This window comes from Haliotis asinina, chromosome 7 (genome assembly GCF_037392515.1).
Source record: "Haliotis asinina isolate JCU_RB_2024 chromosome 7, JCU_Hal_asi_v2, whole genome shotgun sequence".
Classification (NCBI taxonomy): Eukaryota; Metazoa; Mollusca; class Gastropoda; order Lepetellida; family Haliotidae; genus Haliotis; species Haliotis asinina.
This window is the reverse complement of record NC_090286.1, coordinates 21,673,023-21,745,111: the sequence shown is the minus strand read 5'-3', so window position 1 is coordinate 21,745,111 and position 72,089 is coordinate 21,673,023. Positions and strand designations below refer to the sequence as shown.

Genomic DNA, 72,089 nt, shown 5'->3' with positions numbered 1-72,089 from the left:
CTTAAAAAGATGTCTGAAGCATCTAAGCAGCATAGATACACTTAAAAAGATGTCCGAAGCATCTAAGCAGCATGGATACACTTAAAAAGATGTCCGAAGCATCTAAGCAGCATGGATACACTTAAAAAGATGTCTGAAGCATCTAAACAGCATAGATACACTTAAAAAGATGTCCGAAGCATCTAAGCAGCATGGATACACTTACAATCTGGAAAGAGGTTGAGATGAGGTAGAAAATACATACTATTCTCGTGGTCATGCAGCTATTAAAGTTACCAGATTGCAGCAACCTTGCAGATGGAAACATACATTTCAGGTATTGTATCCTTGTGGGGAGTCAAACTCGATCATGGCTACTGATCTCCTTTTATGTCCTGGCTTTGGCCAGAAACAAGTAAATCTTGTATCAATGGAGTAGTGAACACAAGCAGGGCAGGGGTGACCATGGTATTATGTTGGTTTCAGCAATATTCCTGCTATATCACAGCAGGCATACCAGAAAAAGGCTTCGCACAATCTACACATTGATGAATCAAACGTGGGACTTTGGTGTGATAGGCTAACACTTTAACCACTAAGCTATTATGCCAACACAAAGCAGGCAGAGAACCCCCAACAAACTCAACCATACAATGTTTTTTTGAAGATACAGAGCATAAGTACATTGGGTAGAACAAGTACATTTGTTATGGTTCTTCCCTGTCTACCCATGTAAGTGAGATATTGCTGAAGTAACATACACCGCTAATCCTCTCTGACTCACTCAACTCAAACATAAACGGAAACATGTAGCTACCTCTATACATTAGGATATCTCATATAAAAAAATACCACTTTCTATTCCTCTAATAACGAACACAAAAGATAAACAGTATTCAGCTTGCAACTTTCTAAAATCCAATTTGCACACAATGCTTTGAGTTTATCCTTTCGATATGCTTAGTCTGAGAACAACCAGACTGCATCCCACAAGCAATTTGTAGGAGGCAATCGATAAGATGTTCAAATTTCAAACATCCCTTTTCATCCAGTTTCATAGTAACATCAAAATGATTTATCGCCCGAGTCAAATTTCTATCATTAAAAGTGAAAACATCCAAAACCTGCAAGAGTAAACATAATCCACAGACTTTAAGGACCTTGTCAGGTTTGAAGTGACTACCAGCACAACAACTGTGTAGATGTTGGCATGATCACGAGACAGGATAACACTGAATCCCGGATACCACTGAATCCCGGATAACACTGAATCCCGGATAACACTGAATCCCGGATAACACTGAATCCCCTACAACAAATAATCAATAGCCAATGTTGATATTTACAGACTTTTACCCCAAAATGTTGAAAAAAATACCAAGACATCCAAATACCTGAGTAAACTGAGTTTGAATAAAAAGTCATATTTTGAACCTAAAAGGCTGAATATTGATAAAGATTATCTCAGTAGCGAGGCCAAATGTCATCAAGTGTTCTGCTTGTTTGAAAGCATTCTGCGCTTGGAAGGCCTGCTAAAGATGTCTCTCATGCGTGGCAAAATGCGAGTTCATTAAATAATAAAACCAGGGGTATTGATCAACAAGATGTGGGCTGTGAAAGCACGGCTGGTTGCCATGGTAACGAGATGCCATTGGACAGACCAATCGACATTAGAGCAGCTCGAAGCTTGCATATCAGCTACGTCCTGAGCAGAGGCCCAATGTCTGAAATAACGGTGCAAGCTTGATGGCACAAAGAGATTTATGGGGGGATCGAAAAGAGGATATGGTTTAAAACACAACTGTTAGATTACAAGAACATGTCCCTAAATGAATCTTGTTGATCAATGAAATTTCCACTTTGTTCTTGAGAGTTGTTGAATAATTCACGTGGAAACTGTGAACGGTAGGTGATGTAAGATAGCGCATAATAGAAAGTGGCGCCTCACACAATGCTATCAAATAGGCAAGACAATGCAGTTACCCAGTGTTTCCAAGAATGCCACATATCGCATGGTGAGCAAGTGGGAAATGTGAGCAGTGTAAATGATTCCAATTTGTCTGTCAGTCTATGGACTGCACCCACAAAGTGAGTTATCACCAAGTACCGACAGTGAAATTGACCAGTGTGGGCTAACATTGCCGCCATCCTTGTGCCCTCCATTTCTGTGTTTGCAGAGGTAGAAAACAATGTTGGATCTTAGTTCATATGGAAAAAATTAGCTGTGTTTACTGTGTGCCATAACAGGTTAAATGTAACACTAGGTTCTTTATACATTGCAGATGCATTTTTTTTCAGTTCACAACTGCAGAAAATCTGCAATTTAAAAAAAATACATATTAAATATTCATTCTTAAATTTTCATTTAAAAATTGTAAAAATTTCTTTGTTTAAAAGATATATATGAGTTTATAGTTAGCTGAAGCATTCACAAATTAATACCAACATTTAAATACATTTTTAATGATTCTCAAGATAGGAGCCTCAACATCAAAGATCTCATGTTCTCAAGAAAACCTAAACCGACATTTCTAATTAACACTGATTAAAGTGTGTACTTTGACAGACAACATATCTCTTCATTCCATCACCAACAAGATACAGGAATATACGGCAGAGAATCATTGATTGAAATTAAAATTTGATGAAAAGGAGGAAGCAATAAACAATTCCTAACAAGTCTGAAGTGATACAGGGAAAAACTCACGTACCATTGGCTCCACGATAATTAGGGTGTTGAACATGAAATATTGATATGACATGATCTACAACACTATGTTGTAAGTGTGGCACAATCTAGCAAAACATCCCACCTAATGTCTCACTATAAACATAATCATTTATTCATTACATTATTTTCCTATCTAAGGGGCTCATCAATGATATGACTGATAAGTCATAAGGGCTACTAATCAATATACATGATCACCACATCTGATGGCCAATAATTACACACTACTGCCACAGTTAAGCCAAAAGGTTTGTGATGCAATTTCATGGAGTTCAAAAGGAAAGTAATTCAGTCAAAGAGCAAGCCCAAACTGCTAAATGAAGGAAGAAATTATCAATGAAGACTGAAATATCAATGAAGATAAAGATGATGATGATTTAATTAGTACCATTATTTTCCAGGATGTTCTGAATTTGCACGTTTTACATAACATAACAAACACTATATCTCATAGTTTTTCTACAAGACAACTTGGTCACTCACATCTGAATGATGTATATATATTTGGACTGGGATGGGTTGACATTTCGGACCTTGGTATCTGCAATAGCGTTATCTGACTCAACCAATGTACCTGTTACTGATTTATTTAGAGTTAATTCCCTCACTAACGTGACAGACATGGAGACTGAATCTAAACACCTCTGGTCACCTAGTTACAGTCAAAATGCATACTTCAGCCATATCAGCGGTGTTTGCCATTCTACAAATGTTTGGAAGCCAGGTGTTTCCACATAGTGGATATGCCACCATCTTCAGAGTTGATCAGAGCCCCATTCCTCAAAGTGATTGTAGCGCTAAGATAATTGTAACTCCCATACAATAACATATACGTACCTCTGAGGAATGGGGCCAAGTTCTGCACAAGACAAGTTGGTTGTGATTCTCTCACTTGTGGAGTTCAGATCAGAATATGTTTCTTCTGTGAGTTTATTATGGCAATATATTCCCTTCCTTAAAAATCGGAAATTCCAAGAATGAATGTTACACTATATGAATACACCACCCAAATTAGAAACTGTAACCTATGTTATATTTGTGATTACACTTCTCAGTAAAGTACAGACACTAGTACTTTTGTTGGGTTCAGACCCATCAGGGTGTGGGTTAGAATCCCAGATGGGACTCCACTCAATTAAACAATCAGTACTTTACTGGGAAAGTGTAATCCCTGGTAAAGTATATGTTACATGGTACACACTACTCTACAAAAGAAATCACAAAGACTAGATTGATTATTGTGGCGCTAAATTCGTGGATAAATTAAATTTGTTTTACGCTGATTTAAGCAATATTCCAGCATTATCACCACAAAGGACACCAGAAATGGATGTTCACACATTTGAACCCATCTGAGAAACAAACCCAGGTTTAGTGTGGCAAGTAAACACCTGAAACACTAGGCTACCCAACTTCCCTTATGTGTATGTGACTGAACTTACATCACTATGTATCCATGTTGCTGTCCATCTACATAAAATGTGTACACCAATACACTAATGTTGACACAAGCAGTTGAATATTTCAATACAACAAACTCCTAAACTTCAGGAAGAAGATGCAGCTTACTTGCACATTCATCACACCTTATCTTTTTGACAGAAGGATTTCCCTTCAGTTGTTTCAAGTTGTTTGGCTTTAGATAATCATTCAGAATTGCATACAAGATCACTGAGAGCCATCATCCATGATCACCATAACACAATAATAAGCATTAAAAACACTGGCTGCTCTGTCATCCCAATCAACATGGCAACTTCAGATATAAACATTTCCTGAGAAATTAAAGAATCGCCTCACAAGATGATGCTTCACCATTAGGAGGAATGAGGCAGAATTTGTTCACTGAGTGTGAATACGTATCATATTAATACCTTCTTCTGTGCAAGAGCAGGTTGACTGAATTACATCAATAACTTAGCCTATATCCTTCCTAAATGAAGATGACAGAGGTATGTCTTTCAGATGTATGGCACAAAGTTGGAACTAAGTGGGCCTACATCTCAATCTGGGAATCAGAAGGTCAATGAGATATGAAAATATATAACATTGCTCTTGAAATCATAGCCACAAGTTAATAAAAAAAAGATATCATAGGATGCACTGATGAAAAAGTGTTGGAAAAGACAACAACATATTTTCTGACTTCCCCTTTACAGAAAATACATTATGCGTCTTGAAGCAGTGACAGAAAAATAATTTGTCCTCAACATCAAGTTTTAAATGGATGGCCCCTTAAATACTTAAATATTTGCAACAATAAAATCTGCCATAGCTACGTCAATACCTGAGTAGTGGAAATGTTATCAGTTTCACAATTGTGCCCATGTGTTAGTGAACAAAACACAAAACCTTCAACAATACCATGATATGGGACGCCATGTGATCTTACCCAGTCAGAATGTTGAGGTAATACTATGTAAATATATCTCTGTAGGTTTAATGAATACTAGGATATTTATTTAATAGGATCTAGACATTCCTGGTACAGTTAATTTTAGGCAAGTATGTATTTTAGTTCCTACTGCTACCTGTTACTCGTACTTATGATTAAGCATTACTATGGTTACCAATGGAAAAAAAATTACAAGAATGTTATCAATATAAGAGAAAAAGTAACCATACTGGTCTAAAAAATTATAAACTTGTCCCAAAGTAGAAAAAATATAGAAGATAACTCTCGCTGTATGTTATTCTGAAATATGCAGGATGCACAGCCAAAACAACTTTAACTGCTTCACCCTGCCTGATCGAAGGCAGGTCAAGGCTCTCTGGGAACCACTTGTCTGGTATATATGCCTGACAACTCTCCAGTTTGTCTGTGATAGCTGTGTTAGTGCTAAAACACCATTCACCACTGGACTTCCAATACCTTCAATGTCTAGGTCTTAAGGCTTCTGAGATCGATAAATTGACCAGAATTTGTAAACATCGACCTGGTTTCAACTGTACAGGCTACTTGAGAAAGGCTTGCAAGTTGACAAAAAAACCCAAACCCACATAACTACTGACACACATTGGTACAAATATATTATCATAGCAAAATGCTTTATAAATTGCCCAATTGTTATTTTTTGAAAAGGTACTTTATAAAACATGAGTCAAAGGTTAGTGTGAATGTCTTATAACAAATCTAAACAGATGCAATCAAATATTCAAGGTCACAACACATTTGTCTATCTGAAGGTCATCTCCCAGACCAATAAAAACTATTTTGGTATCTCCCCAATATTCATAGGCACTCAATTGTTTCTAATTCTATTCATGTTATATAAGATGCCTGAAGCTATATGCAATCAAGCTAATGGAAATGTACTGATATTCAAATGTGCTACTGTATATACAGCTTGGCTACAAATTTGGCTCGATGCGGCATATGATGCGCTTATAGGCCTGGGAAACAATGCATAATTCACAAGGCCAATTCTGACCCTTGACTTACGGCTTTTAGTGCAACTCTTGACACGGGGTAATAATCTAATAGATCAGTTTAATCTCTTGCCATGCTTACTTGTGCCATTAGGGACCAGAGATAGATGTCTTCGAAAACTACCTCTCATCCCATACAAGGAATAAGCTAAACTAATCCTATCAGATGGAACAATTGCATTAGATCGGTAGCAGTTTGCTTGTTCTGGTATTGGTGGTCATTGTAAGGTAATATTACACATATGACAGCATTGGGCTGCCTTTACTTGTTTGTGTCCATTGATCTAAAAGGTTTCCCCACCAACTACTCCACTGGTGCTTAATCACTTGAATTGGCATTGTGCCATTAGCCTTGTGTCCGCCATCTTGAGAGAAAAGTATCGATAAAATAGCCGAATTGCAACGCTCTGCTCCATGCTCGGAGCATTAACGGAATGAAGTGAGGGACCAGCAGCTGGATTGGTCACTTAAATCAACTTGTCACAAGTCTCGGTCAGTTTAAACAAGGGAAATTACAGGCGTTTTGATTAAAATTCTAATTCGGGTAAAATCGCCATCATGTAGTGTCATTTTGCTGACGGAAAGACAAGAAACTCTGTTATTAATTTTGTCCGGAGTAGTCAAGGAAATAGGAAAGTGATTTCTAGTCTGGACCCTGTCCGATTAGGCCACAATTAATGGCTGACAGTAGAAAATCACAAACATCAATTTTCTCATTGTTAAACATTGTCCAATCAAAAGGCATGAACATCATAGAGCAAATCACATTTTAAACAAAGTTATCAAAGAGCATAGGTCAATTGGGTGTTCAGTAGAGCGACAAACCTCACATGAAGTTGGGTGTAAAAATCAATGCAGGCCTTTCAACATGGCCGCACAGTGGGCACCATTCATTAAAATGTGCCACTGTGAGGGATTTCTTCATATCAAATGAAACAAACCCTTGACATGCTGCCCTTCTTGTTGCAAGATGATTGAAAATGTTCCCATATTGAATAAGACTTCATAAGTTGGATATAGGGTCAAGCTTTTCATTTTTGTTGATCAATCAGACGTCAAAAACATCGGGCAAACAATTTGGTCAGCTTTCAACTGAATATATTTCAGTCACTAAAAATAGACTTTCATTTCCATATGATTCAAGTTTGAAACTTCTGTGCTAGTGGGACCTGGTATGAAACATGACAACTTTGATTCCCAGGAAGAAGATTTCCTTTGTAGATTCCTCAAAGACAAGAAAGAAAATGACCAAATGATGAGGGAAGGAAATTAGGGATGATCAGCCAGCATCTTGATGACAGTTAAAGCCCTCCTTTAGTCAACAGAAAGTCTCAAAGATGGCCCTGTATGTCATCATTATTTTGACTGTTGCATCAATTTTCTTTCCCTGGCAATCTCATAGAAAATTAACGAGCATAACATCAACAAGAAAAGATACCTGGCGCTGGTTCTAGTTGCCAAAACTTCAACACAGAAGAGGACTCATGAACGCTGTTTGACACAAAGTACTGAGAATCATAAACAACCACAGCAAAACGAAACTTACAGTTTATAGAGTTCGAAAGTAATTAAGGTCATAGAGTAGCACAGGTCTGCTACAATAACATTTGAATTTTGGACTGTGTAATCATTAGCATCTGATATCAAACTTAAGACTAGGACTTTGACATGCATCCTGACTGACAAATGTTAACTTTCAGGAACAGCTTCATACATGATTTTTTTTTAACAGAAGGCTAATAATTGTTATAAGTATAAAGTGCTTCTTTTCCAAGTGAAATTGATATGAAATACTATGTCAACTGTACCAATCTGTCTCACTGGACATATAGCATTCAGTCAGAGAATGGGTTAGTTATGCATCAAGTTACATGTCAAAAAGCCAGAAACTTGAATTGCGTAACTGTCCTGAATAATACACCTGATACATTCCTATCAAGTACTTAAGAACCTGCCAGCATAACATGCAACACCAGATTGTCCACTTAACAGTTCTTTTAGTGAAGACATGTCATAGACAGGGCATCAGAGACAGCACACACTAACAACCAAACTATGCATGAAATGGGGCAGTGTTGGCTTGGCCTGTTCAACTTCGGACTCAATCATACTGCAGCATGATGATGGCTGAATGTAAAGAAGCCTGTCGGAACCAAACAATCTGGTGACTGATATAGAAAACAAAGATACACACTGTTGAGGCACACCACCTACAAAGTCACTGACCATCTGATCCTTTCACATGGAACAGACTTACAGGCAACTGAGGACCTATTCCAAACCAAATTCCTCACCAAATTCCTCACAAGGGTAGATCACAATGAAGGAGAAGGTGATCATTTTACACCACCAGCAATATTTAAGATATATAACTGTTATCAAGGCAAGAGAAATTACATTTTCTTGTTAAAACCTTTCTACCTAGACATACAGGTGGACCATAGATTCAAAAATTCCAACAGCAAATGCAATTGGGGTGGGTTTGATGGTGGTTAAACTTGATGGCACTGTTGGTGGGGTTGGTGGTGTTAATTGAGGTGGGGTTGGTGGTGTTAATTGGGGTGGGGTTGGTGGTGTTAATTGGGGTGGGGTTGGTGGTGTTAATTGGGGTGGGAAGGTCACATACTTCTTCCTGCCGCCCAGTATTCATCAGTCAACTCTTACAGCATGTTTCTCTGGTCTAATCTGGACTGAAATCAGCACAAGGGCAACGATTGTTTTGTAAAACATCAGGAAAAAAGACTGACCCCACAACCTTCATTAACCTAAACCTCCCAGTGTGCCTGCGCAAGAGCAGCAACACTGTCCAAATCAATTCAACAGCACCACACAATTAATGAAGTTTCACAAGGTCAGCTAGGTATCAATTAAAGCAATTTCCTTCTCAGTTCGTGAATTTACCCTCCCGGATGTCAAGTTGTCATCTTATCAAAATGTCCACCAAGGATCTGTTGCATGCCAGCAGATGACCGCCAACCTACCAATATTTGTCAATCAAGCCAACAGTCGACCCTGTCGGCCCAATCTGGGCTACTACATCTGCATGGGCAATACCATCACAAGCGTCAACAGAGGACTTGCTATGTGTGCTGTGAAGTGCCCAGGGCTGCATGGCCGATTCCATTCCTTGTTGATCAATAGTGTCTTCTTGACGAGAGATAATTGCATGTCATAGATTCTTCTAGGTTAAGTCGTTCACATTGTTAAACGGAAGGTTTTCAGCTGCTGAGAAAGAAATTTTGTTTTTACAACAATTTAAACACTTTTAGCACAGATGGGGAGGTTTGGTAAGCCAATTTTAACAAGATTTTAAACCTCTGAGAAGGATTTTGTATTAGCTGTGATATAAACAAGGCTCTCAGTCTCATAATGTTGCAATTTTTACTCTGAGGAATAGCATTCTGTACATCATACTGGACATTCTAGACTTCTTCAAAGGAGTTTTTTTTCTGTGAAAAAAAAAAATTACTTTTTTCTCAATTTTCCTCTTGACTGAAGGTGTTGTTTTTTTTGTTTTTTTTAAAACTATCAGATTTAGTTAATAGCTTTCAGTACACTTGTGAAATGAACTCAGTTACTGTTATCATAAACATTTAAATTACCTTTTTGGTGATTTCTTATTTATGGTTTGCAACACTCATCTTTCTTCCTTCAGTCATCAACAATTCAGAAATGGACATAATGTACCTAAACACTCGGTTTATAAAAAGCTTTATTCACTTCTTAAAGGGTAATGAATGAATTCTGAGACTTCACACAACCAATGTATTGCATTTGGAGAACTTGTAAAATAACATTTGAAACTACTTTTCCCAACCTACAGGCAAGGAATCAGACTATACATATATGCCAACTTCGGCAATGTTTCACGGTGTTCATGTCGCTCTACTGCAATCCTTAACAGTGACAAAATAACTGTTCCTGGAGTGAAACTAACAATAACAGAAAAGTCTCAACAGTAGACAGAAATGTGGAGCTGTGACAATTCACAAACAACTGCTCAAGTTTCTTGAAGTGCTGAAATTGATAACCTTGTCAATTTATTGCACACTTAGATCAACATGAAAAGAATTACCTCAGCCACGTCACACAAAGTTGTACAGATGACAAGATGTTCCGACATAATTCCTTCTCTTGATAAATACCAGAATGGTTATCAACCACACAAGCCATAACAAATGGTACCAGAGCCTGTTCGCTTGTCAATTCTGATGCTGTTTACATCCCCCACGTCAACCACCTGGCAATTTCATAACTAAATTTGCTTGGACTACTCTTGTATGTGTGTCCACCTGAGTATCTACATATAATCACACAACTGTAGCAGTCAGTTAAAGTATAGTCTTTCTACAATAAAAGATAATTGCTCTTATACCTTGTAGAAATTGCTGCCAAGAAGTTTGTCATTTTCTACACCAGAAAACAGGATGATATATTTGTTATCACGATATATAAAACATGTCAACTTTAATAGTCATCTAAATGAAATACACTGGCAATTACTAACAGTTCTCATGGAGTACAGTGTTCAATCCCTGATAATGAGTGTTACTAACATAGGAAGTCATAGGGAGACAAATTCTCAATGACCTTTTAGTCTGTGATACAGAAGATGTTTTATCAAAAACAGTAATTTATATCCTCTTTCATTGTCAAAACTACTGGTCATCAAGAGATTTTAGACAACGTGAAAGAGGGCTACTTACGACAAATGTAAAACCAATTTGCTTACAACTTCCAGACAACATGAAACTATTGATATAAACTGCAGATCACATCAAAACTTCCTAGTAACTTTCAGAAGTAAGATTCTCTAGCACTGTGTGTACACTGTTTCCATACACTTCAGTGGGGTGTAATATTTTACATCACTTGGGTGACTTTAGGAGGCAGCGAGTGAGTGTGTGAGCTAGTTGGGTTTTACACTGCTCTATTAAAATGCCAGCAATACCATGGCAAGGAACACTAGAAACACCCATGTGGGGTATCAAACTTGGGCCTTCGGTGTGACAAGCGAGCACTTTAATCACCAGGCTCATTGTCCCCATTAGAAGGCAGAAATGTTGCTTCTCAGAAGTGAAGATTCTGTGTAAGAATATCCTCAGTACATTATCATCCAAGGTTCTGGGTCAGAAAAGACCTTATGTACCTAATTCCAAGTTGAACATATTAAATATGTTGTGGCCATGTGATATTGTACCTGTATACTTACAGCAGCTCCAGGTGTAGGGTTGGGTACACTGACAAAGTCAACCCGCAGAGTCTGGTGTAGGGTTGGGTACACTGACAGAGTCAGCCAGCAGTGTCTGGTGTAGGGTGAGGTACACTGACATAGTCAACCAGCAGTGAGTGGGGTACACTGACACAGTTAGCCAGCAGTACCTGATGTAGGGTGGGGTACACTGACACAATCAGGAATATCAAAGGAAAATATGTTTTGATAATATAGGAAACAGTTTGCTTCAGTCAATTTGATGCCTATAGCCAGCACTTGTCCAGATTACCAAAAGGGATGTAGCACTGGATAGAATTACCTGCATTTCCTGCATTACATTAAGCTCTCCTCATCCATTAGTAAATTTCCCTAATTTGAATTGTTTGTCAAACAAAAAGTTACAAATGTGTCATAAGTTGATTCTCTAATATTCCAACAAGAAGGCTTTAAACATTACTTTACATAGTCAGAATACAAATCCACAAAAGACATCAGTTATTTGTGACTGGTCATGTACAGTGTGCAGACATAAAGTCCTGCATGTTATTCATCTGCCAGTGGGATCCAACACATTAACTCAATAGCATTGTTGTCATAAAATCACCATAACTGTACTGTCATCTTGTCAAGACAAACTGTATGGAGGGCCCTTGCACACAAATTGGTCTTATGCTGATTGACTCACAAGGGAGTGATCTCAATCACTAGTTCATTACTAACAGCAACCATGGCATTAGTTACCACTGATTGTGGAGAAGAAATAGGTTCATTACGGACAACAAAGAAACATAATCCGGGAACAATGTCAGTGCTTGAATAGATGCTCTATTTTCTAAAATGCATAAGGGTAGTTGATTTTATGAAAAAAAAAAAGTGATGGAACATATGTTCCTCCAGCAGCCGTTAAGAAATGAAATCAAACATATTTTTGTGAGTATGTATGTTTCATTGAAATGGTTAGTGAGTGAGTGAAGCTAGAAAAAGCTTCAGTATCACTGTTGAATTCACACTTTGCAACTGATAGAGATAGCATTTTTACTGAAATGTCCATATTAGTTTTTAAGGGTCCAAAAGAAAATAGTGTCTTACATTTCCCTTCTTCAAAAGAAGGTCTCATATTCGAGAAGGATCATGACCCTGGACAATCAACAGAAGATCACAGAGAAAGGAAGTATCATATCTGGCAGAGCCTGGACCAGCAACAGAAGATCGCAGACAGGAAAAGGATCAAATCTGGCACTAAACCTGGAGCATCTACAGAAGATCACGGAATGGGGAAGGATTATGTCTGGCACAGAGCCTGGACAAGCAACAGAAGATCGTAGAGTGGGGGAGGATTATGTCTGGCACAGAGCCTGGACAAGTAACAGAAGATTGCAGAGTGGGGAAGGATTATGTCAAGCAACAGAAGATCGTAGAGTGGGGAAGGATTATGTCTGGCACAGAGCCTGGACAAGTAACAGAAGATTGTAGAGTGGGGAAGGATTATGTCAAGCAACAGAAGATCGTAGAGTGGGGAAGGATTATGTCTGGCACAGAGCCTGGACAAGTAACAGAAGATTGTAGAGCGGGAAAGGATTATGTCAAGCAACAGAAGATCGTAGAGTGGGGAAGGATTATGTCTGGCACAGAGTCTGGACAAGTAACAGAAGATTGTAGAGTGGGGAAGGATTATGTTTGGCAAAGAACCAGTGCCAACAACAGAAAATCGATGAGTGTGGATCATTTGGAGGACCCAACTCAACATCAAAAGAAGATCTCAGAGGGTAGAGGAATCATGTTTAGGACAGAATCTCTCCTCAGCTGAGGATCTATGATTTGAAAGAACCAGTCAAAGTTGAACATTTCAACCCCTAGCCTATTGTGTAACATCAACATCAAGATGCAGTTACATGATGTATGACTTAACCCTATAGGGACTTTAAAAACAAATTCAGCAATAGAAGCAATAAAATGATTTAACTGTCTTGCATGTGTAGAAACCCATAAAATACTTCTGAGCAATCTTTAAAAGTTAACTTCTAAAAACAACAAAAAGCAGCTCAAGTTGGCTCATAAAACCACAGGTCATATTTCATTATGAAATTTGAAATGGAAATGAAATGGACACAAATACCTTAAATCAATCCTATATTAAAACTCTGAAATGGCAAGTTAAAATAAATTGACAAGTCTGACACATTTATGACTGGGTTCCAAGGCGAGCAACTAACAAAGACCTTCCACCATGGAATTCCCTCGTCTACAATTTACTTAATAATTGAGAGCCACAACAGGTTCAAGAGCCCAGACCAGCATTTAGAAGGGAAACTGTTTCACTGTGGAAACGTCAGGAGGGACCATGTGAACCTGTAAGGAGGTGCCTGACAAAAGGAGGACTACTCTGTCCCCTAAGGACCTCAATGCTGAAAAATAGTCACAGAAAATCATACAAAAAAATCCCAAGTGTATTTTAAAAACATTCTCCCCTTGATAAGCCCAGTTCAAGTATCAATGCATGATTCATGACAAATCAATCTCCTATTCAAGTGGACTGTATGCTGGGGTGTCGATACAGGGAGTTCTATTGGATTGCGTTCATTTCAGACAATACGTGTTAACAACGCTGGGGAGTTGTGCCAATCTCGGCCTTCAAACAAGTGCCATGCAGCCACTTCTGACGCAACATATGAATTTTGAAACATCAATCTCAAAATCACATATTTCCTCTGTATTGTTAGTGTCTGTGAGTCATGTGAGAATTTATGGTTTAATGTTCAAGTCTTGCTGATTAGGCAAATCAATGTTACATAATCACTGCGGGCTAATGAGACGGCTTTCATGGGGAATTAGCTCTCTTAAGTAGAAAATCGTTACAGTACAGTGTAGAACAATGTCAGTCGCTACTCTCTTCCAAGAAACTAATCAAAACCTCATAACCATCCACGTACAAGAGATCTGAATCAGACGCCCCAAAAGGAAAAAACCGGAACAAGTTTGTTTTCTCATAAACAGGTTTGATGAATAGAACTGCTTAAAAATATAACTATTTTCATACCTTTACCATATTTTTTTATCACTGAGCCAGGTTTCATTATGCACTTAAACAAGCTGAGGTTAATCAATATCGCACAGGGTTTCTGAAAGTTATTTCTCATACTGTTCGATTACAATTTACGAAGCCACCTTTCAATGATTATACTGAACCAGACAGTGATTGCTGGAGAGTTTTTTCATTGTGACTTATAGAAAAAATTGTTTAATTTGAATACTATGGCTGCCATTTTATATCCATGCATATATATCACTTGTGCTCAGGTCTTATATAAGACATCACATATATCGATTAACTGTCTGAAAATATTACAAATACTGTACAACAGTACAGCCTGTGTTAGAATTGATCTTCAGTATCCCATGCTTGCTGAAAAAGATGACTAATGGGATTGGATGGTAAGGGTCACTTTCCTGGTTGACACGTTATCGATGGATGTTCACTGTGATGATCACTGGATTGTGTGGTCCAGACTTGATTATTTATCGACCACTTCCATATAACTGTAATATTGCTGAGTTAGCTTAAAACTGAACTCACTCACTCATTATAATAGTACATATTTCTCAATAATACATATTTATTCAGAATGGTGCTTTGAACTCCTAACCTTCCAAATGAAGAATATACAAAACCAGGGCTTGTAGTTACATGTGACTGACGTGATCTAGCAGCCAGGCATGGTGATATGGCTTCATGCTCATAATATCAGTCACTTGTTCAGGTTTGATTATATTCAAGCAAGTCATAAACTTGGAATACTGCTGATAGAGGCATTAAAATAAAAAAAATAATGTAAAACCAGTCCAAGTTTGTAAAATTATCAAGAAGCCTTTGCCCACCAAGTAATGATGACTTCATACAGGCTGAAGACTTGACATGCAAACTAATTCAAATTCAGGTTAATTAGTATCTGTTCTAAGCACCACCTGCTGAGAAATATCAAACCAAGTTTAGTCTGGATACATCCCTTTGACCTGCTCAATATTGACCAAGGGGTTGGTCACACTTGTCCTACCCCATCTAGCAACATTTGTAAAGAATGATTGTCAGGCAAACATCAAAGAATTATGTTTACAGGGGCACACCTGGACACTATGGGCACTATGGAATGTGTTACCAAACTGAGTTGATAGTCACTTATTCAATTACATTTACGTACAAGCTTAAGGGCCGCTTGCCACCATAATCAAACTATGACATCACTGAAACCAGCCCCAAAGAATACAATTCTCATAGAAACAAATAAGGGAACACCTGAAAGTACAAGTGTTCCTTTATTTCTAGAATTTCACCCACAGAGCACTTGTACTTTAATGTGTTCCCTTATTTGTTTCCATGAGTATATTTTGGTTAAAGGAAGGACTCCTTTCCAACATTGCTAACACTAAACACTTGTTTCCAACTGCTGTAAATACATCCAGATAAAAAATCCTCCAAGCCTGAATGATGTGCTGATATAACACCTATATTTAACAGCATCTATGCAAAAGAAGATTATCATATCTCAGAAAATCAGATGCTTCCCATGTGCCAATATTGCTGAGCTGACTAACAGTAAGCAATAACAAACAAACAATTGCATGACTAACACCCATAAGAAAGGAATCAGTTGATCAAAGTTTAATCAAAGGGAATGTTTAATGAATGGAGGTAAATGGCACCTTTAGTCCAGAAAGTTTAACATAATTTCCTTGTCATGTTGGTAAAGTAATAAGGGCAGGGGTAGCAGCTTATAATAACTGTTAATTAGCTATCTGCTTCATTCAGAAATATCTTTTTATATGCATTGGCTGCATGTTTTACAATCACTGCCGGGATGTCAGAAGAGCTGAAGTTTGCTAATGAATGTTTGATGGGAGCGTGATGGCGTGTGGCTGGGTGGGTGGATGGGCCATGTGAGATGGGGGTTAACACCTGTGACTGAAAAACGGTGTAAACTTAGCCATGCAGGATCTGTGACTTTCACAAACAAGCCCTGTTTATCTGTACACAGCAAGATTTGGGAGGATTCACGAATACAGATGACGAACGTGTCACCATGACCATGTCAATCTGTCACTGTACACAGGACACATAGTGCTACTGAGGAGATTCACATGGGTTTTCCAATTGTGAGGAGGGAGCAAAGGTAGCCAGATTACCTAAGGTTCTGATATTCTTTGTGCAGAGATGTCCCTAACCCAGACATTATGTTCTGCAATTCTCTGTGCACAGATAGCACCAAAGCACTCCTTATGTTCTGCAATTCTCTGTGCAGCAATGTCCTTGAGGCAGACATTATGTTCTGCAATTCTCTGTGCTGAGATGTCCCTAAGAAACACCTTATGTTCGGCAATTCTCTGTGCAAAGATGTCCCGGAGGCAGACATTATTTTTTGCAATTCTCTGTGCAAAGATGTCCTGGAGGCAGACATTATTTTTTGCAATTCTCTGTGCAGAGATGTCCAGGAGGCAGACATCATGTTCTACAATAATTCTCTAAGCAGAGATGTCCCTAAACAAGAAACAAAGAGAAATTCTGGAACCTGCTTCCATGGCAACAACTAAATGGGTGTTAATGATCCAAAGAGGTCATATCTTTTGTGCAGGAATGGTGGTAAATTTGGCTGTTCCACTTCCACCTTTATGTGTTCTGGGCAACATGTTACATCAGGTAAAACTATGACCCCCTCCCCACCCCAAATCCTCATAGATTCAACAATCTTCCGCACCTGATTTGCTTCAATGAACCTATAAAGTAACTTTTGACACTAGTTCAATACACAAGACTCACAAAACCATTTATAAAAATAGTCCATAAGCTACAATACTGAATAATCAGCCATAATGCATTAAGATACATCAGTGGTTTGTATGTAACAAAACCTTCTAAAGTAAAGCAGACCCACATACTGAGCTGTTCGGCAAATCATTCTGTACATCAAATGATAGTTTCGACCGCTTGGCTGCAACAGGCCTGCTCTGGCATCTGCTGTTGACTGTTGATAAATGTTGTTGTTTTTCTGCAGAACGCCATCTCTATCATCTATGGATGTACAGTTCCACAATTCAGGTCTACTTTTTCTTCAAAATTCAAATTCCCTTACTTTCCATTCCTATTGGATTTGAGTCAAAAAGTTGGATTGAGTCCGCATGTCAGTAGTAGTTTTTCTGCATCATTTCTAATCGTGATCCAAACTTGAACTGAACACATTTTAGAGGCATTTTCCAATATGAAGCAGAATTTCAACAGATGGAATACAACAAACTGCATTACTGTTGCAATACATATTACCAGGCTTACATATTCCTAGTGCTGTGTAATACTGATACTCAGCAATATGAAGCATCATGATGAATATCATATTGCATCACTCCACCTGGTCACTGCTTGCAATATTTACCAAGCGAGTGAAATTTACAGTTATTGCTCCGGAAGTAGGCGCTGCAACTGTCAGGATGCAATAACAGGTAACAGGCTGCTAGTGTGTATACACTGTTTCAACTTGCCCGTATCAGAATACTGGCTATATTCACCAGTCTGTATTCATCACAATGTGACACTGTTGACACTGTAACCACTAATCTCATCTACTAAAGCTTGTTTTGGACTAGTAACATTAACTAATGACAACCCAATTAAAAACAAACAGAGTGAACAAAAAGAACAAATAAGAAAACTGTTTTCCAATCTGGTGCAGAGTTACACATTTTAACAAAGTAATTAAATAGATATTCAAATAAATATACCAGTCCTGCCTTCTTTGTCATTTTTTAAAGACATGTAATGTTGGTACACAAACTTTACAATAACACAACCTGCCTAGTGTTCTAGATCCATATATCAGCCTGGCTCCATGTTCAACAGGCACTACTTGTAAGGGTGGAAAGGTAAGGATGATGGCTGGTGATGACTGAGTTAAGTCAGTCCATCTAGCGTCTGAAGAATTGTAATGGAAGATGGGCAATCTCGCTGCTAGGCTATTGATCTTACTCAGATACTGGTCACATTTCAGCACTGCAGCAAAAAACTTCCTTAAACACCAAAGACAATATCCAAACACAAACTGCCATTACGATCCTGCAACTGTTTAGTTTCGCCAGCAAAATAACTCACCATAAACATCAATTTAATTGGAATTCTGAAAAAACATAATTATTAGTTTACATCGTGGCGTCACTTGATGATTGTGTTAAAAGTACGAATTACGAGCAAGCATGAAAATCAATTATCTTTTTCTAAAGTTATTTAATGCAGTGTTTGTGAGTCTCCTACACACGTCTTATGATGTTGATATCTCTTCTACCTGTATCTTGTTTGTATTGTTGCCACTAACCACACAGAATGAGGTATGGATTTCACTGAGTCTCTTTGGATTTCTAAAATTTGTTAAAAAACTCATCTCTTGGGGAAAAATTTCAACAGAAACATTCAATAAAAGAACCATCCAAAAATACAGAACTTTAACATGCACAATAAACAATTTCCTAACACTAGCCAGTTAATTGTGTGATCTCCTTTCATTATGCATAGTTCAGTCATCATACATTGATACCATGAATAAACAAAATCAATACCTAGTTTCCCTTGTCTGCAAAAACAATCTGTGATACACTGGCCATCTATTGTATTCAGTTCTGGTGGAGACAACTGGCCAATTTTAACACTGATAAATTAAAATGCAATATCTTCATTGACAATCAATCATCCTCATTTAGGAGCTCCCCTTTCCTTCTAACAAAGATACTGCGCTCCAAAGAACTAATCTGAACTGATCCCAAATGTTGTGATATTGTCTGGACACTATCTCCAATATCTTGACATAACTGAAGTATAAATAAAAACATCTGACTGGCTGTTAGTCTGAAGAGAAATATTAGGTGATAATTATAACAGGCTGTGTAGTCAACAATTGTGTTGCAAAAATTACAAGATTTATTGGGAGGTTGAGCCTCAAATAATCACACATGACATTCCAGCATCAAAAACATGCAATTTTGCAGCATCTCTCAAATCTTAAATATGTTCTGAAAATGTTTATTTACTACTTACAGCTCAGTACTTGGACCAGACAGACAGTGAGACCAGTGTCTTTCTTCACAAATCACGCACTGATGTAAGCATTTTGTGTTATATTTGCATGTTGGGATGTACTTTTGACACTGAATAACAGCAAAATGACACTAACAAATTAATTCTGATGACTGATCGGGTGGCATAATCCAACCATCAATCATGATTTTACAAACAATTCCCAACAATTGTCAGTACCAATACAGTCATTAAGTTACCATGGCAACCCATCCATTTCCCTTTCACATATCACAGTGTGTTTCAAAAATCATTTTCAAACTGTTCTAGCATATCACAGGCTATAAATGTGGCAGATAGGAAATTTTAAACCAATAGAGTATGCTATGTTTCAACACATACATGTACAGAGGAAAATATACATGAGATCAGATCACTTTTTTCTTTTCAACACCATTTTAGATGTAATCCATGTGTGTGTCAGGTGTGATAATCCAACCAAGAACATGAAAGTCTTTGATACATACTAATTAAGTATCATCCATTAGCATTTAGCAAAGCTGAAAATAAAAAAAATCATAATTAACAAACTTTAAGTTTTTCAGTTCAGTGAATCCTTTCACAAACAAGGGAAGTAACTGTTCAGCGTATGATGACTTATCATAAGAGACATGAAGAACTGCAGAAGCAATAACCTGACCTTAATTAAAAAGGTCTACTCTACAGACTAATGATACACACAGATTAACGATTCTGTCATTGTTATTACAAATGTAGCTGTCTTGAAACAAGATCAATTTGACTGATTCTTGTCACAAGCAGATATAAAGATTCCCAGTTTTTGAATCTGTTTGGTGTCAAAATGTCAATCACATGATAATGAAACCGACCTTGATGCCACAGATAATGCATGAACCAATATCTTCCTGCATTGGAATCAAAATCTCCAGCATGTTCATGTTGGAGATACTCCATTATTCTAAATTCCCCAAAACATTCATGTTTGTATTTCAAGAAACAAAAAGAGTTACTAATGATGCATACCATTATCACACACAAACACCAACCAAGGAGTTCCAGGAATTACAGAAAGCTAACAAAAGCATCAACGGTAATTACGGACTGAGTTCTGACTTCTTTCTGGCATTGTGCAGGATATCTCTGAATGCTACGCACAGCTATCAGCGTCTCCAGTGTCAACCCCAAAACACTGCCTGGGAATCCATAGCTGTTTCATTTGATCTAAACTAGTGTACTTGATTAAAATCCTTTTTTCACGTGTAAAAAGTCATTTGAACGTCATTAACAAGATACAATCTATCAAGATGCTTCAAGCCTGCCCATTTACTTATTTACATAGATATTGTAACTGATTGAAGTTACACAATTTAATCTGGGCTTTTTCTACTTGTTAACGACTCCGCTCTCACAACACAGCTGAGTTACAGCAGGTTTGTGTGTGGCTGCAAGAACGTCACCACAAGAAAGGCAAGGAAGTTTGTCATAGATCAAGGTTTATTTCTACACACAGTTAGATTCCGTCACTGTAGGCTTATTATTTGGACACTTAATCAATATGATTACATGCTGAAGCTATAAAAGACTGAATAGATACAATACACTTTTACATGTACCACTGTTGCCCCTACTGATTCACTTTCATTATTCAAACAATCTCATTTCAAGTTGTTGGATAATATAAAATGGCTTAATCAATATCATTCTACACTTTTCTCATTTGCCAGTTTCTGTCTGACTTTGAGGGAATATTATTTATGTTCCTGTATCTGATTAGACAGATTGCTCAATGGAATATGCCAAAAGTTTGATTAATAATCTTCAGAATATGGCAGTGTAATTTCGCAAACAATAACGATGATGTCGATCCACGTAAACCGCGACCAAACAAGATTTATTTTGATAGATCAGCTGACTGAAACACAGTTTGAAAATAATAGACGAAGTTTTTATTCCTGCGGCAATCACAACGTCATGAATATGTACATAGTGAACAGGACAAGGGCTTGTTTATTTCAATCTTACTCAACATGAAATTGCTAGTTTTCCATTCTCTGACATTCCGCTTTTCAAATCCATATTTTCAAGAAAACCAAGCAGCACAATATATTTTTCCAAAGTTTAATGGCTATTGTTCAGACAGTTTCATAATTGAGCACATGCAGATTATGCAAAATTTAATCTCACCTTGTCATCTATTTTAAATATGTCACACACTGAAATTGTCAATGTCACAATAGGCTGTTTGTGCTCTGAAAACCAGTGCCACATCAATAACTCAAACTGCATATATATACTAAATAAAAAGAAATCTTGCAATGATGAATTTGTTATTTGTAGCTGTGTAGGATTTGGCAAACAAGCATTAGGTAGAGCAAGGTTATTAAGCTTATAAAATTCACTACATTCTGCTAATGGCACAAGTACTTCTTATGAACCGCTACAGTTACAAGGTAGAGTGTCAACATCCATAGCCGTGAACCTCCTTCGTACAAGAAGAGTGCATCCTCACAAGTCCCCATTTTCTTCCTGCTCTTATCTTACACAGAAACTGTTGGCAGCATGTTCTCTGCACCAGCCATAGATCATGTACTGCACTCACCATAATGAATGCCAATCAAGCATTACAAGCTCTGCATGCATACAGGTTCTACGATCAACACTGATTATTTTGCACGCTTAAAACAAACAGGGTTGCTGAGCTAAGATCTACTTGTATCATTCATCAAAATAACAAATGGTGGAATCACAATTCACGACAAGGGTTTATTTCGGTTTGGAAAAAGAATGAATAAAACAAGTATCAATTTCACATAACAAACCAGCTATGCTACACCAGAAGGACTTTCTTCCATAGTGAGACAGTGAAGATGTATTCTCCATTATTTAGAATGGTTCATTATTTAACATTTACAGTGTTACTGATCTGCATCTTCAAGTGATTAATGATACTTAGAAAAACCAATACTGCGATTTTTAATCATGTCATTTTCACTTGTACATAGCTATCACTCATTTCTGTGTTACCTAATTCATCAATCATGCACAAAGAAACCTGGAATAGGGGCTGCTGTTTCAGAAAGATCTGATACCAACTGAAGTCCATTGATGCCAAAACTGACGCACAACAGAAGATGAATAGCAATATGAAAATGGGTAAATGTAAATATCACCCCATCTGATCATTAATTAGTATATTTCCCTGAGGAGTGACAACACGTTATGTATAAATAACAGAGGTTAAGCCCGTCTCCCATGGAGAACGTATGCACCGGCGGTAATTGTCATTTGTACTAAGTGAAAATATCAACATTCTTCATGCAAATACCAAGTTATGTAAGGATCTAATAAATATCAATGAACATCATTTGTTGATGCTATCACTGAACTTGGCTTGTACCATTAATCCTTTATAATGATATAATAACCGCTTTTCAAGGTTTTCATGTGGTTTTTAACTGAAACTAGCTTAGAGTATACGTCTCTTTCCTTTTAACAGGTTTGAACCAGCTGTTTATGACATTCATGGTAATTATTTGAAAAGACTAGCAAGCCATTAAATCCTGTCTGAGATAAATACACATTTTCTTTGAGCTGAGTACAAACAACCAAAAGGAATGCTTTGGGTCTGTGATGTTCTTGCAAGAAAAGGAATTTGAAAACTGACACCAGTCATTGACATGCTTCGATGAAGAAAGTGTTTGGCAACTGCTGCATATTTAAAAGTGAACCAGGTTTCAACTGTTTGGGTAGTTTGTGAGATTGACTCATGTTAAAAGTATCACAATAGCTGTTCTCCTTCAACTTTGGCAGGCTGAAAAGGGCTGTACCTCTGAGATGAAACATGCAGAGTAGAAATACGCTTCACATGTTGCAGCATGAACAACAGAGTGAAACAACACCCGTGTGTGAGGGTCATTTTCAGAGGCTGAGATGAGAAACATTCCATCAGATGCTGTATCTGCAAACATGCTTCATAACATATTTGTCTGTTATGTGTTTCAAGAGGGGTTGTGTCAGTAAACATATTTAGGCATCGGTTTCATCTTCGATAAAACCATATATATATATATATATATATGCATAAAATATAGTGAGTTCTTTAAGTGAGTTGGAACTTTTGATGGGTAGTATATTTCATTGAGAGAAAAGTCAGTGAGCACCTTTCATCAGGGGTTATGTCAGAAAGCAGATGTCATCAGGGCTTGTGGCAGTAAACATGTCATCAGGGGTTCTGTCATTAAACAGATTTTATCAGGGGTTGTGGCAGTAAAGTATGCTTTGACAGACTGCTACCTTCTACATGTGCCGTCACTATGACAATTAACATGGCATTCAGGGTTATGAGATCAGTGATAGGATGACATCAGTCATATCAAGTTGAGTGGGAATTTTCTTGCAATGGGCATGACTAAGGTTACCAAATCACAAGCAATATCAACTGACATAAACAGAGTGTTCAAAGGGGAGTTGATGCCATCTTATATTTCTCTGAATTTTATCCTCCTCCCTCCTGGGGGCATAGAGCAATAAAGGTCACATTCCTCCATCGCAGATGAAGCTGGGAAGAACCAGTAACAATTCAGTTTATGGCAGATGTAAACACAGCATTTCTAATTACATGGCTTTTAAAGAAAGGGAACATGAATTGGCAAACCCTTTTTGTTGTTGAAACTGTAGCTGAAATAAATACAATGGACAAATTCTATTGGAAACACCAATGACAAGAAAGTGTCTAAATGGGTACCAGGTGGTAACAACATGTCTCATTCTAACTGAAACACAGATCTGATGCAGGTGTCTAAATGGGTACCAGGTGGTAACACCATGTCTCATTCTAACTGAAACACAGATCTGATGCAGGTGTCTAAATGGGTACCAGGTGGTAACACCATGTCTCATTCTAACTGAAACACAGATCTGATGCAGGTGTCTAAATGGGTACCAGGTGGTAACACTAATGGGCAACCAAAACAATGTCCCTATTCTACAAACGTCCTTCAAAGAAGTGGAATTCTCTTATCTTACACAGTTTGCCTATTTATTACACACTGTCAACCAAGAGGTAGGAAGATCATGACATTTTCAATCTAAATCTATGCTCATTGTGATTCAACAAATCATCTGTAAATGTACTACATATTCTAAAGACTCAATTCTTGCCTTCTTCCAGTGCCTGCTTTTACAGCATCCCTGTTGAAGTTTGTGTTGGCGAGTGAAAAGTCCTCTGCATTGGCACACAGCAGCTTGGGGAACACAGACTGGCGTTCATATCTCTCCATGTCCTCGTAGATGTTGCCGTACATGAAACCGTTCATCAGAGTGGAATGGGCGTGCAGGTCTATGTAAAAGTCTACCTCATATTTCTGCAGGGGAATAAGGGTTACACATAACTGTCAACATACCAAATGTCCAACAACAACTAATAAGATCGATAGGTTTTGCAGTTACATTTGGGAGGCATGAAAAAAGAAGATATAAAACATTTTCAATACATTTCCCCTTTTGAAATGATGAGAATTGTCTGTACTCACAGGAGAGATTTTGGTTGGGCATCTTTTGAAAGGGGAAATCAAACGTGACAAGGCTCTGGGCATGCACTGCAGGTTACCAGAGCACTGTGATGACCCTCCCCTTCCACTTGATCAATTTGCAGCTGAACTATCAATGACGATTATCTGCATGAACATGTCCTGACAGCCTACACCCATGGCCTTCAGCAGCCCATACTTGTTGTATAAATTGACTAACATGATTGGGTGGTCAGACTGACTGATTTTGTTGACTACACGACATTGTTTCCAGTTGTGTTGTGAGATTGACCGGTGAGATTTCGTATTTACAGAATGCTGCCATATAGCTGGAATACTGTTTAGAGGAGCATATAACACCAAACCAACACACCAACAAACCAACCGACCTGACAGTCTCCACTGAGAGTCACACTTACATCACTTCTGTCCAGCTCCATCAGCAGGTTCTTGGTGGCATACAGGGTGGGGTGGGCCCATGGAGAAGGTTCCAGCCAGTGGCGGTTCAGATCAAATCCCATCAAAGAGCACCTGTGCCAAAAATGAAAAATGACTAAATTTCAGTTGTCAAGAGAAAACAGAGAATTACAGATGCTACATATGCATATTTCCAGATTGTTGTTTAACGCCACACTCAGCAATATTAAAACTAATGGTTGTGGTCTGTAAATAATTTTAGGTAATTGGGATACGATGGCACGTGCCAACTGAGCCCCGTTAGTCGCCTCTTTTGACAAGCATGGGTTGCTGAAGACTATCTAACTTGAATCTTGAGGGTCTACTTATTTCAAGGCATTATATATGTACTATATACTAGGTTACAAACACAGAGCAACATCAGCTACAAGTTTAAGTACAGCTATGAATTCTACCTGTAGTTCCCAAGGAACACCCCATCAGGGTTCAGCATTGGCACAATCTTGAACACAATGTGTTCCCGCAAGATCTTGGCAATTGGATGGTTGCTGACCAAAAAGTCTATCACACCTGCAAATACAAATGATAACTAGTGAAGTAACATTACAAATGTAACATTTTCCTTCAGGTTCAAGCTGTGAGTGAGTATAGTTTCATCCAGTATTTTTTTGCTGATACAGTTACCTTATTATACCATGGATGACGAAAGTTACACACAAGGGAGTTTCCCTTGACATATACACACACGCACAAAAGTTAAGCCGCCACCAACTATTTTTGTGATCTGTTACTTTGGATACTCAATGGTAACTATCATAACGAGATCTATGCCTGTCACTGATATCATTGGTTTGATTACGATTGGCAGCTAAACCGGTGATTGGCAACTAAACCATGACATACCAGCATTTTTCATGCCTATCACCTGCCATCTCTCAGCAGTCGTTAACATTCTCCTCACCATGAATGATTTTGTAACTCTATACTGAAAGGAGAATCTCACAACAGACTGGTGAAACCAAGTGTGTGAATCGTGACATTCACAGGACGAGGGAGTCTCCCTTGGGACATGTATCTTGACATTCATAGGACTAGGGAGTTTCCCTTGGCATATATATCTTGACATACAGATGGTGAGGGAGTCTCCCTTCCAATACATATCATGTGACATTCACTGGACAAGGGAGTCTCCCTTGGCATATTTATCTTGACATTCACATGATGAAGGACTCTCCCTTGGCATACAGATCTTGTCATTCAGAGGAGGAGAGGAGCCTTTATTGATAAATATATCTCAACATGCACCAGACAAGGGAGTGTCCCTTGTCAGATACAATCTTGACATTCAGAGGATGAGGAAGTCTCCCTTAGCATATATATCTTGACATTCACAGAATGAGGGAGTCTCCCTTTGCAGATATATCTTGACATTTAGAGGATGAGGGAGTCTCCCTTGGCATATGTATCTTGATATTCAGAGGATGGGGTAGTCTCAATTGGCAGGTGTATCTTGACATACCCAGGACGAGGGAGTCTCCCTTGGCATATATATCTGGACATTCAGATGGCATGGGAGTCTCCTTTGGCTTACACATCATGACATCCACAGGACAAGGGAGTCACCCTTAGCATATATATCTTGACATTCAGAGGACGAGGGAGTCTCTATTGACAGAGAGGATGAGGGAGTATCTGATGGATATATATTTTGACACTCATATGGTGAGGGAGTTTCCTTTGGCATACATATATCATAACATTCAAAGGATGAGGGAGTCACCCTAGGCAGATATATCATGATATTCAAAGGATCCAAGAGTATCCCTTGGCAGATATTTCATGACATGGGTGTCTTTCTAAACAGATATCCACATACAAAGGACAAAAGTGTCAGTATGAGTGGGTATATCTTCACATGTAATGGATAAGAAAGTCAGGCTGGGTACAGAAGACAAGGGAGCCTCCTTGTTACCTTCACTTTCATGGCAGTCTCACATTAGTCTCACCAGCAGTGTTATCTTGTCATACAAAGGATGAAGAGGGCACAGAAGTCAGTTTTACCGTGACATACAATGGACAAGGGTGGCATGGCAGTCAGTTTTACCATGACATATAAAGGACAACGAGGACACAGCAGTCAGTATTACCGTGACATACAAAGGACAAGTGTGGCACTGCATTCAGTTTTACCTTGACATGCAAAGGATGAGTGTGGCACAGCAGTCAGTTTTACCTTGACATACAAAGGACGAAGGTGTCTCCCCTGGGTGTACGCGGGCAGTGATGAACACGGTCTTCTGCTTCTCCTCTCCTTCATGCTCCAGGTTGTCAGGGTGGGTGATGGTCAGCACATCAAGTCGGCGCTGTTGCTGCAGAAACAACACAACAAACGACTCAAAATCTCGGAATCACAGAGTCTTCAATAATTTCTACATCACTGATCTGATTCAGTTTGTGACTTCTGTTTGCTGGTATGTCTGCCACAGGGACATTTTATTTTGATGTTTATGAAAGGCACACATCAAACTTTATGTAAGGGTTTGAGAGGGATAATGCTGTCCTACTGTTGCAGTCAGCAATACATACGGCAATATCCAAACCTTGTAACTGCTGCCAAACCATGATTAAGTCTCGGCCAAGACTGGTCACACACTGTAACCATCCTATCTCCATTTCAGCTGATACTAAAACCAAGCTCCAGAGGGAGCTACTCTGTCTGGAATCTCCCCAGACCTGATTTGTAAGGTTATCAAGATCTGACAATAAGAAACCAAGTACCATCTCAACCTTTAGTTCTTGTTCCATAAAGACACAACTTTGGGAACATCTTTCTACACACTGGAGGAACCAGCAAATGCATCAGATCAGGAGCAACCAACCTCCTATTCCTGATCAGGATGTTTGGTTTGGTTTGGTTGTTGTTTAACATTGTACTCTTCAAGTTTCTGGCTCTATGGTGCCAGTCTGTAGATAATCGAGTCTGGACCAGACAATCCACTGATCTACTGCATAAGCAGTGCTCTACACAACTGGGATATGATAACATGTTTTAACAGTCAGAGAACTGACCACCCAGTCATGTTAGTCACCTCTTACACGCATGGGTTGGTGAAGACCTGTTGCAACCCGGATCTATATGGGTTGATAGAGATGTACTTGATGGAAGCTGAGAAAGTAGCTTGAAGCAGTGTTTCAATTAACCACACTCAACAATGACAAGAGGCTGGTACATCTTGAGTCTGTTTGTTCCAACTTTACAGTCAAAAAGCTGCAGTATGTTCAATGCGTTAACTCAGGTGTTCCATCTTCTCCAGTCTATTGCTACTGACGCGAGTCTGGAAATATTTTTTTTGTATTTTGAAGTCATTAACATGTCAGACAGGGTCAAGCAGACTCTGGGGACTAGACCTCAGACACACATCTACTGACCTTTCCTTGCCGAATGTATTACAAACTTTGAACTTTTTTGCATGCAGACTTTAATCTTGCATTTTCTTGACACTCTCTCAAACATTCTTAAACCTTTTGGGTTGCAAATCCCTTAGTAACCATGGTGTAATATCACAGAAAATATCTAATAAGATCTTATGATTATTTAAGATTCATAAGCTGATTGGTTCGTTTGTTGGTTATCACCGCACTCAGCAGTATTCCAGCTATATGGCAGCAGTCTGTAAATAACCAGAAAATCCAGTGATCAACGTCATGAATATTATTCTCCAGACTTTGGATATGATGACATGTGTCGACCAGTGAGCCTGACCACCCAGCCCCATTAGTCGCCTCTTCCGACAAGCATGGGTTGTGAAAGATCAAATCTAACCCGGATCTTCAGAGATGGCACCTCTCATGACCTTCTTTAGATGACCAGTACATATGTGCTGGTTAATGTACTGGTCATCTCAGATGAGCGACCTTGAATCTTCATGGGGCAAAGTAGATTGCAGAAGAACTGGAATACTATGCATCGTTCATAAACTTAATTCACCTATGAATTCTAGACATCCTAGTTCTTTCAAGTACTATTGCCAAACTATCGAATGTATTTGGTCGGACATAGCTTTTCCTGGCGAACATTTCTGACATACTTCCTAAAATTATCAAAGTCATGTATATACTAGGCATCACTAGAATCCTTGCAATGTCACTGTCATTACATCAAATTAAAAGCTTTCAAAATACTAAAAAATCAGTTGGAGCTGATACCACAGCACCATATTCCTTCTACCTAAGGACTGTTTAACTGGGTTATCAACTCCATGCACCCCTGTCAGCATTGGGCTTGAAAATGAAAAATATTTACAAATCCAAATATCTAGGTTATATAAAAAAAATAAAAATTTGTCGCCCAATTCTGTCATGTGGAAGCACAAGACCTCTTTCGTAATTTTGGTAGTCGTGAGCCCAATATTTTGTATATGTTTAATGTTGGGCTGTTGATGCTTGTAATCATTTGTGTGTGTATGCCAGAACATGGCCAAACTCTCTATAGTATGCTACAATAAAACTCTGGCTTTAGTAAAGCTACAAGCAAATGTGGCCGTGTCGAGTCCAAACATGACTGCTAGTATGATGAAACACTGGTGTCATACACTGATGACAGAGACATGACGTCACTGTAGTGATACAGAGTAACAGCAAGTTTAAGGCCATGCTGACAGTATTGAATTTTGCATTGCAATCATTTATTCATTGTGTTTTGTCTGAAACTTGTTGTCACCCTTGATTTTTTGCATTCCAGGACACATATTTTGACCTTTCCATAAAGTGAATTAATTATTTGAAATTGCCTGCAGGTTGAGTTTGTCAAAGAAGAGTTTTGACATTCAAGATTCCATTGCTGGAAAACTGTAACAATATCATTCAAGATTCTGCTGAAAAACTGTAACAATATCAACCTTACATTATTAAACAAATATTTTATATAGTGTGCAGCTGTTCTAACTGGTTCCGACATGCAATAGTGGCAGCTGTAATGACCATGTTCCGACATGCAATAGTGGCAGCTGTAATGACCATGTTCCGACATGCAATAGTGGCAGCTGTAATGACCAGGTTCCTACATGCAATAGTGGCAGCTGTAATGACCAGGTTCCTACATGCAATGGGAAGGGGTGAAAGGGTATACCCTGGTATTAGTAGAACCGTGGTATTTGGCCTTCATTTTCGGCATACCATAATGGAATAAAATGATGGAATGGAATTCCTAGATGACTGCCATTTTCCCAGAAGTAAGTTTGAATTGCTTTAAATGTCATCTGCTTAGATTTACAGTTCAGGAAGACATCAGGACCTAGGTTCCTTTTTCAGATATTTCAAACATAAATATTTGTCCAATTGTGTCATACCTCCTGTAACTGTGTACATTATGTAAACACATCATTTGCATTAGTGATGAGTTGTTACATAACGTAGGTATAAAATTCCCACTGGGTTTATCATCCAAATGGTAAAATACGTCAGACTTTAGAATAAAAGTCAAGTATAAACTGATACATAAAAAAAAAACTGATGGAAAGCCTGTCTTCCACATGCACGAGTGTGATGTGTTTGAGCATTTGACAGAAACATGGGGTATGGTATGTTTCAGCACCATCACTGCAAATTCTAACATGTTGTTAAAAAAGCCAATTATGCACAAAAAGGTGCATTTAGCTAAGAGTATAAATTACCTCAGCACATTTCAGTATATATGTGGCTATCAAATTTTAGGGTGTTGCCATACTTTTTCTTTGCAGTATATATAAAGATAACAGCTGGTGATGCTGTTAGCCATCAGAGGATAAGTCTTCCATGGAACCATGAACAGACATGTGTTCTTGTAAAAAAACAACATGAACATCCCTGGTGATTTGCCAACCCTGCAGTAATTCTTGACATGTTTGTTAGGATCACTTGCCATTTACTATCCAGTTCTTAAAAATTCACAATAACAAAGATTATGATTACGTTTTGCCATGTTGTTTAAGAAATGTAAGGTTTAGTTTGCCTCTTGTTGTCAATTTTGTGCATTATGATCATATCTCACATACCAAACTGAAAGCCTTGAACCGCAATACATACTGTACCATGGTGAGAGTGTACCATTTCACCCCTAGCAATTACTAAGGGGCAGCTGTAGGGACTACTTCCTACATGCAATAGTGCCAGCTGTAGTGACTGGTCCCTACATCCAATTGTGCCAGCCGTAGTGACTGGTCCCTACATGCAATAGTGGCACCTGCAGTACTGGCAATTGTAGAGACTTGTCCCTCCATCCAATAGTGCCAGGTGTAGTGACTGGTGCCTACATCCAATCGTGTCAGGTGTAGAGACTGGTCCCTACATCCAATAGTGGCAACTGTAGAGACTGGTCCCTACATCCAATAGTGCAAGCTGTAGTGACTGGTCCCAACTTCCAATAGTGCCAGCTGTAGTGACTGGTGCCTACATCTAATAGTGCCAGGTACAGTGACTGGTGCCTACATCCAATAGTGCCAGGTGTAGAGACTGGTCCCTACATGCAATAGTACCACCTGTAGTGACTAGTCCCTACATCCAGATGACTGTAGAGACTGGTCCTTACATCCAATAGTGGCAGCTGTAGAGACTGGTTCCTGATATTCTAGGATGCAACTTCAAAAACCAAGCAGACAGGTGACAAAAAAATTTAAAGAGGAGCCAGCAAAGACCATATACAAGACACTGTTCACTGGCACCAACAGAGAAGAGGAACATGTTTGGCCACAATGCATATGCATGACAATGTATAGCAACTCTATCACTGCTGTACTGCCCAAAGGGGATGGATAATGGGAATGTCAATTCCTAGAAAAGACTACAATTCTTCCATTGCTTGACTGTTTACAATAACAGCCCTGGGCAATGTTTTGTCACTGTGTGTCCATTTACTGGATATTTCCTGTTTTGACTGGTGCAACATAATTCAAACAGTAATTAAATAAATTCTAGAAATAGTTATAAAAACACTATTTATATGCACATTCCACAAAGTCATTGTAACCCTATCCCTGTCCTAAGGCTATGTAATAATGGAGTTATATGGACCCTTTAACCCACACCAACCTACAACTCCTTTGTGGGACATGACCCAGGATTCTCAAATCAGGAATGAGGAAATAGATACAAAAAAGCAAATTTGTCCATTTTCGCTACCATCTGTTAATAACTCACATCACTTTGCACAACAGCACATTTATTACCAACTGCGACAATATCCTAGTGCAAAGGTATAGGGATGAAATAATCAGGATGACAGACGTTTCAGTTGTGCATAATTCACATGTGATTTTACAGCAATAACTGTCAAATCAAGCAACAATTTTTTTTGTGATCTTGAGGCCAACATTTTTCATCCAGTTTCCTATGAAATAGCACAAAGGTAATAGATGGTAACATATAAACTAAGTGCATATACAAGTTACTGATTATGTTTTCATCATGACTTAATACTCCTTGGCTTAAAACTTGCAAAACCGATTCCCTTCAGCTAGATAATCAATCATGCTTGTAGCTCATGTGTTATCCACTAAACATTCTTGCAAGAGAGAAGCCACTGGATGGTAATGTAAAAAGACGCAAATATCATAGTGTTAATTTTCCACATGACTTCCATCAAAAATCTGAGACTATTTACCTTACTTTAATATGTCTATGTGAAAAAAATAAGTGAGTCACTGAGTGAGTTTAGTTTTACGCTGCTTTTAGCAATATACCAGCAATATCACAGTGGGGTTTGTGAAAAAAGAATCTTAATAATTCCAAAACATTCCATCACCTATTATCTACACAAATACTGTTATTAAATATTTAGGATTTCAAAACCTCATATCAGCATTCTATCAATTACAAGTACTTGAAATAGTCACAGCACGTGTGAATCTATACGTTGTCATACCATGCTACAGCTGGGCTGAGACATCATATAAATAACAACCTTGAAATATCCGCACACCATAATACACAGATCACAATACTTCACAGTGTGTAACCAGTAAAAATAACCACAATGATTCCTTTTTCCACGCAGCTATAATCAATTCTGTACCTCGATCCTCTGAATTTATTCTACTGACAAAAAAGTATTCACTTGTTAACTTCAACGCACATGATTAATGAGTTGGCTTCTTAATGAATCAATAAAATCTGTTTAAAATCAAAACACGGCACAAAACCCATGAAGCCTTCACACATTGTTTAGGTCATGAGTGAGTGATCTGCGAGAGGAACAGCCAAGGTCATGATACAGAATTAATAAAGAAACTATTGATTATTGGGCCTTGTGAAACTGGGAAACTATTGTGCAGAGAAATTTCAATATTCCATTAGTAGTTGACCACATGTGCCTGCATGACGAGTGATTTCAAACAAAACTCCATCACTGCTACAAATGCTTGTATTGCAAATGGCGTCCATTACTCAACATGTGCTGTGTTTCTATTCAGGAATGTGAGTGTAAACATAAGTGCAATATATTTCAAAAGCTGTCTACATATTAATTGCAAAAACCTAAATTTGGTTTGAGGATTCAAATATAAATGATGTCGTCAAACTAATACAGCACTACAAATCATTCAGTTTGATAAAAAGTAGATATTACAGTTTGTATCCCAATATTCATGTAATTAGTTACAAGAAGCAATTAAATTTTCATATTGTATGTTTATATGAACTTGTCCAGGTACATTAAATGTTGACCTGATATACATGAAGTTTGATGTGCCAATTTTCAGCACTTGGAACATTACACTGATAATGTTTGGTAGTGGTGAAACATAGTAACATATCCAGAATAGAATGGTTTAATGTTATTGATCTTATGAAAGACACAATTTGTTTTACTCCTTCAATGGTTGAATATGAAATTCACAGAATTATATTATTTTTTAAAATACATAATTAATACAACATTGTTTCAAACTGTTTGTTTTCAGTATGTTTCTTTCACAGTAAAAGACAAAGCTCCGGACACCTGGAGCTATATTCCATCAACAATTACCTACAGAATTTCTGAAAAGGAACACAAAGCAAACTCGCGAACAATGGTTCTTGTAAATTCCAACACATCGACTTATTTGATTCTGTTTCTCACAACAACTGATCTTCTTTCTGGGACAGACATTAACAGTAGCTTCAGCCAGGTTCACTAATGTTAAAGGTATCCTCAAAAGCTGGTAGAACTTTAAACATCTATGGAAGTGTCATCATCGTTCTAGGACTTCCTAGATCCCCAGCCCCCTGCTCGCTCTTTGGGTTGGCTGCTTGTTTAACATCACACTCAGCAATATTCCAGCTAAATGGCAGTGGTCTGTAAATAATCACGTCTAAACCAAACAATCCAGTGATCAACAGTATGAGCATCAATCTGTGCAGTTGGGATACGATGACGAGTCAACAAGCATTTGAAATCAGCTGGGAAATATGCACTGCAATTACAAACATGTTTTTGTTATGGCTTCTAATTATTGAAGATGCTATCCAATCAGAGATTCGCTCTACTATTGTGTGATGCAGGCCTGTAGCCTGAGATGTTTTTATTTCTGGGCATATGTCCTGACTTAATGCATCAGATCTTCACAGGTTTCCCCACCTGTCACTGCATATACTTTCCGTTTGCTGTTTATACTAACACTAAACAATATACCAGCTATATGCTAATAGCATGTGAATAATTGAATAACAGTCGGCCAGACAGTTCAGTGACTGACGTCATAAGAATTGATCTACACAATTTGGATATAATGATATGCATCAACCAAGTCAGCAAATTCCATTTACTTCTTATTAAACAGTGAGTGAGTGAGTGAGTGAGTGAGTGAGTGAGTGGACGAGCGAACATGGTTTTACAATATTCCAGCAATATCACATTTCACCCAAAGCAACAAAAAAATATTATTGTGACATTTCATGTAGTGTGACTCTAGAATTACAAAAGGAATCAGGTCGTGCTGAAGCAAGCTATGCCATTGTTTCCTCATCATTTAGAACAGTCTTTTTCTTTCAGAAACATCAACACCAAAATCACCAATAGCTTTGTTGTCATTGCTATAAAACTGTAAGAAAAATATCTCAAAGACATCATAGACAATATTTCTTGTGTCCTGCACATATTACACTCAAAACAGGTTTCCACTTTAGTCATGACAGGAAATATGACTTCCTTCCAATCACTACATCCTTTTGTTGTGGATAGACTGTTGATGTGGGAGGTTACATATCTTCTGTAATAGAGGTAATCTAGGCTTTCCAGTCACAACACATCAACAACTTACCACCGTCAGACAAAGTAGTTCCCTGCTGAAGAAGTCCAAGTTTCTCTTCTCAAGATTGTCGAGGTAGCTCTGTAATCGGGTGTATGAATATGGGTAACAGTAGCCAAACTGATAGACATCATCCTCTCGGTCAAAGTTGAACGCGAAGGACATGACGTAATTCTTTCGATGGTCAGGGCAGCGATAATAATATACATGCTTGGCTGGGATTCTCACCCTGTGAAAAGACAAATCATTTTTTTATACACCAAACTAACAAAAGTCCAGATCAGTTCACACACACACAGGCACCTGCATGTGCATGCATGCATGAAATGAGGACATAACAGGCAATGTAAAGACCAAAGTGTTTGAGAACAAAGTATTAATCCATCCCCCACTAGCCCAAACATGTCCCTCAAAATATTCAAGACTTTTTAAAGCAGTATTTGCTGAGTGTACTATACTGAAAGTTTTACCAGACTTTGCTTAACAAAAGCATCTGAAGCAGAGACTGCTACTCCAGCCAAAGATTACCAATATTTACAAAAATGTTGCCGCATCCAAGTCATAACATGTCCAAATACAGCACTACAACATCCCAAATACAAATGGAATGGAAAGGAGAATGTAAGAGACAATAACAAGGTCAACTTGTTTATTTCAAATTACACATGATTACATGAATAATAAAAATAGATAACGTTGATTTATCCCCAAACAACAGCCAGTGTGATAACAAGCATGACTTTATAATGTCTTTCATATGACAGACACAGGGGATTGAACCACACATTTTTTTAGTTCCAGACATTCAATCCACTACACCATTTCCACAGTCTATTATGAAAAAAAACCCCAAAAATAAACAGTTTTCAGAAAAAAAGATTTTTAGCTCAGAATCAAAAACCCATTTACAGTTTAAGAGTGAGCAAGGTTGTACGCTGCCAGTAGCAATATTCCAACAAATCATGACAGGGGACATCAGAAATGGAGAAATAGGTTTCACGCAATGAACTTGTAAGAGGACCTTTGACAGGCTGCTTGCGTGAATTCTGCCAGTTCTGTAAGATAATTATGTTGGTCATACACTTACCACTTTGGCCTGCTTGTTGATTTGACAAGAGGTGACATTCCATCCCGATACAGGGACTTGGTCTTACTGAAGTTGACAATGTTGAAGATAACACGCTGAAATGAAAAAAAAACGATTCCTGCCAGAAATGTTGACATGCAAAAACAGAATGAGCCAGAGGAACAGAGCAAATGAGGGCACTGAAGCTGTAAGATCTTCTGTTTCAGTGCAGGTTGGTTATTACTGCATCCAACATCACCATTAAACATGGCCACAATATGATGACAGTTATGAAATGACAGAAGTCTAACTTCAGGGCACAGATGACAGTCACATTATTTGGAAAAATTATGCAAGAAACTGATGTTCATGGGTTCAAATCCCAGTTTTGTGCTGATGTGTGATTTCACAGTTGTGTTAACACTTAACCTCTATCACCTAAAATTTCATCCCACTGGCATTGACTGGTAATAATAAACAAAGGGACAGAGCCAAATTTGGAATTCAAAACCACAATTATATGTTTTTATAGTAAGGAACCCTGAGCAGCAAACTGAAACCCTCTAGACAAGTTGATTACTCTGTACTCCTTAAATCCTATGAATATATTTGTGTATAAGTAATGGATATATCTTTGAACCTATTGTAAGCATGAGAAAATGAAAAGTACAATTCCAAGACCATACTGTCTTACCTGATCTGACCGCACATTCTCCACTGTAAAGTTGAACCAAACTCTGAACCGTGGATTGCAGGTGTCTGGTCGTATAAACAAGTCATACTCATGCTCTGTGATGTAATCTACCCGCCCCAGATTTCCTGAAAACAGTTCACCAAATGCATTTAGTCACAGAACTACATTTGGAGAATACAAAACAATAACACAGATGAGTGAGTCACATTTACCTGTACTTTCACACAATTATATTCATATTTCATTTGTCTGTTTCCAAACATCTTTGAATGATACTGACATGACACCTATCTGCATGCAGAACTCAGAACACCTCCAAAAGAGGTTGGGCCATGTGATACCTCAGCATACTGTGCCATAACATAAGTGAAGGATGTGTGATTCTCTTTTTGTCAAGGTGTCAGATTTCTAAAATTATTAAGATTCATATCTTTCTAAACCTAGATTCCTACAGTTGCATTTCTACCACAAGTAAGAAAACCAACAAAACAGAACACATTCGTTCCTTTGAAGGTCCACCCTCTGGGTGTAAACATCATCATGCTCAAAAACAGCTGGCTGTATAAAATACCCACAGTAATATGCTAGAACAACCTGAAAATATTACACCCTGAGATGGTTGCCTGCAAGATACAGGAATCAAAAATCCTGTTCTGAAAGCTTATGCATTACAAGAATCTTAGAATTCTAAAACATACAGACACAACTAGTGCAACAATCCTCACCAAGAGGCATCATGAAACATACTGTTCAAAAGCAGACAAGAAATCCCCATTCTTTCTTACTACTGTGTGGCTGTGACAGATGAACTACTGTAACATGAAAAAATATGTTGTTCTTTAACATCTCTAGGTAAGTATACCATCAGCCATGTCAAAGTGACCACCTTATCTCATGTTAAGAACAGTTTAATGGGCACCAGTTCTAACCTAGAATCCAGTTGAGGTTTTAATTAAAAATGTCCCACCAGACTGAAGTCTCCATAACCTCTCTGTCTTAAAAGGAACTATCTGAAACCAATTCAATAACTTCTAAACCTTAATCAGTATAAAAGTCCTAAAACAAAATCCTATGAATCCATTTGTGTATATGTAACGGATATATCTTTGAACCTATTGTAAACATAAAAAAAATGATACACTGCATTAAAGAAATAAATATCAATCCCAATTTTTAAATGGCATCTACAAGATTTTAATACCACTCCCAACAACAGAAGAAAGGTCTGAAGTAATGTAAAGAAAATGCTGAGATGCAGAATTACTATTTGCTTTCAAACATCGGATCAATAGTATATCAGAAGTCTAAACATAAAATTGTAACAAAAAGCATTCAAGTTCATCAGTTCCTGATGCCAAGGGAGATCTATTTTATCAGGGGTGAGAATCTCGTATTGTTATATTCTGATGGAATACCAAAACAGATTTTTCATAAGTTGCTGTTGTGTGTTGTTGAATCAAAGTATTCTACAGGATTTTATCTCAATGTTGGAAGAAAAATTCAGTCTCTTACCATCATTTTCAGTATATTTCATTGGTACTGCATGAACTATTCAAACCAAGGAAATATTTGGTTATCTTTGGGATTACACTTTCTTACCAAATATAACATATGTTACATTTGACCACTTTCTCAATGGCCCTGTTTAATCATATTAGACCAAACAGAATGTTACAGAATTTAGGCTTCTTGAGTTAAAAATATCTTTTCTTGTTTTCAGTAATATTCATATTATACTCCATTAAATGTGTATTATTCTTAACAGTGCTGGCCTACTAGGATGATACCTCAGATACACAATATGGACTCAGAGCTTATTCTAATGTGTTACAAGCTCTGACATACTGATATGGTTGCTTTTGTGTACTTATGTTATTGGATGGCACTGAAGTAGACTAGTCTCTGAAATGAACATATTTTACTGAAAAAATGTCCAGAGTGAAAAAAAAATAATAAAATGAAATGGAGCCCTGAGACTTTCTTCATTTTCAGAAGCTATGGAAATCTAGACTTGCCACATTTTCTAGACTTGCGTGGGCTTTCTTGGATATTTATACTTCAAGGTCTGTACGACATACTAGCACTGAAGCTATTACTGTGATATACTGTAAATCATTAAATTTTTGAGAGCATGATATTTTTGCGAAAATTGCGAATGACTTGAGCTCGCAAAAATATCATGACGCAGTTTGTTGGCAGAATGCAATGAATAATCACTAAATCAGCAAACAACCTGTCCTATCTTTGCTTTATTATTCCCCAGTAAATATATTTAACAATAGATCTAGACAATACATATATTAAGCAATGACAACAACGCGAAGAATGACTAATTACTAGCATTACTCATACTCACGTGTCACATATCAAACAATGGATACCTGAACAAAAGTTACTCAGTCTTTACGTCCGATAGTCCAGACAGGCACCAACCATGAAACACACATTTCTTAGAGACTGTTGGAAAGGCCGAGACCATCCAGCGGACGTGGATAGGTTTCATGACACTTATCTGGAGATCAACAGCTTCACCGACACTGACTAAACTGGTCCTTCATCAGTGCCAATTTATTAGAGTCATTCCATTTAATTTAATCCCTTTGAACTATTTTAAGCTTATCTGGCCTATGCAGCAAGTGTTGTTTTTAGGAAAACATCACTGATTGCATACATGCGGAAGTACTCCACTAAATGGTGTTCAAGATTAGCGGCAAACTTTAATATGTGATTGGATTTACTTCAGATAAAACTTTCAGATGCAAGTAAGCTTTGAAACTGTCAAACTAAACTATATTTTGAGAATTAGGCATATCACAAAAATATTGTGATGCAAAAACGTCTGTTGGTCGCCACTCGCAAAAATATCATGATGCAAACATTTCGTGATTTACAGTATGTGATATAGGTGAAAAGACAGGATAGTAGTAGTTGATGATGATGATGATGATGATGATGAGGAGGAGGAGGAGGAGGAGGAGGAGGAGGAGGAGGAGCTATACCTGGAAGTTCCCAGGCCTAATAATTCACTAATCCCAAATTAGAACGTAAACATTGGTTTCATCATTTATCTTGCTAATATCATGAACATCTATCAGGCCATAATTTTGCATGATTTTAAAGTGCTCATGGTGAATGCAGTTAGAAATGGACTAGCATACACAGATTTTGCAAGATAGATCATGAAAATGTAATTTTCTGAGTAACATTGATATCCTGACTCATGCTTATTATGCTTATCTCCTCCCTCTATGCAAAGGTAGTGGAACACTTGAAATCCCTTGAAGTTTCCTTCTTATTGAAGCTGACATACAATGCATTCACCCAATGGAAGCCTCCCTTCACCACCACCCACCTCCACCCCCACCACCACGTGATAAAAGGGTGAGTGAAACTCAGCGCCTTTGTGGAACTGTTAGTTGTTGTGCAACAACAAGTGGCCGAAACTGGTGAATGCCAGTGACGTCATCCATGGCAATGTCCTGTTGATTGGCAAACACTGTATTTGATTCCCAAAAGCAGCCCTCCATAGTGAGCAGTTTCTATGTAGAGCAAGTGTCGACACCAAGGCTCTCACTTCCTCTGTGTTTGGAGCTCACAGAGGTTCAAGTCCTGCTGCTTTGTAGGCCCTCGTTATAACGGATCTCATTCAAACTGAGATAGTGTTGCAGGATACTTCTCAGTAGGTATTGGGACGAACAGGCACTTGAAACATTGTCTCCTTGTCTTAGTACGCTGAAGATATATTTTGACGGGGCATAATGATAAATCCTGTCTATCATGTAGCCCCAGGCCTGCAGATAATGCCGGAATGTGGAATTGTCTGTCCAGATGTCCAAGCAGTTGATTTTTGGCAATCCCATCTCAGACCCAGATGTACAATCTCATGATGACTGGAGTCAGATCTTGTGCGACTGAAGTCCAGAACATGTATTAATGACATCCATGCCACTGTTGTTAGGTTGAGTAGGAACAGCGCTTTCTGTGTCAATCATTCAAGCGATGTCCAGTCCAGTGGCTCATAGACATCACTCATGACGTGTTGCAGTATGACATTTTAGTCCCAAGCTGGAGCCTTAAATCTGCATTGTTGGTCTTCCAGCTTGAATGAGCACAGTAAGGCGAGTAGTTCAGGCTAGCTATTCTTGAAACATTCGTAGCCCTCTGAACTTCTTAAGCCCATTCTTAAAGGTCACATGCAACGTAAAACACAACTTTGCAGATTCTGGTACCTTTCGGTGTGCACTTACCGAAACAAATCATAAAAAATGCCAATTCAACCTATAAAGTTGAAAAAAAACGCAATGAAAAAAAAGCCCGCGAAATCTGAGTTCAAACGTTTCACTAAATTCCCCCCAGCGCTGGGGGGAAAACTGGTTTCAACAACTGTGCTGCGCTGCGTCCATAACGCATGCGCAGTGAATAGTTTCGCGGAGCTTGGAACAGTATGCATGCCCAGGGTCTAAGGTCGTGAGCAGTAGTCTAATCTTGGTTGTGTACACAAACAAGTAAATAATCTACTCGTTACGCAAAACAGCTTGTTGATTGTGGTAAGCAGTCTCTGTCACAGAGAAAGCTCAGTGTCTGGTTTATTTACACCTATATGTCTATCTGCCTGTCTGCTAAAGACAACATGCAATACACAGCTTCAATCATTGACCACGTGCAATTTGAACTTAACACCTATCAGACTATACGACATAAAGAAAATGAGTTGATTTATGACTCGTGCACCCGAGTCCCGTGTCTGCCACATTATGTAATTAGGCACGTGTGATACACATGACAGGTTTTTATGTCTGTGGGTTGCAAACAAACTACATGTACATTCATTTTTTTCGGATGACTGGATCTGACGGAAACTGGTGCAAACTCTTGTCAGTTTCAAGTCCTGCTTTGTACTTGACGAATGACAGATTCCAGCCATGCAGTAGTTTACCATTTCTACTGACATGTTTTTTTATTGGATCGAGCGCAAATTCAGAGAACATGTATTTTCCAAACCCAACATCTCTATATACATTCTTCATGGATAACGACTTCTTTTCGTGTATATGATTTTGTTTGACAACAGTATATGAATCCATACTGAAACAACGCATCAAGTACACAAAAAGAAGTTGTTATCTGCAAAGGTTCTTACTTTCTTGTGACTGGCTATACTTCTAAAATGCCCATCAAACAGATCATCTTTCTGTACACACAATGAACCCTTAGCATATCAGCAAATGAAACAGCCAATCGGAAGCCGTCGTTACACTTGAGTGCATATCCACCCGCTATGACTGGGTTCGGTCTCCCGAGGGCTTCGTTTCGGGGGAAGTAAGCCCAAGTACAAAATATTGCACTTTTGAATCGCGATTGTACGCTTATAATTTTGTTTATTTGTTTTTTTAAAAGCAGCAATGTATATTATATGTCATGAATAAGTGATAATTGTGTTTTAATTATGTTTGATTTTTTGGTTGCATGTGACCTTTAACATATTGGCTACTATCAAAGTTAAGAATTCTTAGAGCTACGAACATTTCCAGAATAAGGGCCCCAGGACTTTACTCAGCTTGATCCCTGTTTTCATGGCGATAACAGAGCTGAGTGCTGCCAAGTATGTCTGAAGAGTATAGAACCTTTCAGTTCTCTTGTATGTCGTAGATGACATAAGTAGTCCGCTATTTGAGGATGTGCAGCCTTCATTGCAGTGAAGCCTTTATTCCTAGTGTATATTTCAAAAAGCATCCATTTATCATTGTACAATGTGCGGGTAGATCTACGTAGAGCTATGGTGACTGCCTTCGCCACTCCAGTAGAATATCCTCAATGTTTCAACCAGGCTTTGATACATTCCAGTTTGAACAATGTTGGATAGCTGCATGCTTGTTTGGTGTGCAGATGGACAAGTAGGTTCTTCCATTCTGGTAGTTTTAGTGTAGGTTGTCCTAGTTCCTCGATGAGTACTGGGAACAAATCTCTCGCTGGCCAGTAAGGTGTGACCAAAATCAGTTGTATCAGCATTGTCTGTTTTATCTTCCTGATGACTTTCAGTAGTAATACTGGAGGTAGTAGTAAGCATTCAGTCCTTCCCACAAGATGCTGAGAGCGTCTGTTGCCCACACTAATGGTTCCAGTACTGGAGATACGAATGTTGGTATGTGCTTGTTGAACCTTATGGCAAATAGGTCTATTTGCGGAGATCCGAATGTCTACCTGATGAGTCAAAATGCCTCTTGATGTAGCATCCTTCCCATAGGAGATGGTTGTAGAGGATGTGAGAGTGCGTGTGTGAGATAATGTTGATCCTTACTTGTTTATGTAGAATGCTCTTGTGGAGTTTTCTGTATGAACCATCAGTAGTTTGTTCTTCAGTGTTGTCAACCAATGATCCATGATGTACTGCGTTGATAACAGCTTTCATTTCCAGCATGTTGTAGTAATGCATCTACGTAGAGCTGGTTGTTGTATAACTGCTCTAGTAAATAGGTCCCTGTGTAGATATTTGATCAGTGACTCCACCATAGTAGATATTGTGTCCGGTTGTCTGGCAGAGTTGTCCCGCAGAGCGATCCGATCCAAAGTGCTGACATGCTGAATCAGGAACTGTTGTAAGGGGTATACTAAATGTCCTCGTCTGATCAAATCCTGTGCTGATGTGTGCCAACCGAGCAGACATTGACACTGTCGTAGTGGTAACAGAGAGAGGAGAGCATGTTCTATCATGGCTTGAATTTTGACCCACTATTCATTTGGGTTGACGATGAGGTTCATCGGAGAATTGAAGATCTTGCTGCTGCTATGATTTTGATGTCAGTAGATTCACAAGCCATCTGAACTGAGTTAGCAGCCTGATAGTGAAGTCAAAATGTAGTCTGAGTTGCTTGTCTCAAGATGCCCTTGAATGCTGTAGTCTAGGTAAAAGGTGCTTCAAAGTCCCCACTGATGTAGGTAGATGACTATGACCCAAGTAAATAGCCATGGGGCCAAAGATATTCCAAACGGTAGAACTGTCCAGTGGTAGTGCTGACCGTTGAATAGGAAGCACAGATATTTCCTGGAGTCTGGATGAGAGATGCTGCAGTTGTGGTAGATGGATCATTTTGAACCGTGTGTACATAAGTCGAAACTTTTCCTTAGAGTTTTTCTTGGGTACCAGAAAGATTGGGGAGTAGAATCCTGATGCTAGCATCAAGGTGTAGTTTTTTGACTGCGCCTTTCTCCAGTAGAGATGATATGGCTAGCTTGTCTCGTTGATTCCCGGCATACACAAAGAGTGCTGGGTCTCTTGTGAGCGGTGGTGTTTCCTGTAGTGGGATCTTGTCGCCATCTTGTAGGATGCTCATGATGTAATCATTGTTGAGAAGTCCCCAATTCCTCCAGTAGCATTTTAGAAGTCCACCAAATCATGACGCTTGTACGGGAACGGCTTTCTGGTAGAAGGCTCCAGTCATCTTGAATCTGCCTTTAGCGCCCTTGGCAGGATGTCCAGTTCCATGGGAGCACCTGTTCCTCCAGTTGAATGACCAAATAAAGCCCTTGCTGCCATGAGTGTTGTATTTCTTGTCTCTCTCTCTCTGGACCCTGGAGAACTTTAACCTGTTGGAGTAATGCTCAGAAGTGTCTGCTTGAGGACAGTCAAAGTGTTGACTGACTTTATCATCATTACTTCCCTGGAGTCCCGGGAAACAGATTTAGCAACATCCTTAATTCTGCTGTTGAATACTGTGGATGCTGAGCAGGGAAATTGATACAAGGGTTAAGTAAAGCTGTCACCCCAACATGACGCTGATAGTCGACCTTGCCAACGTAGTAGATTCAATCCTGCTGACTTCAAGGCTACATGCTCCGAATTAAATTGTCCATCCTTCTTCTAGGTGATAAATGCAGAGAGGATCATCCTTTCTTCTTCATCTTCCAGGTTGCTAAACATTAAGATGAGACCTTTGCTGATGGCCCTGGAATATGCGAGTCCGAAGAAGGTACACTGAGTGGTTGTATTCAACTGAGCCAGTTGCTTATCCTCCACTTTGTTGCATCTATTACAGGTCTCACTGTTTGTATGACTCGTCTGCTTAGGGCGTTTTCATAAAGGGCTCAATATGATGAAATGGGAATCAACAAGCGCCTCAGGCCGGGATGTGGTGTTGCTGATAATTTGTTACAGCCGATGATTTCCATGAACAGGAGCATGCAAACGATGCCTCCTCTTCATCCGATGGACCCATTGCAGCCGATGAACCATCACGAAGGGCGACTTTAGTTGTTGCTGCTGACTGATGTTTTCGTTCCTCTTCAAAACAACAATCCATCACATTCATCATATGAGTGGTGAATTGTTGCATGAAGAGGGAGTGTCTGCGGTGAGCGTGTGTTGAGCGTAAACACTGTACATGTCTGCGTATATAGTAGACTCTCTGAAGGATGCAGGGTAGTAGACAATGTAGTTAATGGCACACACTGATTGTTGATCCTTCATGCTGATGATCTGTAACTTGGAAAGCAGTAGCGGAGGTTTGTTGTAGATGTGACGTTTGTCGGGAGGGATGATCTCGTCACTGAAGAACTTTGGAGAAGTCGTGCAGTGTTGTTGTTGAGGACAGTCTTTGACAAAGACAACTTCAACTTCTTAGGTTGAGATAATCCTGATTCTGATAAGGTCTCTTCTGAGATCTAGATGAAGACTCGCTGGTATCTCTGCCATGCCCATGGGACACGTCTGGCAGATCACTAAAATTATGAATTCAGCTGTTAACAACCTGTGGTTACAAGATGCAGAACCAACCGATTTAGACATGACAAGCAAAAACCTACATTGTTTGTCCTTTGCACGCCTTTGAACAGTATATATAAATATAATGCAAATTCTGAATCAGATAATTTCTTGCAAAGTCCACAGCGAATAGTGGAAGAACAAACATGTTTGCATGAAGGACATGCAGACCAACCACCAACAGCCGCAGTTCACACTGGGAAGACCAAATCCAAGTTCATGCAAAAATATGTCCAAAACACATGAAAATTTATGAATTTCAACAATAATTTTACATAATGATGATAGTAATTACAATCCAAAACCGAATGTAACATAATTTAGATTACAGGACCAAAAATCATGCAAAAACGTATTGCTGCATCAGGACCCAAAATACCTCCAACTGCCCTTGCCAGGCGATGAAGGAGAGAGTGACAAGCATGGCTGGTCATGTGACCATAATGGCGGGAAAGGGAGGCCTTAGTGGGTGAGTATACTGTTTGTCAGCTTCATTTAGAAGGGAGTGAGTGAGTTTAGTTTTACGCAGCACTCAGCAATATTCAAGCTATATGGCGGTGGTCTGTAAATAGACCTTCACGTGTCTCATTTAGAAGGGATCTTCAAGGAATTTCAAGGGTTCCACCATCTTTGCATAGAGGGAGGAGATAAGCATAACAAGCATGAGTCAGGATAAGGAACAATGTACATTTACTCATATGAATATTTAAATCATTTCCTAAAGAAATGTATCAAAACATTCTTGTTTCACACAAAACAGTCCTGAAGGCTACATGAAAAATGAGGCACGAAACATGCAACAGTCTTCAGTTTCCTGTAGGGAAGACACTTTATTTCAAATAAGGCACCGCAAAGCCCTTCCACAGGACTCCAAGTTCTTACGCCTTTAGAAAAATCACCTTGGATGAATCGTTGATTCAAAATTTTTTAAATATGACCATGTATCAGCATGAAGCATGTTTAAAAGGCAGTGTATACACTCAGTGACTATACAAATGTATAAACAGACAATCTATCTTGTTAATCCAAATACTTCATGAGACAATAATACATGAAGTAACAGCATAACTATTATCTATAATCATTAGTAGTCACCTCATGTGATGACTGATCACAATTTCTGATCGAAAGCCCAAACAAATATCAAACTGTGAAAGCATGAAAACTGAATGAGATTAATTAGCCAATTAATTCTTGACCATACGTAGTCGTTACTGCCTCATTTCATTTTTGCCTCCATAGCGTATGACACCTCATTCCTTTGACAAGAAATGAAGTGTGAATAACTCATTTCTCCTTCATTCCCTAAGGAGGCCAATAAAAATTAGTCCACTTATTCAGCTGAATAGGTCTATAGATGACTGTGAAAACCATATGTCTACACTGCTGAAGACTGGTCACACATATTGTCTGTATTGTTTATAGCCATTATGAACTGAACAATAACAATACACTTTCACACAGTAAGATATGTGTAATGGATGTCACGACACATAAGTATTATGAGACCACTGTCAGGATTCGATATGTATCATAATACCTATATCATACTTATTACTACATATAGTTACATTTTGAAAATTAATATTTCATATTTTATAATTGTCCATAAAGGATCAACATTCCTTATTCTCAAAGACTAAAAAGTTCTAATTTCCCATCTTTGGGCATGAAAAATAATCATTTATAATTCTCATAAATCAAAAAACATCATACAATTTCAAAATGTTAACTAAATATTGACACACTTTTGAACGTATCAGTAATTGTATCATCTTAGTAAAAGTATCAATGTATCAGGGCATCCTTAATATGTGTACTAGTAATAGGGTTATGATATGAAAATTACTGAACAGGAGGTCTAAATTTTCATCAGAAGGAATAACCAGCTACACAAAAATAATTCTGCAAACTCAACTCCAGCAAACCCCTGACTTATGAACTGTCCTTAGCAATGTAGTAGTATTTCATGATTAATTTGTTTTAATTACATATCCTCTAAATATTGTCACAGGATTTTACAATAAGTGGCAAAACATCCAAATGAAATAATATTGCAAAATTTTGCTGTGCATCGAGTGAGTGAGTAGGGTTTTATGTCACTTTCAACAATATTTTAGCAATATCAAGTCAGGGCACCAGAAATGGTCTCACACACTGTACCCATGTGGGGAACTGAACCCGGGTCTTTGGCAAGGTTGGTGAACACTTTAACCACTAGGCTACCCCATCACCTCTGCTGTGTAAATAACATTTTACATATGACAAATATTTCTGCCATTATCAGAAAGTTATTCTTCTGCATACAAATATTACGTAAGGGTGACCACCAATGCTGTATTAAACTTTATTGCAAAACTATGATTAGATGTGTAATCAAAATTTTACCTATGTGGGCAAAGATATTGGGGTTGATATCTTACATATGATGCCCTTGGGCAAAATATCACTTTGTCTTGGTGACGTGACATCATGAACAATGCTGTGACGTCACGTTTCTTCTGTGACATTGCATTCAACATGTGGTGATGAGGGTGTCCAACCTATGCTTGAAAGTAGGTTTGGATTTATTTTCCTCAATTTGACAACTTTGGTAATAAACAGAATTTTATATTTATGGCCATATTATACTATCGTGCCTACATATTGGTATAACACTCACTCTCACTTAGGAAATACCAACATTTAAGCCCTTGTGTCATAAACATGGTATGACTTGGGAACTTGTGCAATATCCCATGTTTATTTCCTGTCAGTACATGTCACTCATATCTACTATATATTGATTAACTGTGTTGCTTTTTAATATCCCTGATGATATTGAAGTTGATAAAAGCCTCTTAACATACATCCTATATATTAACTATAAACTGACCATTTGCAACTGTAGTTTTCTTTCACATGTAATATCACCAAAATCTGTCTCTAACTTACCACAGGAAATCTGTTGCTTGTAGGGGTAGTTGAAATGATATTTTTTTAGCACTGTGTCATTTGAACTGCCATTCCAAAATGTTGTCATGTGCCAATTTTTTTGCAATCATATTGTATATCATATCACAATGTTGTTAGTGATACTCATAAACGTATGGCATTGTGACAAATGTACATCACAGACCTATTCAAAATAGTGCAAGCATTAAAAGTAAAGGGCTTAAAGCTGGCTTACCACTTTCAAAACATGCATCAAATATGAGATGTCCCTTTTTTGGTTTTCCACTGTAGCCTGGTGGGACAACTGCAAATTTGTTGACATTTCCAACAACTGGTTCTTCAGTGCTATCAGAATCACTTCCTAGTCAACAACAGAAAACAAATCTTTGAATTACAAAATTATCATCAATTATACTCAGATAAAATGTATGCACATAGAATGATTTACCTGTATCAAAATGTATGCACTTAAATAATCCACCAGTATTTGTTACATACATTCTTTGGAAGATATTGCCACAAAGAGCTTAATGAGATACGGATATTGTTATTCAGAATACAGATATCATAACTTAATTAATACTCACTCTTCTTCAGCCATAAAGCAGTAATGTGTGCACCTTAGATGCAAACTACTTTGATTGAAGCTTGTTGATGAAGTGAATCCCAGGTTTTTTAAAATACTTGTAACTCTCTACTTTGCAACTGATTTATAGCTGATATATGCGTGATCATGGTAGTGTTTTTCTCTTTTTTGTCATCATTATAAGATATTCCTTATACAATTATTTTATGATAACAAATGTCACAAAAATGCATAATGTCGTGGTCCAAAATTTTCCCATCGCTTGAACCCACAATAGTAATGAGTAAAATTACGTGCACACCACTGCACTTTTTTTTCAATTTTGCATATCATTTCTTTTCATTTTTCAATTATCAGTTTCCAACGTCGTTATCACAACAAATTATCAAATGACATCGTCCCCAGAAATAACTTATTTTTTATTTGAATTGTAAATCGTTGCATACATAGAATTGAGAACTTGGAAAATGTGCTAATTATTTCACATCGATATTCAACAATTCATGCACTTTAAATTCGGTCAAACGTCAGTAGAACCCCAAGCAGGCGGTACTAGGCAACTGTAAACAAACCTGAATCCCCTCGCTTGTCAGCCATGTTGGTTATTTTAGCTATGTGGGCATGCGCGACTAATAACGGAACTGGTTTACTGTTCTGTGGTTTCCATTGGCTAATGCATTAATATGTAGAAAACTGCCCAATCGGTGCTTCCAGCGTCCAAACTGTTCTGTCAAGAGACTAGTAACTGGATTTGGAATTCAATGATTTGAGTGTGACGTCAGGAAAGGCAGACCCGGGAGCCGTGCATAAAATGTCTGTGCTTTAATTTGAATTAGCACGGTGTATGAATTCCCGTAGATCTGAAAGAAGGAATTCCATATTATGCCGAACAGATCAATAAAACATTAGCCCCCATACATAAAATTCTACCGCCACCACTATTCCCATGAGTATTCCCGCCACCTTAACGGCTCGCACTTGTTTATATCACGCCGCTGAATAAAATAGTCCCAATAACTAACTAGTAATTTATTGTGTATATAGAAAGTTAAGTTGTTGTTTAGGTCTTTTTACGACTGATAGCGGATGTCTCATTGCATAATTTAACAAAAATGGATACAGTAACCCAAAGTTACACAATTCATTTTTATTGACAGATCGATCTCGGTGACGTAGTATAAATGCGCCATGTAGTAACAGACCGATCTTTGCTGGTTATGTTCTTGTTAGTAGCTGTGGTGTGGAAATTTGGTTACGTTTTCAATTTATTTCAGTGACATTTTCTTAAATTTAATTTATCTTGTTTGATGTAGAATTGTTAAATTTCAATTTGAAGAAACTGTCATTCTTTGAATATCATTTTGTAACAAAACTGGAGTATTTTCTTCACGGAGCCAAAGCCGCCAATATTTCACATCTTCCAAAGTGCGTTCACGCGCACATCGAGACTGCTGTTATTTTATTGCACAAACTCCGATATAATACAAGGATTATACATTTCTAAGGTAGGTGAAATTTCATGTACCGTTGTCATAAACTGTTTTTTCTAACGTGTGTAACACTTGAGTACGACACGCGATGAACACATGGGCCTTCGCCGCCGAGCAGATGATGTTTCCTTCATTCGTCTGCTGTGTTCCACAGCCCATGATCATGTTCTCTAAACGCTACCAGCCACCAAAACCTATATTACCAGTGATTTGGGAACGTAGACATAACCAAGTTTAATTGATGTTATGACTGCAGGTGATGAACGGCCATTCTGTCCACGCCTTACTTGTCAAAATTTCGCGGCTACTAGCTAACGGGAACAGAGAGGTGTGAGCGAGGCTATCGCGTGCCACCTGCCAAATATTGGGGTCGGCGGCACGTGGGAGCCTAGCTCGGCACGAGCCTGATGACAACAAAGCGGCATGGCTTTCATGTAGCTTGCCCGTGCATGACGGCTATCTTGCCCTGATGTCTGCTTATTGTTTATTTACTACTGGTCGTCTGTACCTGGATATCGTAAAATGACATTGAAATGCATTTAATCCTATTTCCAAATTTACAGGTGGGCCATAAATACTGACTGGCATAAACACCGCCCAGCACATATATGCTCAATATCACCTATACAGGCCTACATCGTTTCGTTGTATCCAAATTGTAACTTGACCTGTTGTTTGAAAGTGCCAGCTGTTCACACCTCACATGATCATGCGTGGTCTGTCATTGTAATAGTGACTATTTTCAATGCAATTTTGTAGCGTTGGAAGTATATTAGCCTCAGTATAGAATAGATTTAAACAATTTGTTAAAGATCTATTACTAACACATAGTCTCCTGTGAAATCAGTGTTATTTGTAAGCAAAGTATGCAACTGCTCTCTTTATAATGTTGCTTTGTGTCAGTCTTGTACAGAACATTATTTCTATATACCATATATCTTCTTAAATGTTCCCTTTATAGCTTTTATTTTAAAAGGCATCAAAGAATGAAGGATTGTAAAAAATGGAATTGATAATGAATGGCTTAGGAACTCAGGTTCTTTCAGATATTACTCTAATATTCAGGATTTGACAGGGGAACTGCTAAAATATACACAATATTTTCCAAATACCAGCACTTTTACCTTTGAACAAGAGTATGCCATACTAGTGATGATGCCCCTCAACAGTACATGTTTATGTTGAATGTGTTTTCAATGTTGAATGTTATGCCTGCAAGTAGTGTACATGTTAAGGATGGAGTACACATGTTGAGCATGAGACTAAGTTCATGATAATGTCCTTAACTCCTAAATAACATTAACGATGATGAAAGTGGTCCAATGTCTATGATGCAATCAGTGTGAGGAGGCTTCTTCTAGCTGACCAACCGCTGCTCTTTGTCAAGCTTTACATATCATGTGAATATTCAAATATTACTGTAAACTGTTAACCAATAAAGTCAAAGTGGTAGAGCCCTTCTGTTCAAGTACCACAATCACTGACACCCAGAGAGACATTTGGCGTAGTCCCCCTCAACAGAAGCTGGCTTTATCTAGGAACAATTTGATTGGCTAGCAGCACATCAGTATTAATTTTCTCCCTCTCGAGCTGCTATTTATGTTGAGGTCAGGCAGTGAAGCCTGTCATTCATACAGTTGACTGCTACTGTGCACACAGCTAGTAGTCTTCTCGGACCTTTTTTCCCTTTTTGTTCTCTCAGTTATTTTAGGATATTCTCAATGCAGGTATGTACTTTTGTTGTTGCCTTCTGTTAAAGTCGATGTTTTTCTCTCCGTCTGCTTCAGTGGTGCTAAACCGTTAGCTTGCTATTGAATGTGAAATAGTGGCACAGCCGAGAACAAAGGACCTTGATCCATCTGCAATAATGGCACAAAACTGCAATCAGTCTAGCTATCCTTTGTGTAACCCTTGTATGGTAAGTATGTGTAAGACAGAATCATATCACATGTGTTAGTTTGGTGTATTTGCTGATGCTAAAGGGCTTGTGAATCTGATTGTAACAAAGAAATGAAAGCAGTTTCACCGATGTAGAGACCATAAACAGCATTGATTTTTCCGTGGGGCTGCCATGATACAGTGTTGCCATGGCTTGGCTTGATATTTCTGTTTAATGGTATCTTTAGACATGTCTATTTTGACTAATTAAATTGTCAATCTGACCCACTATGGTATTTGAGCAAGCCCAAAAATGCTGTGCTGTTTTAAGGAGTGCTGTGTATGTGTTCTGTACATGAAGGCCATTTTATTTGTCCTACAAACTGCCAGTAAATGTATATAATATTTGTATTATCTGCTTTAGTAAGGTTAACAATACAGTATTACGATTATTACATTTGTAATGTTGCCTGCACAATATGTGACTAATTCATCCCAAATGGACAAAAAAATCTACTAAACACATAGTGTATAATTTTGTATTTGTGATGTTTATGCTGAGGATATTCAAAGGTCAACTAACCATATTATTTCTCTATATTACTGACAGGGCTCCCTAGGGTTCCATGTTTCGTACAACTTGAGAATGTCATGAGAAAGAAATATTGACAAAATGAAAAAAAGTCTTAAATGTGTTTGTTGATGGATATTACATACCAAATCTGGCCTTAAAATTGTGATAAATGCTATCAGGAAATGTTGTTAGTTTATTAAGAAGGGACTGCAAAATGATTATTTTTGTATCATGATTTCAGATCACACTAGCTGACGGCCACAGCATGATGGACCCACAATCCCAGGTTGGGGTGGCCGCCCATACACAAGTAACAAATGGTGGTACTACCTCACCCACAGATTCGCACTCGGATGATCTCAGTAAAACAAACTTGATTGTGAATTACTTGCCACAGACAATGACACAGGAGGATATACGATCGCTGTTTTCTAGTATTGGGGAGGTTGAGAGCTGCAAACTCATCAGAGACAAACCTACAGGTAATTGTTACCTCCTAGTATCTGTATGCAATCTTATAACCATTTCCAGTTTTGTAGGATAATTCTGTGATCAACTTCTAGGTGTAGACAATCAGTAGTGCTCCCTGCCCATCTGCTGGTTCCCACCCCCACTCCCCTTTGTGTAGTACACAGACAATAAGCAGGGCTCCAGCTGTCTCCATAACAATGTTGTCTGCCAGCTAATTGAATAGAAACTCATCGATTCAGTGTGGAATTTGCTATAAGATTTGAATTTGAAACTAAAATTCTGTTTTTGAGGTGCATTTTTTTAAATGAAGTTGAGCATATGGGTATTTTTTATCATTGTGTCTGATTTAAGTGTTTTCTGGTCTTATTTGTGTAGTACTTAGAGAACAAAGTGATCGTTGTTAGAAATAGGGAGGTGTGGAAATTCATATGAAGTTATTTTGAGTTCAGGAAATAATAGGGTTTTTGAATTGAGTAATGGTGATAGTGAATTCATTTCGGTTGTATTTAGATTTACCTGGACATTTTGGAACTATGTGTTGACGATGAGTCGCTCATGAAGTTGTGAGTCAAACAAGTTATATTGATCAGACAATTCCAGAGCACATGCCCTAATAATAGAATGATCTCAGTAGTGAAGTGATGCTGTGATGAGGTGTGTCAGAATGAATCAACAGCGCACTGTACTAGATAAGCCATTACAAATTGATTTTGAGTCATCGCTTCTGAGACAGGAATAAGTCACCAGATCTGTAGATTGTCACCTAGGTTATTGGTGCACACAGAATACTGCTATGAATAATGAATCAGATAGGAGTTGTCAGTAACAAAAGGGCTGCAGTGGTATAGTGAGTCAGTTGATTATGGTGGCTCTCCTCACGGTTCAGGGATTTCCAGCCAGGATTAATAGTGTACTTTAATTAAGGGTCGAAATCTGTCAGGAACAAGATAATAGCATTTGTATTGAGCTGCACATGATGGCTAATGAAATTAAGATGGAAACATATGCCACATTTAATTATAGTGTTGCTCATTACTCAGACAGGTGCTTTTCAGCATTCTCAATGGTTCTCATTATTGATTTTGGAATATACAGTATTTAATGGTACACACAGTTGCTGCAACAGTTCTGAAGCATGTGTCTTGTGGGAATACCATGTAGTTGACTCATGCTCAGAGAGCCTGAACAAAAACTCCCTGGTCTACTACTAAGAAAACCACTAAATGACAGAAAGGAATGAAATCTTGCTCAGGATGACCCATATTTCCAGATAAACACATACAGCATTATTCAAACCCCTGCACGTGTAAGCACTTTGTAAGACCCTCTAAAATTGTCTATAGTGTTGTGTGATACAGCCCCGGTGTACTAGATAAACTGGAGTTTAGGGGCGAACATGGAAGTGCCATCCGTGCTGATTGCAGGCAGCAGATGGGGCAAGGAACTTTGATAAGAGGTTTTCAAGATGGGACTTGGGATGTTAGTCTTAGAGTAGATCACCAGCGGGATATGCGATAGTTCAGATCTAGCTCCCTCTGCTTGTTTTTGCAGCAGAGTGCCAGTTGCCAAGCTTAGAGTGAGAGGGAGCACATTTTCCTTCTGTTATCTTTGTGCTTATAATGGAATCTGAAACTTGAGCAAAGTATCACATTTCTGTGTTCAACCATGCAATGATTTTTTTTTAAAATATGAAGGGATAGGTTTGTGCACTCGAGTGTAGATTCTTGTTCATTATATGCAGAGTTTAGACAATATCTTGACAACCTGTCTATTATTCTGCACTTATATCATCATGTTTAATATGTTCGTTCGATGTTGCATGTCCATTCAGAAATGAAATTATATATACTGCCTGCTCTGAACTTTCAGTTTCCACAAATGTTCTTATACATTCAAATAATCATTATCTGGTAACAAATTAAAGGATGTTTTCATGAGTTCATGTAAATGATTACTTTTTGTTAGCTAGGATACATTTCTCATGTTGTGAATCCTTATTTTCATTTTACTGATCCTGTAACAATCTCAAGTTTCCCCTTCAGGACAAAGTTTGGGGTACGGGTTTGTCAACTACAAGCGGATAGAGGATGCAGAGAAAGCCATCAACACACTGAACGGACTGCGGCTACAGAACAAAACCATAAAGGTACTAACACCTGCTTTTCTGCATCACATGTAATAAACATCGTTTTCAGTAAACCTTTCTTTTCAATTACTGCATAATTTTGTAACTGCATCATTTGAGTCTTAACTCTTGAGTTTGGTAATGGGACATTGCATCACCATTAGAATTGATTTTTAATTGAAACTTTTCTCTTATTTTTTCCAATCTTCCTGACAATTTGTTTTAAATAGAGCTCATGCAGGTTTTAATGAGTGACTGCATCATTCTTGTACTTATATGTATTAATAATGCCAAAACAACACTCCAAGTCCAAAAAGGTCATGTGACTCCTGTCGGCACTCTACTAACTATATGTAGTAGTGTTAAGGTAATTTTAGTTGATTCATTTGATTTGTTGATTAATCCTTGAGCTCTGCACCGCCCACCTTCATCAACATCCAGCCTGGCTAGAAAACTGAACCTGTCACTGGTTTGGTACATGGCCTCATTTGCTGCAGGTGCTAAGACTGGCAAAAACGCTTTCCCCTTTAGTAAAGATCAAGCTACTTTGCAACAGTGCAAAGATATACCATACAATGGATTGTGCATAGCACCCAACAAATGAATAGTTGGACACGCACACACAGATTGGGAAAGGCAGGGACCATGGGCCAATTTGCACATTAAAATAAAAAATGGCCCATTAAAATTTTGAAGTTATTGATATTATTGATAAAAAGGCAGTGGCCCATTCTTAATTCAGAAAATGGCTAGTAATCCTGAAAGAGGCCAATTGTCAAAGTTCTCTATACCAATTCCTGCACACAACCCAGTACTGCTGCAGCTCTCTTACACATGCATAATTATGTTTTCATGAAGAATCTAGTGACAACAAAAGTAGTGATTCAACTGGATCCAACAAAGACATGACACCCTGTTGATAGACAGCTGTCTCAGTATTACTGATACATAAATAATGTGGTGCTTATGTTGTCTATCACACTCTGACATGACCGACAAATTGCACATTTCATTCAGCTTCGCACATTCTTGCCTTTTTGACCTCATGCAAAGAAATAACAAACTGCAAAAACAGTAGGTGACTGAAAAGGAGGGAAAATGGTGAGTATCCCAGCAATTCTAGCAAGCTGTGAGACAGACATCTCAGGTATATAAAAAGCCAGTAGAGAAATCGACAGAGAGGCTTACCAAGTCTGCTGTGTGGACAAATCATAGATGTTCACTTCTAGTTTATGGCAGACTGGGCAAGCCCTGGACTTGGGATGACAGTGGATGGTGTAGTGTTGAGGATTCTTTGTCTTCTGTTGCTAAATTGTCTCACTTCTACAGCTGCTGTTTTTCAGTTATTTATGTTTAGTTCTGTTCTCGGCCGTTCTCTCCAATTTCTGTTCCCTGGTTTCTTTCCTGTTGATTTCTCCATCACTGTTTTGTTTTGCATTTTAAGTCTCTTCGTTAACTTTCAGGTGTCGTATGCTCGACCAAGCTGTGAAAGTATTAAAGGAGCAAACCTTTACATTAGTGGCTTGCCAAAATCTATGACTCAGTTGGACTTGGAGAAACTGTTTTCCTCTTGTGGCAGTATCATAACTTCAAGAATACTATATGACCAAAACACAGGTACTCTATTTGGATTTATTTGATTTTGTCAATTTATTTACTTTGTTCAACAATTATTTGTAGGTATCATATGCAAGACCGAGTAGTGAAAGTATAAAGGGTGCTAACTTGTATATATGTGGCTTGCCCAAGTCTATGACACAACAGGATTTGGAGAAGTTGTTTTCACAGTGTGGAAAGATAATAACATCCAGAATTCTGTACGATAATACCACAGGTCAGAGTCTTTCTCATTAGTCTGTGTGCATGATGGGTCTGTCCGTCAGTCCAGCCTCCATACCGGGCAGTTCAACGTTCATTTCGTTTCCGTTGACCAATATTTCACTTCTGTTCTTATGTTATTTTGTTAAACATAGTTGGAATGCGTTGTTTTCCACTTGTTTTTGCTGGATCATCATTTTCCTACTAATCTGCATGATTTGATAACACATTTTACTTGTGCAAGATTTACCATTTCATCTGATATGATTTATCTACCTGAGCAGATTGTTCATCTTACATTGAAGTAATGCATATGTTTCTGTATGCTTGATGTTCATTCAGCGTTGTATGTTTCCAATACAAGTGGCTTGTTCATCATATCTGCATGGATGTTGTTCAAGAAGTTTTGTCAAATGCTAGATATTTAGTGTGTTATTGCACTTCTTAAGTTCAGTTTGAGATACAGGAAGTTAATTCATCCATTACTCAAAAAATTCTCATTAGTAAAGATTTTTCGACAGTTTGACTTGTTCAGGGTCCCACTGAAAGAAGTGACAAAGGTTTTGATTTAAATGTGTAAGCTAGAGGGACTTGTAAATTCATTGTAAGAAATACCTCCTCTTGTTTGAAGTTTATCTCTAGGTTAATTTTATTTGGTAATTTCAATACTTTGTTGTTTATTTTGGCAAGAAATGTTGAGTTTGTTGTTGTCTGTTTGTGAAATATTTTATTCCAAGGCATGAAGGAGGAAAACTTCGTTGAAAATTTGGTTTTGTTTCTTTGGTTTTCTCATCCTATTGAAATGGTCAGATCCTTCTTGACAGTTGTGAGGCAGTAATTCCCAGAAAATGTGTCATAGTTTTGGCAAAGAAATACACATATCATTTATAAATGTACCATATGAGGTATTATTCCAAAAGTCAAAGTACACCCACCCTTACTTTACACTTGGTTAGTGCCTACATTTATATCAACATGTTTGTTTTGTAACACTTGCCATATTTAGTTTGTTACATGTTTATAATTGTATATTTTCAATGTACATGAGTTAAATTAATTTCCACATTTAGTTGTCATTGTTTATTTGAATGTAATGATACAGTAGTGGTGTTTTCCACTGTCAGTTTGCATAACCAATTACTTCCCAAGCCAGTTGTTTCAACTTGTTTGTACTTGATGGTGCTTGTATATATATTTATCTATATCAAAATGCTTGGTGTAGTTGAGATATGCTTACACAAATATATAATTATTTGTCAAGTGTATTTATTGTATATTGCAGTTGTAAACTTGATCACTCTTTGAATGCAACATTTACATATTTAGCCTTGTACTTAAAGTTAAAATTGAGCTTTAGGATTGGTATCCATAGAAAGCTAGAAATATATAAAGACTGTATGTGATTTATTCCATCAGTTTCATTAAGTAGGGATAATGTAGATCTATATTACTCAGGTAGTGACAGGATGCTGCTTCCCTATTTCAGGTTTATCCAAAGGGGTAGGGTTTATTCGATTTGACCAGCGAGTGGAAGCTGAACGAGCAATCAACAAGCTGCATGGGCATATCCCAGAGGGGGCCACTGAAGGAATCACAGTCAAATTTGCAAACTCCCCAAGCTCCAACAAAAACATGACAACACTTACACCCTTAGCCCTAGCAGCTACCTACGTTTCCCCAACACGGAGGTACTATGGGCCCATTCATCATCCCACAGCAGCTAGCAGATTGAGGTATGTGACCACTTGTCTATCTGGATCTGTTCATGTTAACAATTAGGAACCTCTAAGGGGTTCAGAATCTTAGTTGAAAGTACATTACACAGTAGTATAAATTTCAGAGTGTTGGGTTCTTCATGAATATGTTAAAGAATGAAGGTACTAATTGAAAAGCAAAGCAACAGTTCATGTTTATATATCACATGGCTGTATTTTCAAGCCCCCTTTGAACAGAAGTTTGTTTTTAAATCATGCAAATATGATATAATATTTTGGCCCTGTATATTGCAGATATTCCCCAATGGATTCAGGCTTGTTACCAAACACAATCCTTCAGACAGCATCGGCAACAACTAGTGCATCAGCTGGCGCTCTGAATGGCACAGGATGGTGTATTTTTGTGTATAACCTGGCGCCGGATACCGAGGACAGTGTTTTGTGGCAGTTGTTTGGACCATTCGGTGCAGTGCAAAGCGTCAAGGTTATTAAGGATTTCCAGACCCAGAAATGCAAAGGATTCGGATTTGTCACCATGACCAATTACGATGAATCCATGATGGCAATACAGAGCCTCAATGGCTTCAGTCTGGGAAATCGCGTACTGCAGGTGTCGTTCAAAACCAACAAATTCAAGGCGTAAGACAAATACGTCTGATCATCTAGTCACCCCATACATTTCTACAACAAAAAATTGCGGACTTTCATTCGTCATGGGCAGACATGACATGAAGAACTTCGATTTGTTTATGACTGCCTATGAAAGGTAACATTCAGGAAATCCATGACGATAATTTGCATATATGGAGTCAAATTTTCCATTACCTATCAAACTGAATCATGGGAGAATCTCCTAAGAAAACCACTTGTGTTCATTACTCTTTGTGCATAATTTATTTGACCCTTTTTTCGGTGTATATTGAGTTGTCTCTATTTAATATTTGTGTTGATATTAAACTAGCTTTTTGTGTCTTAGGAAGGCTGGAAGAGCCAGATCTGTGAAAAATCATATCGCATAATTTATTATCGGTTTTTGAGAAATGTGCTTACAGTGCACGTAGCAAGCTCAAGTTTGAATTGTTTCAGTATTGTTCTACATGTTCCCTCAGTCCATTTATTTATTGCATTATTTATATTGGATCCACGGTTCTTTTGTGGGTTATATTAAATTTTGGTTTATTTGATTTTGTTGTGTCTGTTTTGTCTTGCATGAGCCTATACTTTGATAGGCCCATCCATTTTATTTTGTTACAAAGCGTGTTGTACTAATCCATCGTCTCCTACTTCCAATTCTTACTGTCTGATGACAGTGTGAAAGTTTGGAACTAGCTTGACACAGAACTGAATGTATAATAGCAACCACTCACTGAGTTAAGTGCACCCTTTTTGATGCCAATCATTCATAACTTTTGTTTGTCTGAACATTTGAGTTGGAATGGGAATGAGTTATTCGTTCCAGTTTAGTTTTATTTGAAGGCCAAGTTTTCTGATTTCCGTTCTCTTCGTTTCTTTAATTTCTGCATGCATTTGAAGAATAACAATGCATGTTTGAATTAATTGGATATTTCAATGTTGATAATGAAAATGAATTTGTTGGAGATATCCCGTCTCATATATTTTACAATGTTAACTGTATGTATACTTTTCATAGGCATTTCAATTTTACGACCATACATGCTGACGTATCAGGTTTCGGATCTTCCACACTCAAAACTGTTGATGAATCTATTAAGATTAATTATTAATGAAGAGGTCACAATTTCATGTATATATTATATATATCCGATGCAATAGTCATGGCATATTCATCAATTACCACAAAACATTTTTTAATTAAACTCATTTGTTTTGGTCATATTTGACTGAGACAATTTACACATTGTTGAATGTGTATGAAACATTCCGGAGAGAGAGAGAGAAAAAGACAGACTGTGGTATGCATATGCCCACATACATTGCACAATGTGTGATCATGCAGGATAGATACTTGTGTATATATTGAACAGCCTTCATGCTAAAATGTATAAACTGAGAAGGGAACAATCTGTATAAAAGGAGCAGTGCACAAATGTGATGATTGATTCTAATTCCAAGTTTATAAAAGTTTTTATACCTTTAAGAGAAACCATTGAATATATGTTTGGATCATTTATTGCTCTTTTTTGAAGGAGCGAACGTTTTGGCAGTCTTGTTGGAAACTGTTTATGACGTATAATTGTTCTATTTTATGGACAAACAGCAAATATTCTTTTACATAGACTTCCAAACTGATGTCTCCTTGTAGGCCCTGAGGCCCAATTATATATGCAATCCCTTTTACCCATTTTAATTGTTGGAGACTATCGAAAATAATAGTGGTCAGTGGAATTTGTTACATGTGTTTTTTGACAACTATGTGTGGCCAGAACTACACTGGCATATCTTCTAGTCTTGTTGCTGATCTAGACCTATCATTATTCTTCTCCCAATTTACAGTTAAATCATGTGCCAACTATCCGACAGTGCTATATATGGTAGATTTTCTGTTCCATGTTCTCAAATCTGTGCTGTTCAAATTGCACATTTTACCAACTTATTTACCTGTAGTACAAGCAAGAGCAGACAAAAGTTATGCATGATTGTTTGACCCGGATCAAGTCTTATTTCACTATTTCAATTTTCAATTTGTCTTCAGTACCCAACTGAAGTTTGACAGGAACGTTGCTATACCTCCTTGTGTGAGTGTAGCTTTTTCCTGATAGATTTATTCAATTTATAGTTTCATCTTATAGATTTTATTGTATTCTTGAGAGTTTTCAATTTTCAAAGTTTTTCTTGTTCAGTGTTTTTTCTTGTTTGAGAATTTTTTCTCTTGATTCATTCCATGAAATAATGACATGGGGTTAGACTTTGTTAGGATGGTTGTTTCCAAGGGTAACAATATAGTGTTGTTGGGTTACGCAGTTGCAGAGGAATGTCCAACAAAGTCCCACCCAATGAGTTTAGAGTTTCAATTTCACCGTCTCTGTGTGCTTTAAAGCTTTGCGTTTGTATCACTTGTAGTAGATTGTCTCGTCCCCCAGTTGCTAAAAGAATCAGTATCCACCAAATCAAAATGTGCTCTCTCTCCTCTCTCTACTTTCCAGCAGTATGTATTGTTGTATCCAAAGACAAAGAGCTCCGAGCTGTTGTCATTATTCGTAGTTTCAGTTGTATTGCAATATTTGTACTTTTACATGTGAAACTATTTACACAAATAAAAACTTGCAAGAAATTATACTCTCACATCATTTCTTATTTCTCTTGTGATTGAGCATAGGTAAGACTTAATGACCCACCCATCATCCTCATGTTCCCTACACCAGCTTATGTAAGTTTGATGGAAGGTAGTACTGCAGTAATTGCTTGTGTAACATGTTCTGTTATATATGTATGGATAGACTAAACATGAATAAAGTCACATCATTCCTTCATGATGAAATGATCGTGTCATAGCATTCAGCCTGATTGATCTGTGTCGGATCCTTACCAACATATATTTGGTAATTCAGATATTTTAATTACTTCCTTGACTAGCATTGAGCCCGATCTGTGTCCAATCCCTACCAAAATATGTTTGGTAATTCAGACAGGAATTTTATTACTTCCATGACTAGGAAGCGATCACAGTGTACTAATAGTTTCATGTCACTGTAATCTGATCCGGTGACTTCCTCTCCCCATACCATGACTGCTTGGCTGTGTGACTGAAGAAAATGTACTAACCATCTAATATGATATTGAGGTAGCCTTAGACAGGGTGTGTTCATTCTGCAGCTTGGGCTAATGCCAGGCTTTCTTAGCATTAACCAGATTAGTCCCTTGATCATTAAGCTACTTAGTTCTAAACAAATTAGGTATCTTTTGGACATCATGCTTTTACTATTGAGAGAGCTGTTGTGGTAAACTGTGACTCTGCTTGCAAAGCTGTATATATTTTTGTCAGCTGTGATTTTGAAAATGGTGTATGCCATTTCAGTGTTGAATCAAAACAGGTGGTTGAGAGATACTAAAGAGAGTCATTTAAAGTCCTGCATCCACTGGTTTCATCAAGATATTTTAAATGTACACATCTGAAATCTTTTTCAGCTGTGTTCATTTTGAAAATCAAGCAGACCTATGCAATTTCCACACTGCGTTCATATGGGTGCATATGTTTACTTATTTAAGACTTGACAATCAGTATGATTTGACTAAATTGAACAGATGTTATAATGTTAACCATTTACCTCTGAAATGTCTTAAAAAAAATAATTTATGCAAAGCGGATGACAGCACACACATTTATAACAAGTATTTCTATTTATGAATTGTGTAGTCTTGTTAGAAAGGTGTGGGCCAACACTGTCAGTTTTCAGCAATCAGTGTCAATCTGCCTGGGTTGCTAGTCCAGCCACCATGTTTGTCCAGGAGCATGTGGTAAAGGGGCACCAGGTGTTCGAGGGGGGTAACAAGAGCCACACAACACTGTCACACACCACCACCCTTTCTAAAAAGGGGATTTATATTTATGGGCAACACTATATGACTGTCAGGTGGAGCAGGTTGAAACCTACCAGAGGGTCTAATTATACACAAATAATCACAAATGAAGATTCCATCAGGTTGAAGTAGTGTGTGGCTACGCACATACAGTAAACATTTCAGTTTAGGTTCTATGAAGTTCTCATATAGATTTATAACAAAAAGTAACTTTTATAGAAAGTAAATATGTGTGTCAAGTCCGATTTATTATGGATTCAGGACGAGTGTATTCACACAATTTGAGGAGTGGTTCTGATGTTCTTTCTCCCCAAAGATGTAGGATAATGTACACTGTGTCAGTGATATAGCCAACCCGGAGCTTGGTGAATATCGTGTTACATTTTGATTCATTAACGACTATACCGTGGTATACACGTGGTTATACTATTGGACACAGATCAAAGACGGTGTATTCTGTGTATCTACAACCATTCCCAATTACCGCAGAACCCAAACCCTCTCAAGTCAGTCAGGAACGGTCCCACGAGATGCCCTGTCGACAGATCGGGAGTAGCTGACTTCACTTCAGATATGCGTTAACCTAAAAGCTGAGATACGTTGCTAGTTGCAGAGTCCCCCGAGACCTTACCAGGATACTCTCACACCTCGAACGCGTGGCCATCGCCCACAGGATCTACAAGGATGGAAAGATCACGATACAAATTGATAAGGAAAATTGGATTACTGTGATGGCTATTTCCCCTCCAGACGGGAATCCTATAGCATCATCTAGAGCGGGTTCCGCTCTAACTGTGTTAAAGTGATTTTAAACAACTTAGGTCTACCTTGCCCCGACTTAGATAATTATGCCTAAGATTGCGTTAAGTATTTCATAAAAGGTTTTGATTGATGTAAATATGACATTAAAGTTTTAGATTCGACTGCACTCCTGGATGATTCAACATAACCAGCCGCACAGTCAAAGTTGGGTTTCGGATTTTTTCACATACAATCTCAAGCGATATACTTATCTAATGTATTGCTTCAAGTAGTCTGAGATTTTTATGGCGGGAGTTACCACGTAACTAATGAGCACATACAAGCAATAAGAGCATGCCACGCGGGCTACCCGAAGGAGCATCTGTGCTGGTATTCAGCCCCTTTCAATGTCGGAAACAGCTGGCCACACAGTGAAAGAGAATGCATTATCTATATTGTTCCCAAGCCTGGTCACACGACTTGTTCGCGGGACGAGGTGACAGATGGTATAGAAAATATGACCCGACCCAGGCGTGCATTGAGCGTCGTCCTCATTCACTGCGCATGCGTCCCGCGGGAGCCTTCTTTTAGCCAATTGGAAGTAGTCCCAGAGAGCAGGTGCAGCATCTCGAAAATCTTTTGTTGCAAAGATTGCAACCAAAACAGTGTTTACCAAACCTAGCCCATGGGTGAGGCGGTACTCCTTCACCCATAACAAACACATAGGATTTATTTTATATCTGCTTGATCCATCATGATAACATAATGGCCACACGTCAATGCCACCAGCCAGAAGGGTATATAACAGTGAGTTGTTCAGAAGTGTTACATGATTCCTCAGATCTCTAATAAACCGAGACACCGAACTATTGAGACCATTGTGGGTGCGTGCGTTTACAGAAAAATAATAATATAATATTTGAAAGATGTTAACGATAAAACAAACGGGTTCAGAAATCGTGAATGTCCTTGACATTGCTTCGTAATATTAGTATACCGGGATCCCCAGACATGCCTACGCTTTAGCACAATGGTAGACTACCAACTAAGCTCTGAAATGAACATATTTTACAGACATAAAGTTCATAGTCAGAAATAGTGTAATTTAATGAGAGAGGAGCCACGAGACTCTCTTCATTCTCCCGCCGCTGACATATTTGCTAGACTTCCATTGGATTTCTTTAATATATTTGCTTCATGGTCTGCATGACAGACTAGAGCAATGGCTGCTCGCCACACTTCATGAGTAACGCCGGGTATGGTTTAGACGTCTTGCCGTACCTTGACAAAAATGCAACTGACATGTGCCAAGTTCAGTTATACCTCACCTGTCCTGGAACATTATTAGCAGTACTTGAAGCCCCTGGGTTAGTGCTCACGCAAGTAGGTATCTACAATCTCAGTAATGAATTGCTGCTTCATATAAATCATTAAAATAGTAGTTTACAGCTGAATGACGGGTCAATTTTTGTAGGCATGACAATAGACCCCAACCAGGTTTCCCTCCTGAAAGTCATCTGTACTCACCCTACGCGTTTTTCAATACTGACGCCTACGAGGACATTGATAAAAGCTCTTAAATCTACCGATGACTGACATACATGTACGGCGTCCGAATCGGACTCCATTCTAAGCTGACCTTAGTGTTGTTCACATTTGAAATGAAATTGACTAACCAAGGGTATTTTGGAAATGTCAAGGGATGGTCATTTTCCCACACAGTCCTCGGTAATGCGTCCGTGTTATATATCTGACGTTGTTAATTACTCGACAAGTTTGGACCGCGCTTGGGCTTCCGCTCGGCTGCAAATGGAGGTAATTATGGCCTCTCTGGAACACACATACCTACTATTGTAACCCAAACACTGGTCCAGCACTCATGGCTTCCTCCATATATAGCAACTCAATATAAATAAACCAGACGGCGTGAGAGCAAATATGTGATAATTTGCTCCAAATATATGTCACTGCTTGAGAATCGATTAACCTACGTCTAACGGCTTGTAAGTTGTCAATGCATTATAACCTATGGATTTTCACGTCACAAGAAGATTATTTGATATGGTTATTATTCTCGTCCTGTTTGGTCGAATCGTCAATGATGTTCGAGCCAAAGAAGACACCTGTGTTTGTATGTGTTATTCGAATCGTTGAAAGCGTTCTATTTTTGAGCTTGTTTTGTTGTTTTCCTGGAATGTACATCGTCAGCGCAAGAGAAACAGGTTCCATAGGCCGTAAAGGACAAAATGGTGGTGATAAGTATATCACAGAACAACTAGACTCAGCGGTGACACCGGGTGTTCCCGAGAATAGTCCACATTACATGTCCTAAACAGGTAAAGAACTTCATGTAGCAACGCACCTTCTTTGTACAGAGGATTCCTCTATACTACCATCAAATTGCAAAACTCATGAAATGATATAAAATTTAATGACTATCAAGATCTACAAAATGTATTACAGGTGTGTAGATAACAGCTTGGTGTGTCCACCATGTTATGGCAAAATAATGTTCAACGTACAGGTATGGTTGTCCTTGGTTTCATCCGTCATTAACTCAAAGAACTGTCCCAGGCATGCATGTAGGTTCATCCCGCACACGCTCCATGTCATTGTCATTTTATATGTCTTCTGGTCAGAGAAGATTGTCGATGACTAAGGCATGATGTGGTCTGGCATTGTCACCCTGCAGTTCAAACATTCTGAGGATATATCTTGCAAATGGAAGGAACAACGACATGGATCCAAATATCGCCAACATTATCTCAGACTCGCCATTGTCCATTCACAATGACCAAAGCTGTGCTATCGTCCACACCATGGCACTATCACTCAGCACTGACCATGGTAAATTGCTGCTCTGGCATTCCATGCGTTTTCTGACACCCGGCAATCGGAGCAAAAACCTTGATTCTCCTATAAACATGACCGCAGGTGCATATCTCAACTCTGGTGTTGCCTTGGCCACCCACTCTTTGCCTCCCACACTGAGCTGTTAGGTTGTATCCTCCTGAGCACGTCTTGCTGTGAGGTGGTGTCCATGGAAAAGATTCTTAACGGTCGACGATGCAGTTCACTGAATGTGCATCACGTGTTGTTCATGCGGGATGTGAAATTTTCATCGTGATGATATGTTGCGTTTAATTTCAACGCCACGTCATCTTAAATGTTCTCTTGGAGAGATGTACGTTCAAATAATTCGTTCCCCTATGTTCTGTCTGTAGTATACATGTAATGGATATTAGAGAGGGAGTGCGGTAAATTCTGCTGAAAATTTCAAAAGCACATCAAACAGTAGTTTACACGTATTTACACGTATATTCACATATACACTTGGACAATGTCCATTGACAATAACGAGTGCTCTAAACTGCACTAAACAGAGGCAAAACATCGTGGTGCATTGTCCACCACACACTGATGGCTGCGATGACTTCCGGTTTGTAACATACCACTTAGTGTAAATTTCTAATGTCAATATCAAGCTAGCAGGAACGAAAGGGAGTATTGACCATAACCACTTTCTGCCTCCCGTTACGTTTGAATCTGACACAATCTCACAAGAATCAGCTGTATCGGTAGGTGGGGATTATCCCCCAAACTTTCAACACAAACACTCGCAGTAGAAGTTATCAGACAAGCGTATCCGATTATATATATCGCGCACCACTGGTTCATTAATCGCGCACCTCACAAGCTTCAACAGACGCAATCGTACACTGAAATGCTGTCAGTTCTTTGAAAATATGGATATATCGCAGTAATGGATTTAATGAGAATGAACATCAGTCTTCTTCAAATGACACAGATAAGAAACCGACGCTGTCCAGTCGCTATGTTGCGCGAAAACTGTACACTCACAGACTGTTTTGGCTATTATACCACCACGTCTGATCAGCACATGCAAAATGATTGAAGCTTGGTCAGTTTCAGATAAAATCTTACTCCCAACTGTGACTCCAATTTCCTTTGAAATACCACATTTAAAACAAAGGAGATGGAGTCTTTGAACAGTAATCCAACAGAGTGCCCCATGCTTACACTTTTCAAGATCTGAGGTCGCAGTGTACGTTTTTGAATCGTTTGAGATGCACCGCTCGGCAGGTTTCCAAACTACAAGTGAGTTGGTCCTTGTCGGTTCTTCTTGATCTAAGTGAGAAAATGTTTAGAACTACTGTGAGTATTACTCTCACATGCAATAACCTTCATATCAAATATGATCATGCTCAAAGCACAGGTCCATTGACCTTCACCTTCTTCTTCAGTGACACGCATGCGCTGTCAAAGCATAGACGTATTGTAACTTCGACGAGAAGATGGTAAACAAGAACATATGGCGAACTGAATCTCTTATACTGAGTGAAAATAACCCTTCACATGTATAATTCTGGTTATGCTCATAATCCATTCTAACACAATCGGTAGTGTGTGTGTGTGTGTGAGTTAAGTTTTACGCTGCTTTTAGCAATATTCCAGCAATATCACGGCGAGGGACACCAGAAAATGGGCTTCACACATTGTATCCATGTGGGGAATTGAACCCGGGTCTACGGCGTGACGAGCGAACACCTTAACCACTACGCTACCCCACCGCCCCCAATCGGTAGTCATTCAATAAGCACAATCTGAGTATCTCTCTCTATATAAACATCCAGTGTTGGAAATGCTAACGTAAGACACATTGTCCACGTGTATGATCGCTGGTAAATGTTAAGATTTAGCCTTGGGAGGGAGACGACTGAAAAGCATCAGTTCTTGAACACACATAAAGCAAAAAACATACAAAAGTCACATGTGAACTTTCGATCGGTAGCGATTCACGCATTTCACGCCTACTCTCTAGATCTAAGGTATCGTTATTTTGCATTTGTAAATCATTTTAATTCTCAGCTGTTCTGACATTTGAAACGATACTACCAATTCGCTGTTTGACGTTCGAACAGTTTTTTAATGGCCTTCAAGTACTCATTAATACCCCACTCAGCATTATGAGACGGTCTTTGACCGCATATCCCCCACATTTGGTTTCCTGAAAAAAAACGGGATCGTTTCCATTATGCCAAGGTAAACATGAATATCATACTCTTAACATGTTGCGGAACAGATGCTCTGATATGTCAAGAATGGTTTCGTAATTACATTGTGGTGTTGAAACCATCATATAAACATGGAATAGCCGGCCTGATGGTTGAGATCAACTGTTACTACAGCTGGGTAGGTAGAAATAACAATGTTAAAGGATGCCATCCCTTGTTGGAGGTTTGGTTTCCTCCCTTGCAATCTCCATACATACTACACACCCGTGGTAGCGTGTTATGCACAGGTCTGACATGAATACACCCGTCTGTGCCAGAGCGACCACAGACCTTTGACAATGACATCAGCAGGCGTCACGAGGTTGGGTGATCTTTACGTGTAATGAATGCAGCGGGAATAGGTCGCAAGTATTACCCTTATCCATTAGCTGGAAACAGGAATGAGCCCCGCAACCTTGACCTGCAGAAGAGTGTCATTCTCCAGACTGTCTATAGCAAATGTACTTTTGTTGAGTAATTGTTTTGGCATCTGTATGTATACCTGACATATTGAGTGTCCTAGGAAAGGTTTATTGTCCTGTCATTAGGAGACTGAACGATGCCAACAGAGTTTCCAGGTACTCTTCACACGTTCCACAGAATCAGAGTGGCATCATTTTGGCGCCATATGCATCGCTGGTCGTTGGTCGAACCCTAGCGTCGAATCAATTCATCACGCTCGTGATAGCAGTATGGCCGTACACATAACGTTTTCGACATACATTGGTTTGTGTTTTCATGTGACACGATACTGACTTGACGTTTTATGTAAGTGATAGTTTCGGGTTTCAGAAACAGAGCAGATGGGCATTTATCACGAATGGCATAAATGGTTGTCACAGTAGAACATAGCACATGGATGTCGTTCTGGAACAGAACAGATGGATATGCATCGGAACACTATAGATGGATATCACACTGGAACACAATATATGGACATCACACTGAGACAATAGATGGATATCACACTCGAGTATAATAGATGGATATAGCTCTGTAATAGAATATATTCTGGAACAGAATAGATATATATCACACTGACACAGAACAGATGATAGCAAACTGGAATATAATGGACGGATATCGCTCTGGACCAGAACGGATGGATATACACCGGAACAGAACGACTGCATACCTCACTGTAGTATAATGTATGAATATCACACTGAAACGCAATAGATGGTATCACACTGGAGTATAAAAGATGGATATCGCTCTGGAACCGAACAGATGGGCATCACCCTGGAACAGAACAGATGAACATGACACTGGAGCACAATAGATAGATATGTTACCGAAAAGATCGGAAATTGCGCTGATCAAAGTCATTTGTAATTATTCAAATGTTGGGGCGATTTTCGTACGGATGAAGACAACGTATTAAGAAAAAGAAGAAAGAAATCGATCGAAGACCTGAAGTTATTTGAAATTGGAGATCACAAGAAGAAAATAAACCAACATTCGTTCTGCGGAGAGGCCTTAGGCGAGCTGACTTTTGGTATTATGATCAATATTTTGAACATTCACCACCCGTCTTTGGTGATCGTAATTTATACATCAACACACTTATTGACACCAAAAGTATTCATCCTGGAAATACGGATCTTTGTACTGAACAATTACACAAGCGAGTACATTGGTTCACGGAGAACACAGGAAAATGCCTTCACTACGTGTATCCAGCGATCGTAAGTACCTCCATGCACCATCCATCTGTGACCAGCCCTATAGAAGGAGACCAGATGACGCAGATCCCTCTCTGGTATATTGACGCTACCCTATTGTAGGACCTCAAGGATATCAAGGCCGTTTAAGCCATCTGGTGACAGATTTAGATTGCACAATTTATGGGCTTCGATCCTCGACCCTCGACTACGGTACAGCATGACAAAGATTGTAAGTCTTGCTGGGGGCATATCAGAAAGCTTAGCAAAGGATACGATCTCGATTGTAGGCTAATCCGTTGATTAATGCACAGAGAAAACATTAAGTTGGCGACGCTCTGTTGCATTAGCCCTTGTAAGCGACAGGTTGCGAC

At 38.5% G+C, this 72,089-nt stretch overlaps 2 protein-coding genes across 8 annotated transcripts; one reads left to right on the top strand and one right to left on the bottom strand.

Annotated features, from left to right (window-relative positions):
• Window positions 1-24,563: 24,563 nt before the first annotated feature.
• LOC137291918 (cytosolic carboxypeptidase 6-like) lies at window positions 24,564-50,261 on the bottom strand. The gene is made up of 9 exons (XM_067823476.1): window positions 50,237-50,261; window positions 49,314-49,439; window positions 37,387-37,511; window positions 36,714-36,808; window positions 35,639-35,855; window positions 27,601-27,736; window positions 25,823-25,937; window positions 25,370-25,481; window positions 24,564-24,785 (listed from the first exon to the last, which is right to left on the bottom strand). The coding sequence occupies exons 1-9, from the start codon at window positions 50,259-50,261 to the stop codon at window positions 24,564-24,566; spliced, it is 1,173 nt and encodes a 390-aa protein (XP_067679577.1).
• A 566-nt stretch (window positions 50,262-50,827) lies between these two features.
• LOC137290479 (ELAV-like protein 1) lies at window positions 50,828-62,991 on the top strand. 7 transcript variants are annotated; one of them, XM_067821442.1, is made up of 7 exons: window positions 50,828-51,169; window positions 52,942-53,072; window positions 53,848-54,088; window positions 56,120-56,223; window positions 57,666-57,819; window positions 59,507-59,753; window positions 60,030-62,991. In XM_067821442.1, exons 2-7 carry the CDS (start codon window positions 53,022-53,024, stop codon window positions 60,376-60,378), a joined length of 1,146 nt encoding a protein of 381 aa, XP_067677543.1. In that variant the 5' UTR covers window positions 50,828-51,169; window positions 52,942-53,021; the 3' UTR covers window positions 60,379-62,991. The 7 variants fall into 7 exon arrangements, with proteins under 7 accessions (XP_067677543.1, XP_067677544.1, XP_067677542.1 ...); XM_067821443.1 differs by lacking the exon at window positions 57,666-57,819 and adding an exon at window positions 57,883-58,036 and having other exon boundaries at window positions 50,831-51,169; XM_067821441.1 differs by lacking the exon at window positions 57,666-57,819 and adding an exon at window positions 57,883-58,036 and having other exon boundaries at window positions 50,854-51,169; window positions 56,108-56,223.
• The last annotated feature ends 9,098 nt before the right edge of the window (window positions 62,992-72,089 follow it).

What these genes read in the sequence shown, in the direction of transcription:
- LOC137291918 (XM_067823476.1), bottom strand. Translation starts at nt 50,261, where the DNA reads ATGGCTGACAAGCGAGGGGATTCAG. An exon ending in TGACAAGCGAGGGGATTCAG is followed by an intron (nt 49,440 to 50,236) that starts GTTTGTTTACAG and finishes GTTGTTGACTAG; the next exon opens with GAAGTGATTCTGATAGCACT. An exon ending in GTGTTCCTTGGGAACTACAG is followed by an intron (nt 25,482 to 25,822) that starts GTAGAATTCATA and finishes TTTTTGGCACAG; the next exon opens with GTGCTCTTTGATGGGATTTG.
- LOC137290479 (XM_067821441.1), top strand. Translation starts at nt 53,022, where the DNA reads ATGGCACAAAACTGCAATCAGTCTAGCTATCCTTTGTGTAACCCTTGT. An exon ending in CTTTGTGTAACCCTTGTATG is followed by an intron (nt 53,073 to 53,847) that starts GTAAGTATGTGT and finishes TCATGATTTCAG; the next exon opens with ATCACACTAGCTGACGGCCA. An exon ending in ACAGCAGCTAGCAGATTGAG is followed by an intron (nt 59,754 to 60,029) that starts GTATGTGACCAC and finishes TGTATATTGCAG; the next exon opens with ATATTCCCCAATGGATTCAG.